This window comes from Peromyscus eremicus, chromosome 20, assembly GCF_949786415.1.
Source record: "Peromyscus eremicus chromosome 20, PerEre_H2_v1, whole genome shotgun sequence".
Classification (NCBI taxonomy): Eukaryota; Metazoa; Chordata; class Mammalia; order Rodentia; family Cricetidae; genus Peromyscus; species Peromyscus eremicus.
Genome location: NC_081436.1, coordinates 2322754 through 2391589, shown reverse-complemented (window position 1 = coordinate 2391589; position 68836 = coordinate 2322754). Strand labels below are relative to the sequence as shown.

At 54.0% G+C, this 68836-nt stretch overlaps 3 protein-coding genes across 3 annotated transcripts; all 3 read left to right on the top strand.

The window, feature by feature from the left end:
- The first annotated feature begins 20905 nt into the window (after positions 1 to 20905).
- Positions 20906 to 28873, top strand: Nr4a1 (nuclear receptor subfamily 4 group A member 1). The gene is made up of 7 exons (XM_059247078.1): positions 20906 to 21176; positions 24180 to 25063; positions 25849 to 25978; positions 26239 to 26390; positions 26763 to 26965; positions 27055 to 27233; positions 28069 to 28873. The coding sequence occupies exons 2-7, from the start codon at positions 24182 to 24184 to the stop codon at positions 28323 to 28325; spliced, it is 1803 nt and encodes a 600-aa protein (XP_059103061.1). The 5' UTR covers positions 20906 to 21176; positions 24180 to 24181; the 3' UTR covers positions 28326 to 28873.
- A 9514-nt stretch (positions 28874 to 38387) lies between these two features.
- On the top strand, positions 38388 to 48265 carry Atg101 (autophagy related 101). The gene is made up of 3 exons (XM_059247039.1): positions 38388 to 38541; positions 42459 to 42772; positions 47593 to 48265. The coding sequence occupies exons 2-3, from the start codon at positions 42521 to 42523 to the stop codon at positions 47995 to 47997; spliced, it is 657 nt and encodes a 218-aa protein (XP_059103022.1). The 5' UTR covers positions 38388 to 38541; positions 42459 to 42520; the 3' UTR covers positions 47998 to 48265.
- A 2480-nt stretch (positions 48266 to 50745) lies between these two features.
- Smim41 (small integral membrane protein 41) lies at positions 50746 to 53782 on the top strand. The gene is made up of 2 exons (XM_059247575.1): positions 50746 to 51229; positions 53372 to 53782. The coding sequence occupies exon 1, from the start codon at positions 50856 to 50858 to the stop codon at positions 51120 to 51122; it is 267 nt and encodes an 88-aa protein (XP_059103558.1). The 5' UTR covers positions 50746 to 50855; the 3' UTR covers positions 51123 to 51229; positions 53372 to 53782.
- Positions 53783 to 68836: the final 15054 nt, after the last annotated feature.

The following is a 68836-nucleotide window of genomic DNA, read 5'->3' as shown; positions in this document are numbered from 1 at the left end:
TAAAGCTAGGGAGAGGTGGGGGCACCCCAGCCAAGTAGTTCTTGATCCTAAGAACCAGGAAGGGACCTATGAAGGGGATTCCCCTTTCCAGTCCCTGGCGAATTCTGGGTGAAACCTGGGCAGGGGAGTCCCTTCTGAGCCCAGCAGGTTAGTTAACCCTCCATATCCTCTCACCCAGGCAGGGAGGAAGTGAGGTGAGGACTCTCCCCAGCTATGGGTGCCTGAATCCAGGCCACCACATGTGGTCAGTGGCCTTGGGCCTTGTGGCTCACCATGGCTTATTGTGACCTTCATACCTTGACATTTGAGACAGCCAAACCTCCATGTGATGTTCTTTCTCCATTTCAGGTCTGTCTTTTTCATGGTGTACCCCACATTCTCTTCCTCCAGGATTGACCCTCCACACACCCCTCCTTAGCGCATGTCAGCTGGAGGTCTCTTGCTCTTCTGGCAGCTCTGCCTCTACTGTACAGACAACCATCACGGCAGAGTCAGCTCTTTGCCGCGGGACTTCGCCTTCCTGTCTTAGGAACTCTCCAGAATGTGGGTCAGTGCTGGTGAGGACTGTGCTTGTCCTTACCTGCTCCTAGAGGTGAAGTCTGACAAAGGAGTGAGTGCTCCACCTGCTTGGCTCTCCTGCCTACAGGAGCAGCTGGGAAGTGGTTCTGGGGTTTGGGCAGAAGGATGAGGGGACACCGTCGTGGGTAGACAGTGCTTTCTGGGAGTTAGGAAACCAGGCTGTGGGGCTGCTTGGCCACTGACTAACTGGGGAAGCCAGTTAAGGGAACCACAGTGGGGCTGTTCGTGGGGTATCTGTTAGAACACTAAGAGGTCGCATTGTACTGTGTACCCCTCTCCCCCAGAACCACCAAATAAACACCAGCTGGGCAAAGCTAGGCCAAGCACTTTGCAGGGACAGCTCCAAGACAAGAATCCTAGCCCTGGTACTCCCTCAAGTCTCCCTGAGTGGAACGGCAGATCTGCCATTGGCTGCTCCCCGCTGCTGGGTGCTGTATGTCTGCTATCAAAGGCACTGTCTTCATGATGGTGCCAGGAAACAGGTATGCTGCCATGCTTGTGTCTCCAAGGAGGAAACAGGAGCTCAGAGCAGGCCAGTCACTGCCTTGAGATCCCACATCTGGAGAAAGCTAGAAGCTGGTAGGCCAGAGGGGAAGAACAAGGAGAGCTAAGTCTGGGTGCTCTCCATGTCCAGGGGGTGCCCTCCATGTCCAGAGGTGCTCTCTGTGTCCAGGGGGTGTTCTCTGTGTCCAGAGGTGCCCTCTGTGTCCAGAGGTGCCTTCTGTGTCCAGAGGGTGCTCTCTGTGTCCAGGGGTGCCCTCCGTGTCCAGGGGGTACCCTCCGTGTCCAAGGATGCCCTCCATGTCCAGAGGTGCCCTCTGTGTCCAGGGGGTACCCTCCGTGTCCAGGGGTGCCCTCTGTGTCCCCCATTCTTCCACAGCTACTTAGATCTCTCAGTGACCCGTGTCCACCACATGCCACTTGGACCTCAGCCCCCCTCTACCGTCTCAGCCAGTCTCTTCAAGCCATCCAAGAGTGTTAGCACTTCACATTTTGCTGTCTGCTTTATTTTAATAGATAATTGAGGCAGGTTGGGGTAAGAGTATTTATAGAGAGACCTCTGTGGGCTGGAAGCCTCCATGGAAAAACTGCTAACAGCATTTTTTTCCATTCCTGTCTAAATAAATGTATTTCTCCTACACTGGCAAATATTTTAGAATGTATTTTCAAAAAGACTTGTGGAAAAATAAAAAGAGGGAGCAGGGCAGTGCTCTCTTTCCAAACTCCATTGGAAAGGAGCTGCTAAGGCGAGGGGGGGCAGCCTGAGGCTCCCTCACTCCTAGTCACTGGGGGGGGGCAGCCTGAGGCTCCCTCACTCCTAGTCACTGGGGGGGGGCAGCCTGAGGCTCCCTCACTCCTAGTCACTGGGGGGGAGGGGAAGCTAGCCTGAGGTTCCCTCCCTCCTCGCCACTCTTGTGTCTTGTTCCTTTGCAAATGGATCTGCTGTTGACTATGGGAAAAGCAGAGCTGACTCTGGAATTTTGAGATAAACCAGAGAGGTTCCAGGGTTGGCTGTGAGGCAGGCGAGGAAGGGGCTCTGGAGTTACCAGAGAGCAGGGCAGGTCCAGAGAAGGACTTCTGGGGGGTGGGAGAAGAATGTGACCCTGGAGTGATTCCTCTGGAGTTTGAGGCCCCAAGGAAACCTCTGAATGCAGAAGGGATTCTTGGCCACGTGGGCCCTAGCTAGCTGCTGGTGGAAGAGGCACAGAGCAGGATCTCTGTGGATGGATTCTCACTCCGTCTCCTTCCCGTAAAGCAGGGTAGGGCAGAGACACAAAACCACCCCTCAGCTATCCTTGGATTGAAAGGTTTCATCTTGCAGAGTCGGATCATTAAGTAGGAAGGAAACCAACTCAAAATAGCTTCAGGAAATCCCTGAAACTGACCAGATTCACTAGGCCCCTCCCTTCCAGAGTAAAGATTAAAGCTGAGAGTCCCTCTCAGAGGAAGTGAAGCTGAGCTCCCAAGATGAGTTTCCCACAAGCGGAGGTGTCTGGAAGAAGCAGAGACCAGTCAAGGCCGCCCGGAGAGGTTTAGACCAGCTGAGGCCCCTGGGAAGGACGCTCTCCAACCTGTGGAGCTGCCTGCAGGCTGTGGAGTGTGCTCCAGGTTCCCAGCTTCGGGAGCCGGCATCCCTGCTAGGGTGGGCCTTGGTGACACAGCTGTCTCTGAATTATTTCTACTCCTGTACGTGAGCCCACATCCACACTCCTGTACGTGAGCCCACATCCACACTCCTGTACGTGAGCCCACATCCACACTCCTGTAAGTGACCCCACATCCACGCTCCTGTAAGTGACCCCACATCCACGCTCCTGTAAGTGACCCCACATCCACGCTCCTGTAAGTGACCCCACATCCACGCTCCTGTAAGTGACCCCACATCCACGCTCCTGTAAGTGACCCCACATCCACGCTCCTGTAAGTGACCCCACATCCACGCTCCTGTAAGTGACCCCACATCCACGCTCCTGTAAGTGACCCCACATCCACGCTCCTGTAAGTGACCCCACATCCACACTCCTGTAAGTGACCCCACATCCATGCTCCTGTACGTGAGCCCACATCCACACTCCTGTAAGTAACCCCAATAAAACTCATTGGTTTGCCAAGTTGGGCTTTGGTGGTATCTGTTCTTTGGTCTGTCTTGGGATCCCTATCTGGGGTGAGTAGATGTGTGTATTGTGTCTCCCCAGAAAAAGCTTTGTCACACAACATAATTGGCACCTGAACAGGGACATGACAGAACCAAAGATGAGTTGGGGAGGGGTGAGTGCATGTTTCTGGCTATGGCTGGCAAGGCATGTATGTACCTGAGGCTGAGAAGCCTGAGGGGGAGCATCCCCCGGGGAAACTGATAGAGCCATCCTCTCCTCTGTGTGTGTTAGTGTGCCTTTGTGCTAGGACAGCGGTTGCATGGTTCCTGCTCTGGATAGTGAGACATGCAACTAAGGCTGAGCCCTCAGAATCACGAGGGTCCGTGGGAAGAATTGCAGCATGTCAGTCTTTGCCTGTGTGGTATGGGTGGCATGCCTGCTTGATGATCGGGGTCCACCATGTGGATATGGAGATGCCCTGAGAAAGTTACAGGTCAGGAGGAAATGTCATAGTCTTTGAGATTAGCAGACAAGAGTTGGGACAGCCGGTAAACAGTGGCAAACAGTGGCAGAGGTTGTGTGTCGTTAGAAATGCGCTTGAGGCGGAGATGGTGGCCAAGGGGGAGCTTGTTGGTGTAAAGGGGCAGTTGCAACAGGAAAGGGGAGTGTGGCTAGCATCCTCCAAGTCAGCCCCAGATTTGGCAACTAAATTAGATAGATAAGGGGATGTGATAAAGACAATAAAAGATGCCCTTCAAGCCCAACCTTTTTGTAAAATATGAGGGGAAATCTGTGTGTAATCCAGCATGCAGGGCATTAACCATGATCCAATGCAAAAACCTAGTGTGATCAAGAAATACTCAGCCCTCGAGCTGCTGGAATTAGGGAAGACTTTTAAACAAGCCATGGAGGATCCTGTCTCAGGCTGGCTTGTGAGGCTGTGGGACGTGGGAGTGGATGGGATCAGTCTGACTGTGGCTGCAGGAAAACTGAGTGATGTAACTTCCCATCCCTCCTTAAAGCCAAAGCTGCATGACCCTGCCTCCGTGTGAGGGAAATCAGCCCCGATGGATTGGCTTATCAGAGCCATTAGGGACATTTGGTTATCTCGGTCTGAAGTTCCTGTAAATATCAGGAGCTGGAGGACCACAGAGGAGGGGCAGAGGCTACTGAGGGAACTAGGAATTAGAGAAGTCCTATTGGAACCCGTTCCCTGGGCCAGGTCGAGCTGTGTTCACAGAGGAGATAAAGAAAAGGCTGACCCAGCAGGGACCTCGAGGCTGGTGTAGCGCTTTAGTGACTTTGCTGAGCCCTTTGGTGGGACAAGACCTTTATAAAGTAGGAAAGGCTTTGGCAGATCTCAGTGGCTTAGACTGTCGTGTAAAGAGTTTGTAAAGTGAGAGCAACCTAGAGGAGGCAGTAAAAAGGTAAAGCGGAAGAAAATGTCTGGCTGCATTACTCAGTAAATGTGGCAAGATTTGTGTCAAGCTGAGGTTCCTAAGGGGAAAAATTGACAGAAGCCAAGTTGTGTGCTGAGGAGCTTCTGGGTGGCTGCGAAGCCTGAGGAGCAGTTCACAGACGGCAGCGTGGCAGAACCATACAGGTGAAGACGATCACGCCTGACCCAGGGCCGAGTCATTATCCCCCCACACCAAGGAGTGTGCATTTCCCTCCAGCAAAGATTATACCAGGGGTAGAGATGGTTTGCCCAGTCAGGAACTCCCCTAGCAGCTAGGTGTGGTGGATGGAGAGGCAACAGTTACAGCTACATCCACAGTGCCAACCCAGGGCAGCTGTGTCCTTGGGAACCAGCAGCTGAAAGAGCATGGCCTTGCTTCCCGCTTGAGCCTGAGTAGGTATGAGAAAATTAAGTCAGGCCCACTGAGTGGATCAGGTGTGGAGAAATGTAGGGGGCCTCCGGGGAAGAGCTCCAGAATATGGAAATGTAATGGCTCAGAGGGAATGATAAAGGATTACAGGGAGCTAACTAAATTAGTGCCTCCTATCCATGCGTCCTACGCAACCTTGGTCAGTGGAGGAAGCAGTTGATACAGATGGATGGAACCTTCCCAGGCCGTGTTAGACGCTCACTTCTGTTTGCTTTAGTATATAGTTTTGAACCTCTGGGGTCACTTGACAGTGAGAACAGGTGACCACAGACTTTCAGAGTGCTTCGCCAAGATTATCTTTGTAACCCCACTGTTACGGGATGGGGGTGCGGGATGTTGCCTTGGGAAAATGTCATCTTGTTATATAGATGACATAATGCTAACCTCTGAGGGTTTTGCATATTTGGAAAGCCATTGGAGAGACATTTGGGTACGATGGTACTTCTGCTCACCTTACAACCCTACTGGGGCTGGGTTAATTGAAAGGAAAAAAAAAATCCAAAAGGACACTCCCAGAGGCCACTGGCTATTGAATGAAAACCCCAGTGCCAGGGGCAGGCTACCTTCCTATGAGTTGTTGGCCAGGGAAGCCCCTGAGGCCCCACAAACTATAAAGACTATTGTTACCGCTGTTGGTTGTGTGCCAGAACTAGACGGTAAAACCCCCTTGCTGAAGACACCACATGTGCGTGCTCTGACTGCAGGACGTGGAGAAATCAAGCTGGCACTGAACGGGCAACTCCCAGCGTGCTGGCTGGCTTTCATACGGCCAGAGGTGGCCACGCAGGCTGCTGGTGGAAAACTCTCACCAACATTGCTGCTTAGCTATCAGCCCTGCATGCTGAAGTACTGACATGCCGGGCGGGCGTGCCTGCTTATGCAATAGTGGCTCAGTTATGGTGAGTAAGACCAACAGCCTTCCAGTTGGATTTGGGGCCCTCTCTGCAAGAGAGAGTTCACATCTGGTACAAAATCTAGGACAAAAACCTGTGGCTGGGGAGGTCATCGGTCCCAATGGGAAGCAGCTTCTATGGTTTTACTAGATGGATGGGATGCGCCTGTCAAACTGCCTGTGTCTGTTTACGCCCATAGATCGCTAGTTCTCAGTCTCACCACTGGTGAAGCTCCTGAGAACAAGGCTGTCACTGAGGCATGGGGGCCTATTTCTTAGCTGTAGGTGACCATCTGCGGTCACCCCCTCCGAGGCTCAGGGACCATTGCAGAGAGGGGGACAGAGAGAATGTAGGAACCGTAGGAGGGGAGGGAGCTTTGTGTAGCAGTTTCCTCCGAGATGGAAACATTCCACCCTGCAGGGAAGCTCTGGAAGTAGAAAGGGAAACAGATCAAGACAGCTTCAGGAAGTACCTGAAACAGAGCAGATTCACTAGGCCTCTCAAGACAGCTTCAGGAAGTACCTGAAACAGAGCAGATTCACTAGGCCTCTCAAGACAGCTTCAGGAAGTACCTGAAACAGACCAGATTCACTAGGCCTCTCAAGATAGCTTCAGGAAGTACCTGAAACAGAGCAGATTCACTAGGCCTCTCCCCTCCTGAGGAGACAATAAAAGCTCAGAGGAAGTGAACCTGAGCTCCCAAGAACAGTCTCACACGAGGCGAATGGCAAAGAAGGCTGAGACCAGATCAGCTGTGGAAGAGATTTAGACCAGCTGGGGCACCTGGAAAGGACGCTCTCCAACCTGCCCAGCTGCCTGCAGGCTGGGCAGTGTGCTCCAGGTTCCCAGCTTTGTGTGTGTGTTGGGGGGGGCTTTGGTGATGATGCTGTCTTTGGGTCGCTTCTGCTCCTGTGAGGAACCCCTCACCCATATTCCTGCAAGTAACCTCAATAAAACTCATAGTTCACCAAGTTGGACTCTGGCTGTATCTGTACTGTGGTCTGTCTCAGACTCCATGTCTGGGGTGAGCAGACGTGTGTGTTGTGTCTCCCCAGGAAAAGTTTTATCACACAACAGGCTTCCTGTTGTGTAGCTTGTTGGAATGGGCATCTGTTGGGGAGAGGAGCTTGCTCAGGACAGGGTGGACTTCTCATTTTCAGAGGCCTAGGACCTCCTTGACCCCTCATCCTGAGGGTCTTGCTGAGAGGACTGTGCTTAGCTACGGCAGTCAGAGACAGAAGGCAGCCGCACTGTGGATCACAAAGTTCCCAGAAGAGGGGGGCTGGAACCAAACCCTGAGTGCCTACTGTATGCAAGACCACTTACTCCACAGCTGCTGGGGTCTGGTCACTGCAAAAGGTGGCTGGAGACTAGAGGCTCAGAAGGCGAGGTGACTTGTCCTAGGTCACCCAGGTATATGGGAGCAGCCAGATCGGTGAATGCCCCTGCCTCGGAAAGTAGTTTTTCAGGAAACACGTCACCTCAGAAGTCCTCTTCCCTAGCTGCCTTCTCCCGTGGAAACCCTGTACCCTGCCTGCTACCTAGGTTCCTTGTCTTTGGAGTGTTACACGGTCCCACAGGCTGAGAGGCTCATGCCACCTTGGGGTGCCCACAGGCTCAGAGGTAGGCTGGGGTCCTGACCTCCCAAGCAGCCTAATTGCTGTGTGACTTTGGGTTGCAGCCAAACCCCTCTGGGCCTCACTTTTTCCACCTAGTGCTCAGGGGAAGTCCCCGGGTAGATTTATTTATGAGTTGGATGTCGGGGTGGTGTCCGGGAGGCCCGAGAGGGCTCACCTGGAAACAGCACCCCCACCCTGCCCTCGGGCGGGGCCCGTTATGTAACGGGGTGTGCGGCGGCGGGAGAGCTTTGGGAGGCGGGGGACGGGGGGCGGGACGCTCGCGGCTATTCCGGGCGCCGCTATTTTTAGCCCATTGATGAGGCTGCGTCGGCCGCCGCCGCCGGGATTCCGGAGACGTCAATGGGCGCGCGTCACGGTCCCCGCCCGGCCGCTCGCCGGGGGAGGAGTTGGGGGCGGGGGGCGCGGGCGCGGCCGGAACCGCGGGCGGGGGCGCCGGGCGGGCGGGCGGGCGCGGCGAGAGCGGGAGGCGGCGGCGGCGGCGGCGGCCTGGCATGGGCGACCCTGCGGGCCCGAGCGGGGCGCGAGCCCGGAAGGCGCGGGCGGAGACGCGAGCGCAGCCCGCGGGGCCAGGTGAGGGGCCGGGGCGGCGGGGACCTGCGTCCGCCGAGCTGCGGGGTCAGCGCCGTCCTCTCCGGCTCGCCCCGGCTGCGGCTGGGCGGGCGAGCGGCGCTGGACGCGGCCAGGCCCCGGGGCATGCCTCCACGTCCCGGTCCGCGGGAGCCAGACCCGCAGCCCAGGCTACCCGGGCCGGGAGGCGCCACCAAGCTCCAGGAGTCTGTTGGGGCTTGGGGACAGCGGTGGCTCCAGAGGGTGGTCTGCGTGGATGCAGGGCTCGGCCCCCTTACATGGACACATTCCCTCCTACCGCGTCCGTTTTCTGATAAGTGACCCGAGGATCTAAAGGTGGTCTCATGGAAAGTTGTGACCTGGATGGGGGGCTAGTGCCATGGGCATGCTGTGGTCTGTGGTCGGCAGGTTCCCAAACGGCGGTGATGGACGCTCCTGCCCCGGGGCATCACAACCAAGGGGGATGTTTGTATCAGTGACTTGGGCGAAGACTTGACAAGGAAGCCAGCTGGCACTGTGGTGACCCAGGGCTAGGAAGAATAACAATGTACTGTGCTGTGGGCCATGATGTCTGTGCTGGTGCTGGTTGGGCAGACAGATGGCTCACACCGATGAGGTGAACCGCTCCAATAAGAAATCATTGCCCAGCTCAGGAGTCCAGGCCCGGTGCTCACCTATGCGCAGCCACAGAGCTTCTTCGCACCTGCTCCTTGGGAGGGACTCAGACTACCCCAGGTAGTGGAGCCAGGTTCTAGATGCACAGGTCCAAGTAGCCGGCAAAAGGGATGGATGCCTGGCCACGGCTCCCAGATCTGGGGACCTGGGTTCTAACCACAGCTTTGCCAGTTCCAAGCTGTATGACCAGGAACAAGTTTCTTAACCTTTTTAAGGTCTGGTCTTGCGCAGTGCGTAATAAAAACAACCCCTTTCTTGTAGTACTGTGAGGCTGCCTTGAGAGAACGCCAGTGAAGTTCTTAGCTGTTGCTTGTTGTCCAGTGTGGAGCTGTGTGCAGGTCCATAGGGCTTCAGAAGGCCTGCCGTCCATGCCCTGTTGCAAGTGGAGATTTTAGTTAAGAAAACATTCAAATGCTCCATAGAAAGGGCCAGCAGGTTTCTGGTGGGTCCCCGCAGGGGCTGACTGGCCCTAGAGGTAAGATTTTTCTGTGATTCAAATTTGTGATTCAACCAGAAGGAAAACTCATGTTCCTGTTGTCTCTGTCCCTAAAAGGAAGGGACAGCTCCTTAGCTAAACCATTCCCCTCACCTACCTGACCTTCCCCCTCAGCTCAAGTGTAGCCCCTGTGGGTCATCCCTTTGCCCCTCACACCCACAGGCTCCAGCGCCTGCCCGTCTCTGTTTCAAACTGAATGCCATGGTGCTGAGCTGACCACATTGTTTCCTAGCAGGGAGGCAGGTGATAGACAAGTGGGAAATCTGCACCCGTCCTGTGTTGAGTGAAGACAGGTTAGTGTGGGGGTAGGGAGGTGGGGAGAGGGCGTTGAGAAGGTTAGATGGAATGGAAACCTGATGCATGGGGAGGAAGCAGACAGACAGACAGACAAATGTGGGACAGTAACTTCCCTGGTGGAGGGAACAGCCCATGCCAAGGCTGTGGGTGGTGAAAGGGGGCCCAGGTGACTGGATCACGTGGGGGAGGGCTGAGTGAGGAGAGGGGGCAGGGCTGAGTGAGGGGAGGGGGCAGGGCTGAGTGAGGGGAGGGGAGAGGGCTGAGTGAGGAGAGGGGGAGGGCTGAGTGAGGAGAGGGGGAGGGCTGAGTGAGGGGAGGGGGCAGGGCTGAGTGAGGGGAGGGGGCAGGGCTGAGTGAGGAGAGGGGGCAGGGCTGAGTGAGGGGAGGGGAGAGGGCTGAGTGAGGAGAGGGGGAGGGCTGAGTGAGGAGAGGGGGAGGGCTGAGTGAGGAGAGGGGGAGGGCTGAGTGAGGGGAGGGGGCAGGGCTGAGTGAGGGGAGGGGGCAGGGCTGAGTGAGGAGAGGGGGCAGGGCTGAGTGAGGGGAGGGGAGAGGGCTGAGTGAGGAGAGGGGGAGGGCTGAGTGAGGAGAGGGGGAGGGCTGAGTGAGGGGAGGGGGCAGGGCTGAGTGAGGGGAGGGGGGAGGGCTGAGTGAGGAGAGGGGGGAGGGCTGAGTGAGGAGAGGGGGCAGGGCTGCATGAGGAGAGGAGGGAGGACTGAATGAGGGGAGGAGAAGGAGCTGGTACTGAAGTCGGGGTGAAGTGTACCCCTCTTTAGAGACCACCTTCCCCTCTTTTGAGCTGCCTCAGCCTTGGGTTTGGCCTCTGCACGGGGCTTGTAACTGGTTCAATCCTGCGTGTGTAGCTGGGCCCAGGATGTTGGTCTGCCTAAGATCTAGACCTCAAGGCCTCCTGGGTCTTCCCCTGCTCTGGGCACACCGCCTCGCTCACAGTAGTTCAGGAACGCTGACTATGTGACCGTTAGGAGGGAATTTTGATCTAGGAACAGGAGATGGAATAAGACATCTGTTCATCAGAGCTGTGAGTCAACTTCTAGGTACAAGTGCCAGGCTCTGGCCCCTGTGTCAAGAAGACCTTGGGGCTCGGTCCTCCCTGTGGTGACAGGAAGTTTTGTCCTGTTTCTAGTGCAGGAAGGGCAATAGCACATTCCCTTTGGGAAGCAGGTTTGAAGCCTCCCAGACATGTGAGGGATGACAGTTACTCGTGTGTGTGTGTGTGTGTGTGTGTGTGTGTGTGTGTGTGTGTGTGTGATGAAATCCAGCACTCTGTGTCTGTAGGCAGGTACTCTACCATCACTGGCAGTTTCTTGAGGGAAAATCTGGGTGTCTCAGCCACAGGAGTGTCCCTTAGCTGGTGACCTCGGGGCAGAGGTCAGGAGCATGTGACCCACCCTCGGGCCTTCCCCTATCATGGTTCTTCCACTCACTGTTGTGGAAACACCGACTTCTCTTTTCCCAGCCCCCCTGGCCTGCAACCCAGTCCAATGAAGACGTTCTCGGCTCTCCCCTCCCTCTGGGCTCTGGAGGGAGGATGAGGACACAGATGAGACAATGGAGTGGGGAGGTACGGTCACTGTCAATAGCCAGAGCTAGAGGGGAGCTGGAAAGTCTAGGCTGGGCTCCACAGCTGCCCTCTGCTCTGGGAGCAGAGGCCGGGTGCCCAGAAGTGTCTAGGATGGAGCCAGAGTCAGGAGTTAGCCTCTCCTTTTCCATCTTTCTCCTCGCCCCCTCTCCCACCTCTTCTTGTTTCCTGTACTGGGGGGTTGAACCTAGGACCTTGCCTTTGCCAAGCAAGCCCTTTACCATGATCTTTATCCATTCCGTTTTGAGACAGGCTCTCACTGAGATGCTCAGAGCGGCTTTGAACTCTTTCTGTAGTCCAGGCAGGCCCTGAGGTTGTAATTCTCCTGTCTCAGTCTCCTGACATACTGGAGGTTCCAGGCTGCATTAAGAGACCCGCTTTGGGGGCTGGCTTTTGTATGTGTTCATTTAAGACGTCCCAGTGAGGATGCATGGCGATATGTGTGCTTGGATCTGTTTTCTGAGATAGGTCTCACTGTGTAGCCGTGGCTGGCCTTGAACTCACAGAGATCCCCTGCCTGTGCCTCCCAGCTTGTTCGTTTGTAAACCCTCTACATTTTAATCCCAGTTATAGCTGCCGGTTTTAGAGATGCATGTCAATTAGAGATGGTGATTTCTTCACTGAGAGAAGAGAAGCAGGGAGAGGCTGTGTTATTTGTTGAGGGACTATGTGCTGGAGCCACGATTTGAATATAGGTAGCCTGGTACCCCTCAGCTCATTACTAGAAATTGACCTTCCTGTTAGGGACTGGGTTCCCATCATAGGAACTGGTGAGAGTCTCCTTGCTTAGGTTAGAAGGCTGGGTTCCTTGAGACAAAGGAGGGGACCTCTGGACTCTGGGGCTGAGCTGGAGCCCTGTAAGGAGGGGCAGGCACTTTGCCTGTCCTCACAGGGGTCACTTTCTCTCTGCTACCCATCCCTGTGTTCCCAGGGGCTTCGGGCAGGAGCAGCAGGAAGCAGGGCCACAGTGGTGGTGGTAGCACAGCTTCTTGGCTCTGACATACCCAGATGCTGTCCTCCAGAGCCCATTGCCGGGACTGTCTTCTGCCCCTTGTGACCTGGGTCCTGCCCCGATTCTGACTCCCTGCTTCCCAGCTGTGTTATTTCAGGAGCACATCCCTGATGGCTGTTTGCTCCTCACTCATGCTAATTCTCTCCATAGGCCACCATGGACAGAGGCCAGCCCCCGCCCCGCCCTGGTGAGTGGGCAGCATTGCTGGGCCCTGAAGGCTGAGGGGATGGTGTGAATGTTGACAGAGTCCCGGTGGCCCATCCAGAGTGGTAAGTACTGCTGCTGTCCTTGGTGCACCCCGGGGGCCCTTGAACAGGAGGGGTAGGATGGGGGCAGAGGTGGGTGCCTGGAGAGGATGTGGTCTAGGGGGCTGGAGGGGGAAGCCCTGCCGAGGCGGCAGGCAAGCGAGGTTGCTAAGCATGGGAACATCTGATTTCTTCAGAGGTGGGGTGATGCGGGGGTGGGGATGGGGAAGCCTTATGTTCTGAACAGTTTATAGGCTGGAGGCTCTGGGTCCTGGTCTCACGGGTGGATGAGGGAGGGAGGTGACAGCTGCTCTCAAGGCAGCCTGTGCATGGTTCCAGGAAGCTGGAGGGTGGGGCGGGTAGCTGAGGGCTGGGAGCATGGCAGGGGCATGTGGGTTTGGGGGTTGGCCTGTTTCCAGGGTGTCGGTACTGCATCAGGGAGGTACCAGTCCTGGACTCTACCTGCCATGCATGGGGACCACCCCTATCACCATGGCGTTATTCATCCAATATTCTTGAGAAAGAAAGTCCCAAACCTGTGGCACCTCCAAGGTGTCCTTGGCCATCTAATTTGCCCTTCCACTTGTGAGAGCGTTACAAGGGGAGTAGCTTCTTAGGGTCCTGTGAGGAGGGAGACAGTGTGGAGTGAGGGTCCGTGGTGAGCCCAGAGGCTGGCTGATGGTGGAGGACAGCCTTCTCCAGATGGGTGACCTGAAAGGGACGGGATGGGCTCTCTTACAGGGTCCCTGAGACCTGAGGCACTGGGATGAGGCCAAGGGAACTCAAGATTTGGTCACCATGCCTAGGGGAGCTGGGATTCCACTTGGCGTCCTGGACATAGGTCCTGGTACTTTCCCTTTCCTTGGGACATAGGACCATCTTCAAGCAACAATCCCTCAGGTTTGGGATGCTCTAGAGCAGCGGTCCTCAACCTTCCTAATGCTGCGACCCTTTAACACAGTCCATGGTGTGGCGACCCCCCAACCGTAAAATTATTTTCGTTGCTACTTCATAACTGTCGTTTTTGCTACTGTTACGAATCGTAATGCAAACATCTGTATTTTCCAGCGGTCTTAGGTGACCACTGTGAAAAGGTTGTTTGTCCCCAAGGGGGTCGCAACCCATAGGTTGGGAACCACTGTCCTGGATGATTGTAAGACTACTCACTGGTTCCTTCAGCATCCTCAGCCCTGGGGCAGGATCTCATGGAGGTAGATGGAGTAGAAAAGACAGGGTGTGCAGTCAGCCTGGAGGGAGGCAGGGGAGGCCTGGGCAATGGCTCCTGGGAGCTGGGCTGAGTGTGCACCTGGGAGCCAGCTTCTTGCTGGCAGCAGGCTCCATAACACCAGCTTGGGTTGGGGACAAGGAGAATTACTCTAAGTGGAAGGGGCAGGTGGCTCTGGTCAGCAGAGGAGATCTGGACTCGGGAAGCACGTGAGTCAGGATGGCAGCAATGGCCAGGTGTCTCCCTGCTCTTGGCCCGTGTTTCTACCCCCAGCCCTGACCTGGCTTCCTACACACCCAGCCTTCTTCCCATTGGGGGCAGCGTTCTTGTTTGACCTGTTGTCTGGGTGACGTGACTGAGTGGAACTCCCATGTCAAATATATCGCCAGTGCTACCCTGAGGGGCTGCCAGCCAGAGCCCCGTGAGTGTTAGAGCTGCTAGTCTTGTGACGTGGGCACCTGTTTGCCAGGCCTGGGCACGGGCCCAGGGTCATGCTCACTCTGGGGCTCCCGTCAGCTGACTATTTTGGGCTCTTGCTGACCTGGGCCAAAGTCAGGCCCCAGCCAAGAGGGCCCTGAGGCGGCTCTCCCGGTCCCCAGAGGCCAGCTCTGGTTTCTGCTATATAAACAGAAGAGGACACACTGGCTTGGAGACAGTTCCCATCCAGAGACTGCTCAGCCAGTACATGGCCTCAGCTGGGAAGGGCAGGCTGTCACAGTTCCCCAACTGGGTTTCTCGAGGCTGTGGAAAGAGCCCATTAACCCTGGATTCTTCCTTTGTCGTCCGGGTTTGTGGGGACGAGAGCTGGTAAGTTTGGGGAGTAGGGACACTGAGGCACAAAAAAATCAAAACTAGGCTCTTTGGATTTTTTTTTCCCACTCTGCCCATCTTGCCAGATGTTTCCACTGTGAATGGCATGCTGAATCCTTTGGTTTTGAGGGGAGGGAAGGGGAGGAAGAAAAGGGTGTTAGACAGACCTGGAAATGGAGAACTGGCCGCACATTCTCTGATGGAAATCAGACTTGAGAACACTTCAAGACTGGCAGAGGGGACATGGGGGACAGATTTGCCCTCTCCTTCCTCAGAGACTGCCCACAGGTTGTCCATATGGCCCGGTGGAGGCCTCCAGGTGCTCAAACAGGGGAAGAAAGGAGTAAGCTAGGTGTCTGTTGGGCTGTCTCAAGGTTACTCTCTGGGTAGAGACCCAGGCTCCCTGTCCTGTCGGGCTATCTCAGGGTTGCTGATTAGGACCCAGGCTCCCTGTCCTGTCGGGCTATCTCAGGGTTGCTGATTAGGGACCCAGGTTCCCTGTCTTGTTGGGCTATCTCAAGGTTACTCTCCGAGTAGGGACCCAGGCTCCCTGTCCTGTCGGGCTATCTCAAGGTTACTCTCCGAGTAGGGACCCAGGCTCCCTGTCCTGTAGGGACCGGCAGCTGGACTGAGGGGTAGATCTCCTGCTAATCCCCATCTTGCCCACTCTCCTTGCTGAGAAGCAGGGCTGTAGTGAAGCCAGCTGCCTGGGACCTGGGCCAGAGGCAGCCTCTTAAGTGGGAAGCTCCCACACTCTCTCCTCGTCAGTTCTTAAAAAAAAAAAAAAGTTTCCCCTTCTGAACAGGGTCCCTAACTGAATCCAGAGCCTGCCACTAAAAATACTTTAACAATAGGAAAGTGTGGCAGCCTTCCGGCTGAGGCTCCTTATCAGGGAGGTTTTATTTTGAATTTGGCTTTGTGCTGAGGAGGTTGGGTGGGGAGGAGACCTTGGGTAGGGCTAAGGAAATTTGGTGGGTGTGGGAATCCTGTAAGGTGGGAGACCCCTCCCAGATGGAGAACTAGCCAGTTGAGATGCACCCAAGAGCTGTGAGGAGGGGAAATGAGGTAGTCTTTCCCGAGGACTTTGACCCCCTCTGAGCTTTCCTGCTCTCTCTGCCAGTTCTTCTTGAGGTCTAACCTTATTTCTATATACTGTGTATTAATTTCTTCTGCCCGGGAGGTAGATGGGGTAGAAAAATGGCAGGATTGCAGGCAGCTTCTGTGGCCACGCTGACTTCCTTCAGTGATCAGCTTGTGTCCGTCCGTCTGTCCGTCCTCCCCACTCCCCACACTTGCTCCATAATGAGCCTGGAATTTCCTCCGTGCTGTATAGAGCTTCTTGCATCTTCTATTTTCTCCCAGCCTCTCAGAGGGGAGGGGTTACTGTTTAGTTTTCAGAGAGGGAGACTATAACCCTGGTCCCTGCCTGTCCCTGCCTGTGCCCTGCAGGTTCCTGGCATCCAGGTCCAAGTGCTCTGTTCGGGTGTTCAGCCTTTCTCTTCCCCAGTGAACTGAGTTCCCCACCAACGGAACTTACGATGTTCACGATGTTCACGTGGGAAATGGTTTCGAAGGGCCATGGGACCCGGCCAGGTTTTACTACAAGGAGATTTGCTGGCCTGGAGCTCTTCCGGAGCTTACCTGTATTGAGGGAGCAGGGGACATGTTTTATGGGCTAACCTGGGAACCTGTTTTTTGCGGGGGAGGGAAGGAAGGGGTAAAAACATAAGGTCACTGCAGGGCCTGGAGAAGGACCAGGAGATGAGAGCCAGAGAGTTGGACTTGATCCTTCACCTGGGTTCACAGAGCTGCCATGGGAAGCCCCTGAGGCCGCAGGTAGCACTTCTCTGCCCACAACACAAATCCCCTGCCCACTGCCAGGGCAGGAAGCGGAAGTGGCCTGGTCAGGGCTGGCAGCATGGGGCTGAGCAGGGGAAGCTCCCGGGGCCACTTCTCGGTGGGAGGAAACGAGGTCGACTCCCTCGACCCACCCCATGGGAAGAGCATGGAGGCTGTGGGTGGGGACGTCTTAGTAGAAGTGGGGGAGGTTCCTGCCCTCCGGCTTACAGGGTGGGGCCCAGCCCAAGGGGCATCGTGGGAAAGGGCTGCGTGAGTCCACTTCCCTATTCCCTGTTTACCCAACTCGGCTGAGGAATGATGGTGGATGTTGCTAGCTCAGGCTACTTACCACTGAAGAGCAAAGGCCCTTTGCAAGGGGAGAGTGCGGTCACCCTCCTGTGGGTCACACGTGGGTGGGGGTGGGGCTGAGCTTGAGTCTCTGATTCCCTATCATACTGTTTCCTTCTCCTGATCCTGGTTTTTGAGACTGAGTCTGGATATGTGTACCAGGTTGCCCCTGAATTTCCAGTGATTCTCCTGCCTGAGTGCCAGGATTACAGATGTGAACCACCATGCTTTCCTAAGATCATATGGTGCTACTCCTCCTAGCTCCCTGTGTTCTGAGCAACCGTTGACAGGACACACATCTAATGAGAAACAGCTACTGTGATTTCAGAAACATACACTTGAATGAACTTGAACTCAGTCAGGTCCAGCTGCATCTGCATGCACTTAAACCAGCAGTTCTCAGCCTTCCTAATGCTGCGACCCTTTAATACGGTCCCTCATGTCGTGGTGACCCCCAACCATACAGTTATTTCCATTGCTACTTCATAACTGTACATTTGGCTACTGTTAATGAATCATAATGTAAATATCTGTGTTTTCCGATGGTCTTAGGCAGCCCCTGTGGAAGGGCCGTTAGACCTCCCAAAGAGGTCATGACCCCACAGGTTGAGAACCGCTGTCATAGGGTAAAAGCTTTGGGAGTGTAGTCTGAAGACCCCTCAAGAGCCAACACACTTGGGGCCCAATCATCTGAATCAGGAACTGGCATGCTTCCAGACCCACCGAAGACTCCCACGGAGACACCTGTAACTGCTTCTATGGTGGATTTACAGGAATCGGGGGGTGAAGTCAGCATACGCATAAAACAGGAGTTAGAGGATCTGTTTATAAAATGCAGGTTGTGATTTCAAGCTTGGGACAGGAAGAGGGCTGAATGAGTGGATTCAGGTGCGGTATCTTGGCCCAAAGTCTGGTCCTTGGTTAGTATCTCGTTCCTGGACTTCCCTCCCTACACCAGTGGGAAAAGGCTTACTGGGAGTTGGGTGGCCCAGGAGCTGACTTCAGAGAGGCCAGGCAGGACTCCAGCAGAGGGGAGAGGAAGAGTGTGCCGGTGGCTGAGGTGGCAACTGCAGAGATGACTGGTACTGGGAATTAGCCGAAGAACCTTGCCTAGGGCCGAGTGATGATGTGCATCGGTAGGTTGGGCCCTGGTGTGGGCCTGACTGGTCAGCACTGGTTTTTGTCAGCAGGCACAGTTGTCACGTCTTCTCCCTGCCCTCCGCGGGATTCAGGTGTTCATCTCTAGTCTTGGACTTCCCATGTTACTCACTTCCCCTATCCCCATTGAACAGTTGATCCTTGTTTGAGTCCTGAAAGCAAGACTCGGTGCTCCCCTGAGAGGTTTCTGTCTAGTCTGGAACCAGGTCTCCCTCAGCTTGCATCCTGTATGTGCCCGCTTCCGCCTTGCAGGGCCTTGGGCTACTCTTCTTGAGCAGCCTATGATCAGCGGGGAGAAGTTTGGGTTGCCCCCACGTCCTTTTGGCCTTTCTTCCCTCTGCTGGGCTGTGTGCTCCACTCTGGTACCTGCATGGGTGGCCCCAACTGTGTCCCCACAGAGGGACTCTTTCCCCTGACTGATACTACTTAGAGTGTAGTTGAGTTTAGACCTCCAGCATCACACTTCCACGTAGCAGCCACAGTTCCTCATCCTCCTCTAGCTTTGAGGCGGCAAGAGGGCAGCCTCTACGATGTACAGTAGCTCTAGGCGGTTGGCCCTGGTGAGGGTACGGTGTGGGGGTGTCCACAGTGAGATAGTGGTGACTTCCCTGGCCTGGGTGAGGGTGCAGTGTGGGGTATCCACAGTGAGAGGGTGGTGACTTCCCTGGCCTGGGTGAGGGTGCAGTGTGGGGGTGTCCATAGTGAAATAGTGGTGAGTTCCCCGGCCTGGGTGAGGGTGCAGTGTGGGGGTGTCCATAGTGAGATGGTGGTGAGTTCCCTGGCCTGGGTGAGGGTGCAGTGTGGGGTATCCATAGTGAAATAGTGGTGAGTTCCCCGGCCTGGGTGAGGGTACGGTGTGGGGTGTCCATAGTGAGATGGTGGTGAGTTCCCCAGCCTGGGTGAGGGTGCAGTGTGGGGGTTATCCATAGTGAGATAGTGAGTTCCCTGGCCTGGGTGAGGGTGCAGTGTGGGGTATCCACAGTGAGATAGTGGTGCTTACATGCCCACTTCTCCTACAGGGTGGTCTGGGCCACTCTGTGCAAAGGCAAAATGGTGGTGAGGAGGAGGAGGATGCTGGGACTCAAGGTGGAGAAAAGCCTGGATCTCAGCACACCCTGCCGAGGACAGGACAGTGCACTTGCTTTTGCTGGCGGGGAGAACCCTTCCGACTTGTTTTTGCTGGCATATTAAAAACCATCTTGGGAGTAGAGGGAGGCATCCAGGGCTGGGTAGAGAGATAAGGTAGGGAGCCAGAAGCGATACAACCCAGGGCCAAGAATGTATGTGCTTCAGAGCAAAGGTGCCTCCTCATGGAACCCCTGGGTCCTGTTTTCAAATGATAGTAGTTTTCCATATTTAAACAAAAGGCCCAAGGAGAGAAAAATCTAACTATGGATGGTGTGGGGGAAAGATCCAGGATCCTATCCACACTTCATCTTCCCCCAGGTGGCCTAGAAGTTCTTTGGAAGGTGGCTCGGGAAAGTTCAGAGCCGTGGACTTGATAACAGCAAGACTACACGTTGGCTTGGTGGTTCTGGTAACTTCTGACCAGGTGGCTGAAGGACACCAGCATTGTACCAAAGCTGCTCCATATGTGGGGACAGTGCAGATATAGGAGGAAGTGACAGGTTGGTTAGGGAGGTCTTTTCTGATGAGGGGATGGACTCCAGGTTACAAATGCCAGGCAAACAATCTACCACCAAGCTACACCCTCAGCCCAGTTTTTAAATGGGAAAAGGGGAGGTCATTGGGTATTCCCAGTTAAGGCTGCTGCATAGTGGGCTGGCATTGGCTGTGGCTGGCATTGGCAATGGGGGAGGTGGGGGACAGACCGATATTTCAAAGAGAATCCCAGTTGGGGAAAGTTGTAGACTGTGCTGTAAACCTCTGAGCCATCTCTCCAGACTTCTTTCTCTACCTTGCTAGCAAATGAGGGTTCCCCAAGCTTGGGCTGGACTGGGCACATGTGCAAGGTGACAGCTGAACTGGATAGGCTCCCGGTGGTTGCAGCCTGGTCTGACTTGGATACAGCCCTGGAAGGCCCTTCACTGCACGCGGTAACTGGTTAGAGCCGCTCCTCTTCAGTGCTGCTGGAGTGGGAAGGCAGGTGCTTCCTTATCAGGGACTGGGGCCAGGGAAAAGAGCCCCTTGGAGATGGTCCTGGGTTCTACCCCAGTGTGCCACCACCTAGCTGAGTGACCTTGAGCAAGGACCATTATGTCTCTGAGTCTATTTATAAAATGGGGAAGAGTTGGCATGAGTTTGGAGGTTTCTCAGGCTCCACCCGGTTCTGAAATTCGCCAATTTCTCAACTAGGGTGCATCCATCCTGCCAGGGGTTAGGGGGGCCACTGGTGAGAAACCAGCATCAGTCCGGAGCAGAGTCCGTTGGGCCAGCATGGGCCTGGCAAAGCCATGCTCTTTGGGAAGAGACTTTGAAAGCCAGATCGTCCATCGCCAGGAGCCAGGCTAGGGTTCTAGGTGCCATCCCTGGGACCAGAGACCTTGCTGGGCAAGACGCGCCAAGTGCACATTGCCAAGGCTGCGGCAGGGGGCACAGCCCACTTTCCCAGTCTCCTGGGTGTGTTCCAGAGTTGCTTGTCTCAGCTCTGACCTGCTCTGGCTGCCCGGAGTGGCAGAGAGTGACAACCCTGGGTGCCCAGGACAGGCTGGGAAAGGGGCAAAGGCGGAGCAGAGCTCGGGGTAGGGATGGGCAGGAAGGAGCGGGCACGGAAGGCACTGGGAGGGAACAGCTGGAGGGGAGGAGATCCTGCTCCGGGGAAGCCCTGGGGGTGCGGCTCTACAGCACCCCCTCCTCCTAGTCGGTTATTTCGGACCCCGGGACCCGATCCCGGGTCCGGTTTGGGGAGCCTAGCGGGTCTGGAAGCTGCTATATTTAGCCCGCGCGGCGGGCGAGAGGAAAACTATTTATAGATCAAACAATCCGCGCTCCCTGCGTCAATGGAACCCCGCGTGCGTCACGCGCGCAGACATTCCAGGCCCCCCCTCTTCGCCCCGCCCCCTCGGGCTCCCCGTCCCCGCGCCTCCTCCTGGCCGCCTCCCGCCGGAACCGCGCCGCCCCCCGCGCCCTTGTATGGCCAAAGCTCGCCGGGCCGCGTGCGTCAGTGGCGCCCCCGCCCCTCCCCATGCGTCACGGAGCGCTTAAGAGGAGGGTCGGGCTCGCCAGGGGAGCCCCAGTGCAGGAGGCGGTGAAAGTTGGGGGAGTGTGCGAGAGGGACTGCGGAGCGCACGCGGGACCAGGCTGCGACTGGGTCGCTGGTCCCGGCCGGGGAGAGCCGCAGCCGGCCGGGTAGGTACCCCGCGGGGAGTGTGCGACTGTTTCTAGGGGTGGTGCATGAAAGAGATCGGTGTACGCGCGGGCGGAGAGGATGTCTTCGGGTCGGCTTGCGAGGAGGGGTGTGTAGAGTTCATCTGTGGTGTTACATGGTAGCTCTTGGAGTGGGGTGAGCTCGGGCTTGAGGTTTGGGGAGCGGGTGAAGGGTCTGCAAGGTGGTTGGTGCCGGTAGGTAGTGGAGGCTTGTCTAGCGCTTGTTTTTTGTTTTGTTTTTCCCCAGGGCGCCCAAAGAGGCGCACCGTACTCTGGGTTTGGGTGCTGATTGTGGGGTGAAGGGGGGGGGGTGGTGTCTGAGCATGTTGCGAAGAGAAGGTATACACGGTAGAGCTTCCGTGCTGCTGGGATCCATCCAACTCCATGTAGGATTGGATTTCCACGGGTTTCCTTCCCAGGCTGTCAGCTCCTTTCCCAGTTGTTTACTTAACACTTTATAGGCTGTAGTTAAAATTTCAGATTCCCCTACTGAACTTTCTGTCTGAACGGTGCAGGAGCTGAAGGAAATGGCTAGCTAGATTGGCGGGGTGATTGCTGTGTTGGACTAAGTTGGCAGGGTCAGTGTGTCTAGAAGTATACGAAGGATTGTTTGAGCTATACCCTGGCTCAGTCAGGGAAAGGGACACGTGGAGACTGGGTGGAAGTGCTCACGCTGGAGTCTTAGTGTGGTCCTGACCGGGGGATAACTCTCCTGTCAATCGAGACAGGCTTGCAGATCACCCCAGTGGTCCCTGTTGGATCTGTTAAGTAGGGTGCTACCTGAGGCTTGTTCATCTAACAGGTGCAAGCCACTGTGTTGCCAGGACCTGCCCCAAGCCGGATTCTCCCACTCCCTCCTTCAACCCCGCCTCTTCCTCCTCTCCACCCCCCCTTGGGACTATCCCTCCCCCCACACACCCCAGGAGGCGAGATGCAGGTCTGTATCTTGTGTTGCTGACTATCTGCCTGAAGCAGGGTAGATTGGTGGGGGTTGATCCGGATGTAGGATGTCCAAGTGGAGAAACAGGATTTGAATGAGGCTGGAACAAATGCCCAGTCCTGACTGGCTGCCACCCTTCCTCCACCCCCAACCCATCCCTGCCTAGGCTTCTTCTCCCAAGCAGAGGCAGAAGTGGCCATGTTGATTTCTCACAGGTGCTGTGTGCCTGAGGGACGTGCCACTGGGCAGGCAGGGCTGGAACTTGGGGGCCACTGTTATTGGGAAGTTCCATGTCAGGCCAGGGGTGGAGCTGTGCTGTCCAGACACCTAGGGGTGAGTGGGGATGGGGGAAATACTGGGACTAGAGGGCCTCAAGGGCCTTCTGGCCAGCAAGTGGTGACAGTCTATGTCCCATTACTACCCCATCCTCTGTCCCAGCTTGAGTTTCTGTGTGGCTTGCCTTCCCAACTAGAAAGGCTAGAACTATACAGACCCCAGACTAGGTCCTGGAGCCTCCTCTGCAGGATTTCTGAACCGATAGAAACTTAAGGGTCGGCCGGGTGGTGGTGGCGCACTCCTTTAATCCCAGCACTCGGGAGGCAGAGCCAGGTGGATCTCTGTGAGTTCGAGGCCAGCCTGGGCTACCAAGTGAGTCCCAGGAAAGGCGCAAAGCTACACAGAGAAACCCTGTCTCGAAAAACCAAAAAAAAAAAAAAAAACTTAAGGGTCTCCCTGGAATGGTGCTGTCTCTGATCTTTCAGGTGCTCCAGTGTGTGTGTGTGTGTGTGTGTGTGTGTGTGTGTGTGTGTGTGTGAGAGAGAGAGAGAGAGAGAGAGAGAGAGAGAGAGAGAGAGAGAGAGAGAGACACGTTGCCAAGCCCCTGGATGCTGCAAGAAACAGACATCTGCTTTAGCAGGGGAGCATAGGCAGGGACAGGTTGTCTTCCTGCATCTAGCAGCAGGCTCCCGCACTCTGCCTGATGAACTTGTGTCTCCTGCTGGACTCTAAGTGTCCTCTTATAAAAAACAACCCGGTTAGCTGAGAAATTCCTTTTGGGAGCGGCCCTTTCTCCTGTGTGTCCAGAGGCTCCTCTCTGGGTCTCCCTGCTCAGTCCCTCACCTCCCTCTGATATATGGTATTTAAGACATTATTAATGAATTTAACTGTGTGTGTGTGTGTGTGTGTGTGCACACACACACACACACACACACTACAAGGCTAGAGCCATCAGGTGACCTGGAGCTGAAGTTACAGATGGTTGTGAGCCACCTGATGTGGGTGCTGGGAACTGAACTTAGGTCCTCCGGAAGAGCAGCCCATGCTCTTATGCACTGAGCCAATTCTTCAGCCCCCAGTACATGGTATTTAAACGTCTGTAGCCATGTTACCCAACTCCTGGAAACGTTCCAGAAAGTACAGAGTGGGTGCACAGCCCCAGATAGTGGGACTGGGTGCCTGTGGGATCAGCACACAGGGCTGAGGTGGGGCTGGGATCTGAGGCTGCCTTGTTTCTAAGGCCACTGTGGTAGACAGTTGTACCATGACCTGCAGCTTCTCCATTTCCAGGACGTCTGTGGAGACAGACACTGGGGGTGGTGGTGGTGAAGAAGGGGGTATGCAGAGCCTGGCGTGTGCCTGGGAATGTATTCCCAGGAAGTGCCTGGTTGAGGAATCAGCAGATCTGCTCCTGGGGGCTGGGCCGAAGCTCTGTGGGTTGCCTCTCCCAGCCCCCACCCCGTGAACAGGAGGCTGGGGGTTGGAGGAACACAGCTTCCCCCTGTTCCTGCAGGGAAGGGCTGGCTAGATGCCTTCCCTAGGGTTCCCAGACCCACTGGGGTGTGGCTGGCCTTCTGACTGAGCCCTCTTTGGCTCATGGGCCTCTGCCTATGAGCTTTGTGTCTCATAGGGTGAGATAGTCCTTGGGCTGGGGGGATCAGGATTCCTGGGTTCTGTCGTCCTGCCACCAGGCTCCCCGGGTCCACCAAGCTTTCTGCTGCTTCTTACTGGCTCCTCCCCTTCCTCCCTCGGGTCTCCTCCCTCTCCAGAGATGCCCTGTATCCAAGCCCAATATGGAACACCAGCAGCCAGCCCGGGACCGCGTGACCACCTGACGAGCGACCCCCTGGCCCTTGAGTTTAGCAAGCCTACCATGGACCTGGCCAGCCCTGAGGCAGCGCCCACCGCACCCACCACCCTGCCCAGCTTCAGCACCTTCATGGACGGGTACACCGGAGAGTTTGACACCTTCCTATACCAGCTGCCGGGAACAACCCAACCATGCTCCTCCACTTCTTCGTCAGCCTCCTCCACCTCTTCTTCCTCATCCTCAGCCACCTCTCCTGCCTCTGCTTCCTTCAAGTTTGAGGACTTCCAGGTGTATGGCTGCTATCCCGGCACCCTGAGTGGCCCCTTAGATGAGACCCTGTCCTCCAGCGGCTCTGATTACTATGGCAGTCCCTGCTCGGCTCCCTCACCATCTACGCCCAGCTTCCAGCCACCCCAGCTCTCTCCTTGGGATGGCTCATTTGGCCACTTTTCCCCCAGCCAGACTTATGAAGGCCTTCGGGCATGGACAGAGCAGTTGCCCAAGGCTTCTGGGCCTCCACCACCTCCAACCTTCTTCTCCTTCAGTCCCCCAACCGGTCCCAGCCCCAGCCTGGCCCAGAGTTCCCTAAAGTTGTTCCCACCACCAGCCACCCACCAGCTTGGGGAGGGTGAGAGCTATTCCATGCCAGCGGCTTTCCCCGGCTTGGCACCCACTTCTCCGAACCTTGACACTTCCGGGATTCTGGATGCACCTGTGACCTCCACCAAGGCCCGGAGTGGGGCTTCGAGTGGCAGCGAGGGCCGCTGTGCCGTATGTGGGGACAATGCTTCGTGCCAGCATTACGGGGTCCGCACCTGTGAGGGCTGCAAGGGTTTCTTCAAGGTATTTTGCTGTGTTTGGGTGCTTACAGCCTGTTGGAAGTGGGGATGGAGTGGGTCATCACATTGGGATCTGTAGTAACCTTCACAGCTGCTTCTGTCCTGCAGGGAGAGGACAGGTGTATGGTTTTCCCGGGAACCTGGGACCCTTCACTCGTGAGGGCACGCAGAGCTCTAGGGCTGCAGAAAGCTGGGGAGGGGGGCAGGTGTGGCTTGTGCAGTGGTGTTCAGGAACAGAAGTTCTAGTGGTCAGCCTCTGGTTCTCCCCTGCCCCCGCCCTCGCCCTGGTGACGAGGGGGCCACAGGCACTTGTGTTCCTGGCACTGGATGAAAGGTCCAGGCAGAGGGTTTGGTTCCTCCAGGCTGGGGGTGGACTTGGGAACAGGCTGTGTGTTTGTCCCAGTGCTGGGTGCCTGCTTGGCTTCCCTTCCCCACCCCCCACCCCCTTAGCTCTCTCTTCCTTGCCCCAGGAAAGGGCAGGTGGACACAGGCAGACACCTGTTCAGAGCAGGTGTCTGGACGGCCTTGAGGTCCTAGCCCCTTCGTCTCGGGCTCTGGAATCCTTCTTTTGAGGCAGAACCCTCCCCCAACGTGCCCCAGACTTCTCTCCCCGCTCTGGCCCTCGATTTCCCCCTCCCCTGCACCCAAATGTTAGGAAAATAGCTATGAACAGAGAGTGCTTTTGTCTGCGTTGTCGTCGTCGTCGGCAGGATCTGGACGGTCCCCTCCCCTGGGCTCTCCCCCCCCTCCCATGCTCTGACAGCCTGTTCCGTGTCTCCCCCCCTCCAGCGCACAGTACAGAAAAGTGCCAAGTACATCTGCCTGGCAAACAAGGACTGCCCTGTGGACAAGAGGCGGCGGAACCGCTGCCAGTTCTGTCGCTTCCAGAAGTGCCTGGCTGTGGGCATGGTGAAGGAAGGTGGGTGGTTTAGATGGGGCCCTCGGCAGAGGCGACCCGATAGGTTGGGGCAGCCCGGGTCACCAGGCACCTGCCTCCGATTCCGTCTCCCACCTCTAGACTCCCGCCCCTAAACGCAGATACACACCTTGCACCTGCCTTGCTGGCCAGGGTCGGGTGGGGTGGGCCTGGGTTCCCCGTCTTTGACTTCTCAGTGGCGTGCACGGTGTGAGTGGAAGACCCCTTCATTTCTTTCCTCAATACTGCCCGTTTCTCTGCAGTGGTCCGGACAGACAGCCTAAAGGGGCGGCGGGGCCGGCTGCCTTCAAAACCCAAGCAGCCCCCGGATGTCTCCCCTACCAATCTCCTTACTTCTCTCATTCGGGCGCATTTGGACTCGGGGCCTAGCACTGCCAAGTTGGATTATTCCAAGGTGAGGTCCCGCCCACCTGCCCTGCCCCTGGGAACATGTGCAGTGTCTGCCTGTTAGGAGAGGTTCTCCTGCCAGGACAACATCAGGAAACGGGGAACCTCCTCCTTGGCACCGACTAGCTGGAGAAATGCACTGGGGTGGGCGCGGGGTGGGGGAACTGGTTACAAACCGCTGCGGTAGCCCTGGGTGTTCCTGTGGGGGTTGACAAGCACATGGGCCCACTCTAGGGCTCATTTGCCCTCCTGGATCTGGTGTGCCAGGGTCTGACAGAGCCGGACGTGGTACAGCAGCAGCAGCAGCAGCAGCAGCAGCAGCAGGAGCAGCGAGCGTAGGCCCTGCTTACGGTGCTGAGCTCTTCGTGGTCCCTTTCAGTTCCAGGAGCTGGTGCTGCCCCGCTTTGGGAAGGAGGATGCCGGCGATGTGCAGCAGTTTTATGACTTACTCTCGGGTTCCCTGGACGTTATCCGAAAGTGGGCAGAGAAGATCCCTGGCTTTGCTGAGCTTTCCCCAGGAGACCAAGACCTGCTGCTGGAGTCTGCCTTCCTGGAGCTCTTCATTCTCCGCCTGGCCTACCGGTGAGCTGCCCGCCCACTTCCTGTCCTCCTGACCCTGCTGCCCTAGCCTGTCCGTACCCAAGTCCTGACTGTCCTCTGCCTCGTGCCAGATCTAAGCCCGGGGAAGGGAAGCTCATCTTTTGCTCAGGCCTGGTGCTACACCGGCTACAGTGTGCCCGAGGCTTTGGCGACTGGATTGACAGCATCCTAGCCTTCTCACGGTCCCTGCATAGCTTGGCTGTGGATGTCCCTGCCTTTGCCTGCCTGTCTGCTCTGGTCCTTATCACCGGTGAGTGGCAAGCACCAGGCTGGGCCCCAGGGTTGCAGGGCCATTGGGTATGTGGCATCTAGCATTTGAGGATCCCTAGAGTGCCTGCAGCATTTGGGGTGTCAGGACCTGGAAGGGGGCTCGGCTGTGTCCACCTCTAAAGCTCACGGCAGCCTTAGATGCTGGGGATCTGGTGTAGGCTGTCAGTTTGTTTTGAAGCCTCCTTGTCAATCTCGCAGCACACAGGAAAGTGCACGCGTGAATTTTTCACCCGCTGCACTTGGATAGCCAGCGCTGTGGTCCAGAAACAGGACCAGCGTCAGCTCTTCAGGCTCCCTCCCATTCTTGTCTCTGTAAGAGGCAGCCACCCTGCCAGCCACAATGGTTGTGCCTGTTGTGGGTACCAGTACATGTATCACACGGCTTGGACGCCGGTGATAAATGTAGAGGTTTCTCTCTTCTGCTTCTCCCCGTTTCCCACTTAAGTTTCTTAGGGGACCTGCTTGAATAGAACAAAATCAGAAGAGCCGGGGCTTGAAGGGGTAGTGAGGTCTATACTTAGCCCTCCTTGGTGGCAGCCCTAAGTCACTCCTGTGAGATCCCAGGCCCTCTCAGAACCATGTGGAACCTGTACCCCAGAAAACCTGGATTAGTGTTTTATTTCATTTGTCTGAACTTAGGCAAGTCGGGAAAGCTGTCTGGGCCTCGCTCTGTCTCTTGGGACGTTGGAAACAATGGTTTCACATGCTAACCAGTCTGGGGAATGAGTGCCTGTGGGACATGCTAGAGGAGTTGGGGGGCTCTGGGGGACCGAGTGTCTGCTGAGTGGTTCACTCTGCACTCCCTGCCGCTGCAGACCGACATGGGCTGCAGGATCCTCGCCGGGTAGAGGAGCTGCAGAATCGCATCGCCAGCTGCCTGAAGGAGCACGTGACTACCGTGGCAGGAGAGCCCCAGCCAGCCAGCTGCCTGTCACGTCTGCTGGGCAAATTGCCTGAGCTTCGGACCCTGTGCACCCAAGGCCTGCAGCGAATCTTCTACCTCAAGCTGGAGGACCTGGTGCCCCCTCCACCGATTGTGGACAAGATCTTTATGGACACACTGTCTTTCTGATCCCTACCCTGAACACGTGTGCACACATGTGTGTGCCCTTATGTCACCCATGTGCCTTTAAGCTCACGGACCCCCAGAGCACTCCACCCCCAGCCTGGTTTTGAGCTAAGACTGACTCACCTCCTCATTCCAGAAGATGGGCAGGGAGCTCGAGACCTGGGGGAGGGGGTGCATTCACGGGGGTGACCCCACTATTTGTCTTATCCCTGTAGCTCAGTCCTGGCCTTCGTGATTTCTTTTTTTTTGTAAGATAAAACATTTTTAACACATACCACCCTGCTGTAAATAAGCCGAAGCTGCTGTAAATACAGAAAGGAAGAGGTTGAGGTGGAGGTTGGGAGGGGGGGTGGGGCCCCCACCAGCCTGGGCAAGCCTTTCAGCCTCCAACTTGAGATCTCTTCCCCCTTCCTTCCTCATGTACATAACTGTCACTCAAGGTGAATGGCAGGTTCCGATTTATATTTGTGTATTTTCCTGGATTTATAGGATGTGACTTTTCTGATTAATATATTTAATATATTGAATAAAAAATAGACCTGTAGCTGAAATTGAGTCTTTTCTCTGACGTCACTGTATGTTCTGCTGTAATTAATGATATGAGATATGGCCATAGCGCCGGGGAAATCTTAGCTGTCGCCAGTGAGCTGGTAAGCCTCCGTCACTCACTTGCAGGTGGCAGGTCATGATGAGGCCTGCTTCGTGTAGTCATGAAGCAAACCACGGGGCCTGGCTCTCCTCTCTCGCAAACACACGTCTCACTGTGCAGCACCTGTAGGATAGACTTGCTGTGTGGCTCAGTTGGCTTCAGGCTGTCCATCGTCCTCCTCCTTCCGCTCCCTGAGTGTTGGGATTACAGATGTGCACCCTCCACCTGCATCTGGAACTAATTCCTGGCCTGAGAGGCCTCTGGTAACAGCTGGCTGATGGGTCCACAGTGAATGGCGACTCTCCCGGGGATTAGAGTGGCCAGGACAGATCTAGCCTCAAGTCTCAGGTCGTCTCTTAGGGGTCTGACCCTGGGGTAAGGGATACTTTATGATTTAGACTTTCGTTGGGGGCTGGTTAAGACAGGTTTCCCTGCCGGGCGGTGGTGGCGCACGCCTTTAATCCCAGCACTCGGGAGGCAGAGGCAGGCGGATCTCTGTGAGTTCGAGGCCAGCCTGGACTACCAAGTGAGTCCCAGGAAAGGCGCAAAGCTACACGGAGAAACCCTGTCTCGAAAAACCAAAAAAAAAAAAAAAAGACAGGTTTCCCTGTGTAGCCTTGGCTGTCCTCAGAACTCGCTCTGTAGACCAGGCTGGACTTGAACTCACAGAGATCTGCCTGCCTCTGTGCATGCACGCATATGTGTGTATGTGTGTACATATGTGCCATAGCATGCATGTGGAAGTCAGAAAACAACTTGTAGGAGCTGGGTCTCCTACTGTGCAAGTCCCAGCTTGGGGGTAAGTGCTTTTTTTTTTTTTTTTTTTAAATATTTTGATTTATTTTTTTAAACTTTTATTTTATGAGCATTGGTGTTTTGCCTGCATGTATGTCCTGAGGGTGTCCAGTTCCCTGAAACTGAGGTTACAGACAGCTGTGAACTCCATATGGGTGCCGGGAATTGACTCCAGTCCTTTTTAATTTTGGGGTGAAGTGGAAGGGGGTGATGCTGGGGGTCTCACATACACTCAGCAAGCGCTCTACCACCAAGCTGTACCCCCAGATCTCAGATTGTTTTGGTTTGTACATTTGTAAAAACAAAGAGCAGCAAACCTATGCTCACAGACTTTTAGGGTGAGAGGTGTTTCGATGTGTGCTCGTGAGCCAGGGATGGTGGCAGCTGATCTTGAGGTGAATTTTGTTTAATCTCCATCAGTGTTCCCTCTGCCAGGCCCAGCGGCAGGGTCCACGCAGCCCGCAGTGCGTGAATTCTTGGCAGGAAGATTGTTCTTAAGTGACACCTGTGTCCATGTCCTACAAAACGTTCTCTGGCCCCCATGCTCATCAGCAGCTCAATTAGCTGGCTCAGGAGCAGGTTCCGGTGCTGGAGACATAGTGCAGGGAAGGAATGTTTGCCCCGAATGTGTGAGGTCCTGGGTTTGATACCCAGAACTGGAGGAGAGGTAGAGATGACTAGAGAACCGTGAGTCTAAACGGACAGCACCTAAGGCCTGTGGCAGGATGGCCAGAGGCAGGGCCTGGCTGGCCAACTTCACTGTTGTTAGCATTGATTCATTTCCAGAATCTCACAGGAGCCCTGAAGGCAGGACCCCCCACAGTACAGTCATTCCTCACCACCCCGGCCCAAGACTAGCAACATCTCCACGGCCTCTTGATAACGGGGTATCGGATCAGAGAGGGCAAAACAGTCTGCTGTAGAGTCAAGAAGGAGTGAGGGCCCCTCCCAGGCTCTCACTCCATGTAGTTTCCTAAGGGACTCTGGCTGTGCACCCTCACTTGAGATCTGGGAATACATTTCAGCCTCAGGCCTAAGAAAGGCCCATGGGAAGACCATGCCTGGCATGGTGGAGTCCCCCTTGGTGCTGTGACTTCGAAGCATGTACCCTGGGACACTGACTAGTCCCAAGTGAGCTCCAACAGCAACCCTAGCACCTGCCCCCCCCCCCCCCCCCCCCGTCTTTGCTTGAGAGAGGCCACTCACTGCCTGTCCCAGCCTCAGTTTCCCCATCTCTTCGATGACGCCGGCTGGGAGTAGAATGGTAGTAGCTGATGGCCAGACTCGTCCCTCTCATTTTCCTTGTACCGTTAGTACCGATAACGTAAAGATAGGGTAGCCCTTGAGAACAGCAAAAGAACTCACGCTTCCATGCCATGTGTGGGTGGGGCCCAGGAGACTCTCGGCCTTACAGGACTTTAAGGCTGTTGAGAGCGGCTGTACATTTTGTCTCCCCCCCCCACCCCCCCACCCCCCTGCTGAGTCCTTGTCACTGGTGGAGGCAGACAATGATGACTGAGAATTCCCGAGCCTTCTGCCTCCAATGCCTCACAGTCAGGAGCCACCGTGACCTGCTTTTCTGTTTGTTTTGAGACAGTTTCACCGTGCAGCTCAGGCTGACCTTGAACTCACAGCAATTCTCCTGCCTCATCGTCCTGAGTGCTGGGATTATAGGCCTGTACCTAGATCAACATAAGCCGCTGTATTTTTGAAAGAGGGTAACCTTCTTCCGGGGACGGAAATGACTTCCCCAGGGTTCGTAAGTGGCTGTGCTGGGTGCGTGAAGTTTCTTGACCACTGGGCTGCTCAGCCCAGGCTTTGCAAATAAAAAGACTCTCCACCGACAGCAACTCCTTTCCAGGACTCTGGCACTTGGGGCACAGGGTGGGGGCTGATCTGCTACTCCTGCCCTGCCCCACCCGAAGGCTGGAGCCTGGAGGCAGGCCCTTTCTTTCCACCAGCAACTGGAAGAACTGGCCTCCAAGTCTTGCTAGGGGCTGAGAGGGCGAACAAGGGGGCATTGAGCCTATTGGGGCCTCACAATGGCGGCTCTGTCCCCGCTGGCCGGGGGCTGGGCCCGTTTCCGATGGGGACAATAGTCAAAAGGCAGTGACGCTGGCAGGGCCTGGAATCCCGGGCGGGATTTTCCAAGGCCTCAAAGCCTGCTGTTTATCCTCACGGGAGACCCAGGAAACCTGCCTCCCTACTGCCCCCCACCCACGCCGGGCCCAGGGCCCAGAGGCCCCGGCCCCCTCCCCAGCCCCGAGGTGACTGTGTCTTGGGAAGGGTCGGTTTTGAGGTGGGCACAGCAAGTGTCTCCTTTTCTCTTTAGATCTGGGGTGGATGAGGATTGCCTCACATCTGGTCTCTGGTCACCACCCATTATGGAGGGAGGTGGAGGTCAGCCTGGAGGAGATGAGGAACTTCTGAAAGTTTCTATGCTCTTGTTGAGCTGTGCTGTGTCCGCGATCCACTCTTACCCCTACACTGCTTCACGGCCCAGTGCTGGAGAGGGAAGCATGAGAGGGCTTCTGAGGTGGAAGACCACTTTGTGATCCTGGACAGTGAGCAGCCACGGGAGGCAGGTCATGCTGTCTCCTGGCTGATGGCCCTACAGAAGACTTGAGCCAAGGATTCTAGAGGGTTTCAAGGTCTGAGCGAGCCCGGTCCCTTCCCAACGTTTCTGACTTCAAGAGAGCCCAGGACCAGGGAGCCTCCTCGAAGCCAGAGGGTGACAGGTGAACCTCTGCCTGCTTCGTTTCCAGTTATGTCCAGGCTTGTTCCTACAGCCCCATAGCTCAGCTAACAGCTCTTCTTCCCTTCAGAGGAACCAGTGTTTGCCCTCAGGCTGCCTCTGCCCTACCCTAGACATAGGCCCTCAGGCTTCTGCCCACGCCCTTCCATAACCTTAAGTTTGGGGGGACTGTCTGGTAAAGGCCTCAGAAGACTAGCAGGAGTTTGAAACTTCAAAACCAGGTGAAAGAAAAAGCCTCTTTGCTGCCCTTCTGAGGGCAGGAGGCCCATCCCAGGCTCCCCAGCTGGACTCCAGGCTTGCTCTGAATTCCAGGGGCCCCAGGAGCCCTCAGCCTTGACCTCTGCCTTGTGCCTGCCTCCCCTAGGCTCTTGCGGGCTCCTCTTCCTCACTGCTCTGGCTCCCCTTCTTGTCCTGCTGGGCCCTGAACCTGGCAGGCTGGGGGGCCACTTGAGGTTTCTTCAAGGTCTGACCCAGACACTGGCAATATCTAGCCTCCACTTGGGACCATAAATCAGGCTCCCTGTAGCTGTGGGGGTTGCGGGTGGCAGCTGAGCCAGTTAGGGGAGGGTGTTGGGGGGGCCTGTCCTGGTTGGTACATGCTGTGTTAGCAGGGAGCCGTGCCCAGCTGCAAGCCAGGCAGACCTGGTGCTGACTGGCCCTGGTTACCCAGCTTGGCGCCCCCACCCAGGAGAACAGCCTTGGGGTAACCAAGCAGGAAACCTGGATCCTCTACCAGTGTATCAGGGAGCTGGAATACCATAAAGATAGATAGTCCCCATCTAGCCTGAAACCAGGGCCAGAGAAACAGTCCCGAGGGAGAGATACAGACCCTGACCCTAAGCAGCGCGATGAACTTCCCCTCCGCCAGGATGATCACGTAGACTCCTTCCCCGGAACGAAAGTGACACACAGGCTCTCAAAGGGACAAACTCATAGCTGTTTAAGGGCGGAATCTCCCACCTGAGGGGCAGACACACAGAAATAAAGCCCCACTCACACCCCGAGTTGGCCAGACATACAGGGAATGAGCACACAACACTTGAAACACAAGAAGGGCAGATCCCTAAAAGTCCTGAGGTCAGACAGAGGACATGAACACCCAGCCTGGTGAGGCTGGCAAGTTGGGGCCGGGCGTCTGATTGGTCACGATCCTTGCCGCGGCCGCTTTCTTTACTGTCTTTTCCATGTTCTTCTCTGCTCAGCCACAGAGGCCGGAGGTTGGAGGTGGAGGAACCCTTGCTTTTGATCCCAGGGGACCCTTGTCGGAAAGGACAGCTGGTCTTCTTTGGTCCCCATGGCCTAGACAGAGGGTCAGCAGACAGGGTTCTGGCTCTCCAGCGAGGCTGGCCACCGTCAGGAGCCCCCAGCCTGACGTCAGTCCCTCTCATTGTTGTTGCTGGGGCTTGAGTCCCGCCCTGTGACGCCACTGGGGTCAGCTCTGCAGCAGCTGGAGTGGCCTTCGGGGCCAGCTTCAGGGCTCAGCTCTCCCCCTGGGTATACCCCAGGATGAGGTGGGGCCATCTGAGGCCATATTCATCAGGCAACGCCAGCCGCCTGCTTCCAAGGACTTGGGTTGGTCTTCAAGGTCCCTCCCCAGGCCTCTGCTGCAGGCATGGCTGGTAGCACCCTGCCTGCCTGGCTGCTGAGAAGTCAGCTGCCTCTGTCGCTGCCTGGGCTGCCGCAGGGCTCCACTCTCCGCCTTCAGTAAGCCCTTCTGCCAGCCTCTTGCCCTTCTCCAGAAAACGGTGAAGCTCCATGGCTTCCTGGCGCCCTCCCCCTCCTGCCCATCTGCTCAAGTCGCTGTCCTGCTTTCTCTGCAGCGGCCTGGCTTTTCTTCTTACGGTGTCTAGTCACTTCCCACCTTTGAGAACGGGACTTGCCATTTCTCTTAACCCTGGTGGGTCTCTTGCCTGTTTTATTTCGACACAGTCTTTCTTACCATGTGATCCAGGCTGGCCTCACACTTACTCTGTAGCCCAGGCTGGCCTTGAATTTTTGATCCTTTTGCCTCAGGTTCCCAAGGGCTGGGATTACCAGGCCTGGTTCCCTCTTTCCTCTGAATGTGTCCCTTTCCTTTTGGGCCACCAGCGTCTTCCTAGGACAGCAGCAGTAGTGCCCTCCTTTCTGGCCCCACAGAACCTGCTGTCATTTCTTACAGGCCATTTCTTTTCTTCTCATTTTTAAAGACTTACTTTATTTTATGTGTATGAGTATTTTGCTTACATGGATGTCTTGTACTACCTGCATATCAGAAGATGGTACCGGATCCCCTGGAACTGGAGCTGTGATCTGTCATGTGGGCGCTGGGAGTCAAACCCCAGTCCTCTGCAAGAACAAGTGCTTGTAACCACTGAGCACCTCTCCAGCCCTCAGACCATTTCTTGAGGCTTCTTGGCCAGGCTGGTGTCTCCTGGCTCGTCTTTCTTCTAAGCCTTGGAACTCCCAGAGAGTTAGAATGGTCAATTTGTTCTGTACGGTATTGCATGGGTCTGATGCTGCGCAAATGCTCTACCACTGAGCTATATTTCCAAAACTCTTTTTTATACCTTTAAATATTTGTTTTTTATTTTCTGTATATAATTGTTTTTGCCCACGTGTATGTATGTGCACCATGTGCATGCCTGGTACCTAGTGCCCTGGGAGGCCAGAAGAGAGCACTGGATCCCTGGACCTGAGCTTCCATGTGGGTGCTGGGAATTGAACCCAGGTCCTCTGAAAGAGCAGCAAGTGCTCTTAACCACAGAGCCATCTCTCCAGCCTTTATTATACTACTGGTTTTGAGACAAGTCTCTCTAGTTGCCCAGTCTATTCTTGAACTCACTCTATATCCCAGGTTGGCTTTGACAGCTGGAATTACAGTCACGTGCCACCAGGCCTGACTAAACAGTTGTGTCTTTTTTTTTTTTTTTTAGGTTTTCCGAGACAGGGTTTCTCTGTGTAGCTTTGCGCCTTTCCTGGAACTCGCTTTGGAGACCAGGCTGGCCTCGAACTCACAGAGATCCACCTGGCTCTGCCTCCCGAGTGCTGGGATTAAAGGCGTGCGCCACCACCGCCCGGCAACAGTTGTGTCTTGATCATAGGGGTCAAGGCATAGGATTGGAGAACTCATGCCGTACACAACCATTCTTTTTGGCTAAGACTGGAATATTCAGACAAGGGTGGGACTCAAGGTCTGGGTCCCCTGGAAGAAGTCGGGAAGGTCTGAGGAGGCGAGGCTTGGCCAGCTTGTGAAACCAGAGAAATGTCATTGACTCAGCATGAATGACAGGCAGTAAAGGCTCAGCAGGGAGGACAGACCGCGGCGGGGCAGGGGCAGAGTGACGTAAAGAAGACAGGCACACGTGGGTGGTGGTGGCGCACGCCTTTAATCCCAGCACTCGGGAGGCAGAGGCAGGAGGATCTTTGTGAGTTCAAGGCCAGCCTGGTCTACAGAGCAAGATCCAGGACAGGCACCAAAACTACACAGAGAAACCCTGTCTCAAAAAAAAAAAAAAAAAAAAAGACAGGCACGCTACAGGCCTGTCATTTCAGTACTGGTGTGTGTGTGTGCGTGTGCGTGTGTGTGTGTGTGTGTGTGTGTGTGTGTGTGTGTATAGAATCAAACCAGCCTTGGAAAGAGGCTCTCTCAAAATCACTAATGCAACAGCAACAATAAAAACAACGGAGTAACAACAGCAACAAAGTGAGCAAAACCATCGTTGAAAGAGGAGAGAGCAGCTGTGGGGCCCTGGCAAGCGTCTTAAAGTTTGCAGGGACACAGAACTAATAAGACACAAGGACACAGCCACACATGGGGAGAGAGGTGATAGATGTGAGGGATGGATGTCATTACAGGGAACAGTTTACAGAGAGGGCCCAGTGATGGCAGACGGCTTAGTTTGAGTCTGAGTGCTGCAGTCTGGAGCCTCTGAGACCCAAGGAAGGGCTGATGTCCCAGCCCTAAAGCAGTAAAGAACGAATGCTTCCTGCAGGAGAGTGAGGCTTTGTGTTCTGTCCCAGACCTACACCTGACCGATGATGCCCACCGCACTAGGGAGGACCATCTACTTCGTTTAGTCTACCTCTTTCAAGTGTTACTCTCAGCAGAAACACCTTCACCGCCTATCTGACAAGGGTCTGGGTGTGTTCCAGTCAGGTTGAAGTTGACACATACAATTAACCACCGCAGCAAACCACGGCACGCCACTGAGCCCCAGTTTCGTTATCTGTAAACTGGGGCTGGTGAGCAGTTTTATCTCGAATGAAAGGCCCAGTTGTAGGTAAGCCCGCACACTGCAGGGCCTCTGAAGTGCTGGGGTGATGGCTGCTAAGGCTGAATGGTGTCCTCAGGAGGGCACCAGCAAAGAGCTTGAGACAGAGTGCAGGACAGCGTTGTGGCTCAGTGGTAGAGAGATGCACAAGGCCCTGTGTTCAACTTCCAACACACACACACACACACACACACACACACACACACACACACACCCCTAGTTCTAATCCCCAGGAGCCTTACTGCATTCCTCCTGATCGATCAATAAATAGAGCAATCCTTTATGCATTTTAGACTCCAAACTCATCAATGTCCTGTGGCTCAAAACTGACATGGTGGGAAGCTGGTGGCAAAGATACTGTAAATCAAGGCGGTTCCCCTAGACAGTAGGTGCTGTACATTTGACACATTCTTCCCTGGTTGGTGAGATGTATTAGCAAACGGTGGTGTGTGTGGAGGGTTCTGCGGAAGGCAGACAGGTGAGCTTCCGTGTTGGTAAAATGCACGGGTTTGAACTTCAGGGTCTGCTATTTACTGAGTGATCTGAGCAAGTGACTTAACTTCTCTCATCCCCAATTTCTTATCCACCTTGTAGGAGTGCTAGATACAAGACAGTCACTGCTTTGGGAGATGAAATGTGTTTGGAAACTGATCATCTTCAGCCTCACGTCTGAACAACTCAGGAGTGCCCTCTGTTGGAAGTTGGGGACACGCACGCTCTCTAGGCGCTCCCAGCAACTGACCAAACCCTGCGGGCTCTGGCTTACCAACCACAAAGTCAACTAAACACGCTCCGAGAAATGATACAGCGGGAACACTTAATCTGTATTCATAGAATACCTTATAGATCACAAAGGTCTCTCTCGTGTGATCCCTCACAGAAGTTCCCCGTTTATAAGGGAATTCAGAAAGGATGGGTGGTGTCAGAGAAGCAACCGCGTCATCGTTAAAGGAAAGACTGCCACCTGCTCGGTCATGACAGAACATCGGGTGTTGCTTCTGTACGAAGATACCTTTGGGAACTTGAGCTCCTTTTTCGAAATCTTCCTGTGGGTCTAAGCTCGGTGAGCCCGGCTGTTAGGCACTTGGGGGCCGGCACCAATGCGGGCACCCACTCGGCGTCGTGCAGCACACCGGCGTGCGTGCGCTCGTCTCCAGGGAGCCCCCGGAGGCTAAGGCCTGGATCCCGGGCTCCCTGCTGTCGTAGGGACCCCACCTCGGTCGCGGGGGCGGGCTCTCCGCCGGTGACTCAGCTCGGCCGCCAGAGGCAGCGCAGAGCCACCCGTCCCCTCTTTCCCTCCCGTCTCGATGGCGGAAGTGAGTTGTCCCAGCCCAAACAACATTCTCGCTGGTCGGAGTGAATGGACTCGTCCAAACGAGGGAGCGGTGTTTCTCACCGAGTCCTAGGGCCCGAGGGACAAGCGAGAAAAACACCCGCACTTAAGTCACGGAGCACTTCTTGCGCGCATGTGGCTCGTGAGAGCCTCCCGACGCTGCAGCTGCCGCGCCGGTGGAGGGCTGGGGCGAGCCGAGCCGGGCCGGCACCCACCGTGGGCGCGGGTGGTTCCTTCCGGCTCCGCCCCCCGGCCGCGCAGGACTTCCGGTGTGCGTGCCGCTCTGGCGAGCGCGGGGGGCGCCGGCCAGGAGGGACCTGAGTTGGTGTCCTGCTCGGGACAGGTGTCCGAGCCCCGTCCTCGTCGTCGTCTGCGCTGCTGCCCCGAGACGGCGCGAGTTCGCGGGCAGCGACCCTGACGTCCGGTCCGCATTCTCGGTAGGGATCCACGTAGCCGCCTGTTTTTGCTTCTAGCCGGTCCTCGAACCCTCGGCGTTCGCGCGGGGGTTGGAGCGGCCCTGGGGAGGAGCGGCGGAAAGCAGGGGGAACCGAGGCCGAGCGACTCCTGCTCCAGTGTCTACACGCAGGGTGGGGGATTGGTGTGTCCTGGGTCAGCCTGATCTTCAGGGGGACCAGAGGGAAGTGTAGCCCCCGTGTAAGCTGGCCGGGGCTGGAAGGGAGGGGTGGGTCCTGGAATAATGCTGAAAACGAGGGAAGTTGCTGGTTCAAGGGAGAAATGGAAGAAAGGGCTGGCCCGGAGCCGGGAATCTCTAGGTGGGGAATTGCAGGATGGAGTTAAACAAGGTAATAATAATAATGAGTAAGAGAGCCGTCGCATCCTTGGTCCAGGAGAAACGAAACTCTTGGAAGAACCTGGAATTCTGGGTCGGGATGAGCGGTTAAGAGGAGCCAGTTTATAGTGATGAATAGGATATAGTCCCTTTCCTGTAGGAAGTGCCTAGTGGGAGAGTGGAAAACACCCGATGGTACAGGTATGTCCGAGCTGATGGCCAGGTGAGGCGGAGCCAGCCTGATGCCTTGTGTCTAGAGTAGAGTACTACTATTTGAGAGCAGGAGACAAAGACCAGCACTTGGGAAGTTGAGGCAGAAGATTGCCAGGAGTTGGAGGCAAGCCTGGATTAGAGGAAGAGGCCTGTCTCAAAACAAAACAAAACAAAACAAAACAAACAAACAAACAAAAAACAAAGAAAACACACACACACACACACACAAAAAAAAAAAAACCCCTGCTGAAACACACTATCAGAGCAGATAGCAAACCGAAGCCAGTGAATCGAAACAACACCAGATTCCTACAGTTAGAAATAGTCTAACTTGCTCTCTAGAGGACAGTAAAGATGAGATGGTCTGTGTGCGAGGTGGTGAGAAGTCACCAAGACACTGGCAAACAGAGTACCCAACTTAGAAATGTAACTGCTTGCATTTCCTCAGTGGGCTCAGTATGTTTGTTTATGTTCTAAGTTATTTTTCCCAAGTATTTATTATTTTTATTATTATTATTATTATTTTTTTCCAAGACAGGGTTTCTCTGTGTAGTTTTGGCGCCTTTCCTGGAACTCACTCTGTAGCCCAGGCTGGCCTCGAACTCACAGAGATGCGCCTGGCACTGCCTCTCGAGTGCTGGGATTAAAGGTGTGCGCCACCACTGCCCAGCTTATTATTTTTTATGTGTATGGATATTTTGCCTGCCTGTGTGACTGCACCGTGTGTATGCAGTGCCCACAGAGGAGGTTTCTGGCTCCTGTAGGACTGGATGATGGTTGCTGGGAATTGAACCCAGGTCCTTTGGAAGAACAGTTAGTGCTCTTAACCACTGAGCCATCTCTCCAGCTCCTGCCTTCTAATTTCTTTTGCCCAGCGACCACCTGGTGTATCTTTGCATGGTTGCCAGGTAATAACAGTATAATAATGGACATCAGCAGCTGGTGGTTAGTGAAGGCTTGCTGTTCGTCAGGCATGGTTTTAGGTGGTGTACACGTTTAATTCCTTCCGTCTTTGAAGGTGCCATTGCTTGGCTATTACTATCTTTTTTCTGGATACTGGAGATTAGCGCACCTTACGCTTGCCAGTCAAGAGCTCTACCACTGAACTACATCCCCAGTCTAGCCTCTCTCTTGTCTTATTACTGGGGATAAGTGTTAAGCAGCTTGTCCAGCTGTCAGGTCACAGCTACGGAATCTAATCCTGGACTCCTGGCGTTTTGAGTCATTGTTTTCAACCAGTAGACTGTTTACATGGATTCTCTAAAATCTTTGCTGCAGTCCCAGTTTGTAGGTAGAAAACTGAGGCTCAGAGAGGCTGAATGATTTGATTAGAGTCTGAGAGGGTTAGTTTCTCTGTTCCTGTCACAAAATGCTCTAAGATTGCCAGGTGGAGGTGTCACACATGTCACGCGCTTTTTTTTTTTTTTTTGTATTTCCCATCTTTACATGGCTTATTGTATTTTTTATCACTCTATTATGTTTTTAAGGACTTTCTCTGCCCCTTTTCTCTCCCAAGCCCCCCCCCCCCCCTCTGTGTGTGTGTGTGTGTGTGTGTGTGTGTGTGTGTGTGTGTGTGTGTGTATATATATATATATATATATATATATAATTTTTTTTTTAATTGGCCATTCAGTTCTTCATAAGCCCATCAGGTGTTTTAGACAGATACAGTATCACAGCTTCACAGAGTTAAACAAATGCAACATAAACAAAAGTAACACACCTTAAAATAATATTCTACAGCAGAGAAAGAACAAAAGAAAAAAAATCCTGCATTGTTACAGGGTTTTACACAATGTTGAATGCTTTCTATATTCTTGGAGGAGGTCTGGCATGGATTCTCCCATGAAGTCTGGTTACTGCATTGTAACTTGGCTTTTTTTTTTTTTTTTTTTTTAAATGCTGAATGCTGTTTATTGAAGGAGGGAAGAGGTCTTAAATACAGGCTTACAGCACAATGGGAGAACCCCGGAGGGCAGAAGTTCAGAAGTTCGCTACTGATGTTACAATCTTGCATCTAAGCTGTTAACTCCCATTATGCAGGATACACAGACAAGGAACTTCCCTTAAGCATTCAGGAGGGTAGAACCCGGCAGGGAATTAGCATAGAGAGGATATCAAGGTCAAGGTCAGCAAGCAAGGCAATGTGTCACATGCTTTTAATCCCCGAATTGAGAGGGAGGCAGAGGCAGGCAGATCTCTGAGTTCCAGGACAGCCTGGGCTACAGAGGGAAACCCTGTCTCAAAAAAAAAAAAAAAAAAAAAAAAAACCCAAAAAACAAAACCAACCAACCAGACAGATCCAAACCATTGCACACAGGAAGGCCGAGGAGAGCCAGCCTCACCCTGTGGTTCCACCTACCCAGGAGGTGGAGGCCGGAAGGCCATTGGTGTCCAGGAGTTAAGGCCAGTTTGGGAAACAGGCCTTGTCTGTGTATGTGTGTGCGCTTTTAAAGACAGGGTCTCTCTGTTTTGTCCTGGAATCCACTGTGTACTCTAGGCTGTTCTTGAACTCACAGAGATCCACCTGCCTCTGCCTCCTAAGTGCTGGGTTAGAGGTGTGTGCCACTGCTCCCAGCTCAGGCCTTGTCTCTTCAAATATAAAGACAGAGTAGAAGTTCTGCTCTTTGGAACTCACGCCAGGACTATGGGACATGACTGTTTTCACACTCCATGTCTCACTGCCCCATTTCTAGTTCCCCTTCCAGCTGGTCTTGCTGCCCAGCCTTTCTGTATTGAATACATTTTACGCAGGGGTCTAGATGGTCCTGGAGATGTGTAGATTTGGAGTGTGTGTATTATCAGGGTTTTAAAGTCCAACCTTTACAGCTTTCCAATGACTTGTCAAAGTGGTTTGTGACCCCAAAGGAGTAAAGAGCTGTCACATGCCCTGCAGCCAGAGCTGACTTTCAGATGTAGGGATTTGGTGTTGACACAAGGGTTCAGTGACTTTGTCACCCTTGGGACAGAGTCCAGATGCTTTAACGCGGCCATTAAGGTCCCAGAAGATTGACTTGGCTTTTTTCTCTGTGCTCCCAACTGTGCCGTTGTGGGACCGGTTTCCTTCCTGCCTTTCTGCACCTGCAGCTTCCGAGGGCAGAGCTCGCCGTGCCCACCCCGGCTCTGCCTGCCCGAGGCGGCACTGTTGGACTGAATGCCACAAATGGAATCAAGCTCACCTGGTGGTTGGACTGGGCATCTTGAGGCTCTGCCCCTGCCTGTTCCCAAGGGTCTGTAGGTTTCTCATAAAATGTGCTGCCAGAACACAGAAGGGCCAGTAGAGGCAGAGGCTGAGCCCAGTGGAGCAGGAGGTGGGTAGGACCTTCTGGATGACCTGACCCGTTCTTACAGGCGGCCCCCACGGTGGGGTGAAGCTTCCTGTCTCCGGCCTTTGCTCCAGTGCTGGCTGCAGGATGAACTGTCGATCAGAAGTGCTGGAGGTGTCGGTGGAGGGCCGCCAGGTGGAGGAGGCCATGCTGGCGGTGCTGCACACCGTGCTCCTGCACCGCAGCACCGGCAAGTTTCACTACAAGAAGGAGGGCACCTACTCCATCGGCACCGTGGGCATCCAGGATGTCGACTGTGACTTCATCGACTTCACGTATGTGCGCGTCTCCTCGGAGGAGCTGGACCGGGCCTTGCGCAAGGTTGTTGGGGAGTTCAAGGTAGGTGAGGGAGTGGCCCAGCCAATGGCAGGTGGACCAGCTTGCCGTTCCAAAGAGCAGGAGTCAGTTCTTCAAGGCTTGAAAGAACAGATGTGTTGAGAGCTCCTCTGGGGGAGGTGAGCTCTGTGTGTCTGAGAGGGTGCTCCTGCTTTCTCAGGAGGAAGGGCGAGCTGAACTACCTCAGCCCCCCAGCTTAAACAGTTAGGTCCCTGGGAGGTGGTCATGGCTCCTGTGGTCCTGACCACCCTGGCTCCACAGCTGTCTGTGACAGCTCTCTCTGTTTCTTCCTCACATAGTTTGGGCCTTTCCCATCTGGTCTGAAACTCTAAGAGGGAGAAGTGCTTGGCTGAGTGACTTCTCTCCAGATGTGCAGTCCCTTTGGGCCTTGTGATCTGTGCTTGTGTACGTACACTTGTGTTGGCAGGGAGAGAGGGGTAAGGGACACACCAGACTGCTCATGTTGGTCACCCCACTCCCGTGGTGAAATGACACTGTCGATTTTTTTTTTGTTTTTCGAGACAGGGTTTCTCTGTGTAGCTTTGCGCCTTTCCTGGGACTCACTTGGTAGCCCAGGCTGGCCTCGAACTCACAGAGATCCGCCTGGCTCTGCCTCCCGAGTGCTGGGATTAAAGGCGTGCGCCACCACCACCCGGCCGATTTTTTAATATATTTTTAGATAGTGTAAAACAACGGGTTTCATCATGACGTCTTCATACATGTACGTCATTGTACGTTGCTCTTGATGGTACCCTTTCATGTCACACATGTATGTGTGTGTGTATATTTAATCTAGATTTTGCACGAGAGACAATTTGTGATATGTTGTCTCTTATTTCTCCCGAATTGCCCACTCCCCTCCTCACTGACGGTGTGATTTTTGTCTTTGTCCTCACTGAGAAGTCTAGTTTAGAGCATCGAAGGGAATCCTTCCGCCTCTTGCCTTTCTCCTCCCTTCATTCCTTCCTTCCCAGAGCCTGTCCGTTCCCGGGCTGTGTACTTACGCAGGGTTTGTGCAGTCAGGTGGATGCTCTCCGAGGCCACAGCGCTCACTCCATCACTTTCCTTGTAAGGCAGGTGAGGCTGTGAGGTTTCCCAGTCACCCTTTAAGACGTGAAGTCTTCGTCACTCTGATCTCTTGGTGACCGAGAGGCACAGAGAAGGGACCATCTGCGCAATGGTGGCCCACGCCTTTCATCTCAGGCAGAGACAGGCAGATCTCTTGAGAGTTTGAGGCCAGCCTGGTCTACACAGTAAGTTCCAGGACAGCCAGGGGTACACAGTGAGTAGGAACTAGGGACTGGAGCTGTCCCTCCCCTCAACAAGCCTGACGCCACAGACAGTGAGCCGGAGTGACAGTGGTACCTGCCGGGTGGGTTTCTGTACCACAAGGAGTTCATGTTCACCACGTGCCTGGTGTTCGCCTAGAGTCTGGTGCTATTACAGAATTGTTAGCTTGTCGCTGCCAATCAGGGTTGTCTGACTGTCTTTGGAGGGGTGACTGCCCGCTGGAGAGGTTTCTTGGCTTTCTGTTGTGGAGCAGGAGCCCACGGGACAGCGTAGGTAGAACTATTGGATGTTTGGTTCCATGTGCTGCTCAGGAGAGAAGAAGGGCCACTGCCAGATCTCTTGTCCTTCACTTTCCTGACTCCATCCTGTGACTTCCTCTTTTCTAACCTGGTCCCTAAGGCTTTACCATTCCTCCTGCTTTTTAAAAAGGGACTGAGTTTCGGGTGTCATGAAGGAGAAAAGCAAGTAGGGTTTATCTGGGGAGGAGATATTGGAGAGTTTTCAGAAGAGATGGTATTTTGTTTATGTGTATGTCTGTGTAAGCATGTGCCACACGTGTGTCTGTGTAAGCATGTGCCACATGTGTGTCTGTGTAAGCATGTGCCACACACGTGTCTGTGTAAGCATGTGCCACACACGTGTCTGTGTAAGCATGTGCCACATGCGTGTCTCTGTAAGCATGTGTCACACGCGTGTCTCTGTAAGCATGTGTCACACGTGTGTCTGTGTATGTGCCACACGTGTGTCTGTGTAAGTATGTGCCACACGTGTCTGTGTAAGCATGTGCCACACGTGTGTCTGTGTATGTGCGCACACGTGTGGGTGCCTGTGGGAGCCAGAGGAGGCTGTCGGGTCCCCTGAAGCTGGAATTAGATGTGGTGGTAGGCTACCTGGTGGAATGTTGGAACTGCTAGGGTCCTCTGCAGGGCCCTAACCAGTGAGCCATCCCTCCAGCCCCTGGAAAATGATTTCAAGGTTGCGGGGGACCCAGGAGTGGGGTGGTGGAAAGAGGAGGCCCTCAATGTGACGTCCACGTGACAGGTGTTGAGGTCAAACTTTGGTACAGCTCTTCACAAGGTCACTTTGGCAAGTGATCTATTTTTTAATGCCTATCTGCACATGTATGTGTGGATACATGAGAATTGTGTGTATGGAGGCCAGATGACAGCCTGGATGTCATCCTTTGAGACAGTCTCATTGGCCTGAAGCTCACAGATGAGGCTAGACCAGCTGGCTATCGAGCCCAGGCACCCCCCTGCCCCTGCCTCCCCAGGACTGGAGCTGTAAGCATCCACACCGTGCCCAACATCTTTACGTGGCCCTGGGGATCAGACTCAAGGCAGTCTCTTATCTATAACTCCCTATAAAACCAAGAAGCAGATCACATACTTCCAAAATACAATGGCACAGAATATATGTTACCATTCCAAAAGGAAGGAATAGGAGCACAGTGAGGAAATACTGGACCAAAGCAAGACCGAAAACCCAGCAGGGCAAACTCCAAATCCTGTAACTCCAGTCTGACGTCAGAGGGCTTAGATGGCCCCACCCTCCCAGCTTTGTTGACTGCAGCACACCAACACACTTCTGTCTCTTGGGCTGCTTCTACTCCGTGTCTGCAGCTCTCCTTGTCAGGTGTCTCATGGCTCTGGCATCTCTGACCTCTTGGGGTCTCCAATGCGATTCCGGCTTCACTTTCACAGCTTCACACAATGGCCCCTCAGGGCCTCTATGCAGGGACTTCTCTGCCACACACTTGGCCTCAGTGGCTTCCCTTAGCCGTGGAGGAAGATTCCACAACCTCATTACTTGTGTATCCTAAAGCCAGAACCACGTGAGCAGTACTGCCAGGTTGGGGAGAACCTTGGCCTCCACGAATCATATTCATAGCTTTGTTTTGTTACTTTTTAGGAGCAGAAAATCCCTCCAGCCTTTCCCTTTTACAGATTGGGAGCTTAGCTGGGCAGGGTCCTCCCTGAGGCCCTCCCTTCATTCCATTTTGGATTAGGCCTTTTAAAAATCTCACCTCCTTCAGTTCAAGGTCAGGCTCCAACATGAAATTTCCTGGTGCTGTTTTCTCCTCAAACTGCATATTTTTTCTTTTGCCCCAACTCACTCATTTTCATTGTAGACCTGTGTAAGGGTGGTTACTAACAACCACGTGATGCAGTCGTTTATTAGTCTGTCTTGAACTCTCCTCTGCTAACAAGTTCGTTACTTTTAAATGTAGCCTCAGGCAGATTCTTAGGACAGGGATAGGAGGCAGCCACATTCCTTTGGTAAATATCACGAGCATGGCCTCTAGCCCATACTCATATTGTTCCCCTCCAAGTCGCTTTCAGCACCATTGTCTCCCACACTTCACTGGAGAGTCCATTAAGCCCTGTTTACAGTGTTCAATCACTTTCCTAGTTCAGAGTCCCAGAGTCTTGCACATTCTTCTCCAAAACCGTATGGTTAAACCTGTCCCAGCATTACCCCACTCCTGGTACCAACTTCTGTCTTACTTTTCTCCTTCTGTGATAAGACGCTGTGACATGTTTGGGCTTACAGTTTCAGAGCGCGTTAGTTTGTGACCATCAGGACGGAGAGCATGTCAGCAGGTAGGCATGGTACTGGGGCAGGAGTTGAGAGCTTACAGGTTGAGACAACGTGAGGCAGAGAGAATGGCACAAGGCTTTTGAAACCTCAAAGCCCACCGGCAGTGACACACCTCCAACAAGGCCACACCCCGTAGTCTATTTCAACAGTTCTTGTGAGAGGTTGATGAATGCAGAAGAACTGAAACAGGAAACCAGGGTCCCCAGGCACTTGAGCACAAGTGTGCAAATGCATCCCAAGGCTCGTTTTTATCATTACAGCTCTTGATGACAGTTACAGTTTACAGTTCAGCAGAGAAGCCTGATCCTCAGGCTAGCATCTTCAAGGTTATATAAATGTCTGAGTCATGGGAGCAGCCTTGCCCTATTTTCTAGAAACCGAGGAAGGCCACAAGGCATTCCCATGTTCTTTCTCACATCTGTTGGCATTCCAAGTTCCCTTCTTGAGAAATAAAACATTGGATGTTTCCATATCCATGTCACAAACTCCTTATTATCCTCACATAACCTTAGTTCAAACCCCAACAGTTCTACCAGCTAGGGACCGAGTATTCAAATATGCAGAAAAATAGTCTGTGGGGACCGTTCTTGTTCAACCCACAACATGGCCCTGGTTATAACGTTAATTCATTATGTGTGAGTGTGTACACACATGTGCATGTACATCTGCACCTCAGCTCACGTTTGATACAGGCCACTTCTTACAGCTGGAGCTGGGCAAGGAGAAGGGGGTTAGTTTGCTTGAACCAGTTTTAGGCCAGCAGTGTTTATGTCCCTCACACAAGTCCTCTACCTTCTGTAGGTTTCACCCCTGCATGTTGAGTGGGTAGGGTGGGTAGAAGTGGAAATGGAATCCCCCGGTGTGGGAATCGGGCCTCACAGGATAAGAACCTTCCAAGGCCGTGGCCCGCTCACCTGTTGTGTCTTCTCCAGGATGCACTTCGAAACTCAGGTGGTGACGGGCTAGGCCAGATGTCCTTGGAATTCTACCAGAAGAAGAAGTCACGTTGGCCTTTTTCGGACGAGTGCATCCCTTGGGAGGTGTGGACGGTCAAGGTGCACGTGGTCGCCCTGGCCACAGAGCAGGAGCGGCAGATCTGTCGAGAGAAGGTGGGGGAGAAGCTCTGTGAGAAGATCATCAACATTGTGGAGGTGATGAGCCGGCATGAGTACCTGCCCAAGATGCCCACGCAGTCAGAGGTGGACAACGTGTTTGACACTGGCTTGCGGGACGTGCAGCCTTACCTCTACAAGATCTCCTTTCAGATCACCGATGCCCTGGGTACCTCGGTCACCACCACCATGCGCAGGCTCATCAAAGACACCCTTGCCCTGTAGGGCTCTCTGTAGCCTTGGCAACTCCTTGATGGCTCTGGGATTCTGTGATGCTGACGTTTTGGGCTCTGGAACCTGCTCTAGATCCTTGGTGAGACTTGAAGAGAAGCTCTTGATGTCCTTGTTTTGTGGTTTCCAGCCTCGGGTGACCCTGTCACCTTTGCAGTGGTCCTGTCCTGGATGCAGCCTTTCCACACCCCCCGGTGGGTTCTCTTTCTGCACTGTACAGAACTACAGTGAGGGTGGCGAATAAAGTTGAGATGTGAGTTTGGCTCAGTTGTCTTGGCCTGTGTCCTGCCCTGAAACATGAACACTTCCTGACATTCTCATGAGGACTCACATGATTGTTGAGGGCATTATTCCAAGCTGAGATGAGTGGGTTGATGCAGTTAAACACAGGTTAAAACTGGTGGAGCGCCGGGTGGCGGTGGGCACACCTTTACTCCCAGCACTCGGGATGCAGAGTCAGGCAGATCTCTGTGAGTTTGAGGCCAGCCTGGTCTACAGAACAAGATTCAGGACAGGAACCAAAACTACACAGAGAAACCTTGTCTTGAAAAACTAAAAACAAACACACAACAACCAAAAAAACCGGTGGCGCTTGTGCTGTTAGACATTCACATACGAAGGTGTCACCCAGCCAGATGTGACCATGGCTGTCATGAATGAGGGCATTCATTGTCTTTATAGAGTATACACAAAATTATTTAATACAGGGTATCTGAGGAAAGGCGGGTCCTGGGGTTGTGGTGTCTGCTGATGCTGCCCAGGTTGGCCTGCCTCACTGTTCGGGCAGTGCTTGGGGACACATTTTTACACAGGGTTCTCAGTCTCCACTGCTATACCTGTTCACTTACTCTGTATTCTGCAATGCTGTTGGCTACACCCTGCCCCCGCAGTCAGATCTAAGCACAGCGGAGTGAGCTGCCCATAGGGAGGAGCGCTGGAGCGGGCTGGGGTCCTGGTCATGGTCCTGGGAGGGAGCTAGGACGACCAGAGAACTGTGAGGATTTTCCCAGGCCATGTGTGCACTTTCCCGGCAGGTTGTGGTACTTTAATCCGTCTCAGGACACTGGAGGATGGACGTCCGAGGGGGTAGGAGCTAGAGAAGGTGTACTCACAAGCTTCCCTGGCATGCTGCACTCGGGGTGTTCCCTGTTTGCTTCTGAGGTGTTGACTAGAAGTGACCTTTGGGAATGTTTGAGATAGGGTCTCTACATAGCTGAACATTCCTGACTCATTCTACAGTCCTGCCTGTCCTGGAACTGCCAGAGGCTGGCCTCGAACTCACAGAGCTGCCTCCCAAGTGCTGGGATTAAAGGTGTGCGCCACCACCGCCCGGCCTCCTGACTCGTTCTACATTCCTGGCTCTCCTGGAACTAACTAACTAAGCTCAGCCTGGCCTCAGACTCAGATCCGCCCTAAGCTCAGCCTGGCCTCAGACTCAGATCCGCCAGCCTCTGCCTGGGATTAAAGCCATAACTCGGCTTTTTTTTTTTTTTTTTTTAATTTTTGGTTTTTGGAGACGGTTTCTCTGTGTAGCCCTGGAACTTGCTCTGTAGGCCAGGCTGGCCTTGAACCCAGCCCTAGTTCTTTTTAAGACAAAGTTAGATAGTCCTAGCTGGCCTGGAACTCATGATGCAGTATGACCTTGCATTTCTTCTGTTCTTTGTACAAGTGCTGGGCTTGCCGGTGGGTGCTGCCCTGCCCTGTTTTATACCCTGCTGGGGTTTAAAACTCAAAACCTTCCACTGGGCAAGTTGCTCAGCAAGCACTCTGCCAACTGGTCTGTATCCCAAGGCTCTCCACAGTGACTCTGTCTTTGAAAAGGGAACTTAAGGGGTTGGAGAAATGGCCCAGCCGGTAAGAGCACTGGCTGCTCTTCGAGAGGTGCTGAGTTCAATTCCCAGCAACTGCATGGCGGCTCACAACCATCTGTAATGAGATCTGGTGCCCTCTTCTGGCCTGCAGGGATACTTGCAGACAGCTTTCATCCAAAAAAAGAAAAAAGGAAAAGGGAATTTAAAGTTCGCTAAAGGATTTCCAGGAGACCTGGGCAGGCTTCTCTGCATCCAGATTGTACTCAACTCTCCTACTCTGGCCATATCATGGATATCTACCTGGCAGGGGGCTGTCTTCCAAGACAGTATTGTCCCTATCCTGGAGCATTATGAGTCTGGGATGGGGACAGTGGGCTAGATCTATACTCTTTAATTTTTTTTTAAATCATAATTACATCACCCCCCACCCCTTCCTCCCTCCGAGCCCTTCCACATACTCCCCTTGCTCTCTCTATGCTCTCTTGGTAAATAGGACAGGAGAGAAAGTGGAGGTAGGCCTTGTCCTCTGGGTACCATGCTCCACCCATTCTCTCTGCCCTGGTGTCTGGAGGACTCCTGTGTTCTGCTTGCCTGTCCCGGGGAAGGGTTTCCACATCCGGATCCGTTGGGCTGCCCCTTTGACTGTGTCCCTGGGGGCTAGAAGGGTTGAACTTTTAGTTCAGTAACAGAACCTGGGAGTGGTCAGCACCTGGGAGGGGGTTCTGAGAGTCTCAAAAGCGGGAAAGCCCTGAGAACGCTGAATCTTGGCGTTTTTCAAGGGAGGGAAGCCTTGGGGACAGGCCTCCTGGGTTTACCTGGAAATTTCCAATTAACAGACAGGCTCGGCCTAAGAATCCAGCCTGCCAGAGAAGGACCTATAGGCTACTCTGGAGGAGCCTGTCTAGGAGGGGCCTGAGCACTCACTCTGCGTGGAGTTGGGTAGAGTGGGGCGGTAGAGCCCCGGGAGGCCCGCCCCTTGAATACATCTCTCAGGGCCTCTGCTCCCAGGGTAGTGTGCACATCTGGGCAGCTGGTGGGAGCATGAACGGCTCACAGGTGGGGGCTGCGGCCAAGGCTGCCTGGCTGAGCTGCTGTAACCAGTCCGGGTTGCCGCTGCAGCCGCCGGAGGGGCCGCGGATGGTTCAGGCAGTGGTGCTGGGTGTGCTGTCCCTTCTGGTGCTGTGCGGGATCCTGTTCCTGGGTGGTGGACTCCTCCTCCGAGCCCAGGGCCTGATAGCACCACAGGCCCGGGAGAGGCGTGCATCCCATGAGGCCGAGCCCGGTGCCTGTGGAGGGGAGGACTCCTAGGTTTCAGGCTGTTCTTGAGAGAGGGCCAGCCCCTCTGTGCCTTCTAGAGCCCATGTCTGTGGAGCACAGTGGAAGGTCCATCCCACAAGCTCTTGTCTCCTGCACAGGTGAGAGCCTTGAGGCACAGGGGGAGTAGAGGTGGGGCTGGGTGGGGTGGGCACAGTGACGACCTCTGCTCTCACCAAGCCAGACAGCTGCAAGTCCAGGGTGGGGCTGGAGTTCCCTCTGCTTCTATCTCTCCCTCCCTGGCTGTCCTCTAGGCACAGACAGCCTTTGTGCTCCCATGTGTGTAAAGGAGGGGGCTGGAGGGGCCTCTGAACGGGAGTCCGTTTCTGGTACCTATGTGTTTCTGCACCTCTGCATCCGCTCAGTCCACCTTGCAGTGTGCCGGGCTCAGCAGGGCCCTTTGTACCGGAGGCCGACACAGTCAGACCTCGGCTTTCAGCTTGCGGCTCTCTCCTGCGTGAAGCCTTTGTCCATGCATGGGAGTGGGCAGGCTGGGGCCAGCCGAGGTGGAGGAGGGGGGTGGAAGAGTCTTCACTCCCACTCGAGGTATCCCTGGTTGTTTGGGGTAACCTTGCGGGTAGAGAGTTGTGCCGAGCCCCCTCCCCTGACCCCTACTCGTGGTAGCTCAGGCCAGGAGGAGCTTTGTGTGCTGTGTTGGGGGTGGTGATGGCAAGGAGCAGAAGCTGCAGGAAGTAGACGTGGGATTGAGGATTCCCAGCTGTGTCTGGCTCTCCTGTATCCATCTCTGTGAGGACAGGCACCATCTGGAGAGAAGGGCCTGGGTGGCCCAAAGGACAGAGTAACCCCAGGCCAAGGCCACCTCAGACTGAGCCGTGAAGGGGGGGGGGTGCTTCATCGGTATTCAGCTGTGTGTGGGGTCTTCTGGAGGCTTCTGTTTCTGGGTGACTCTCAGCCCTCCTGCTTTCAAGTTACCACCAAGAAGGCAGAGGTGCAGGATGCCTGTGGAGATGGCCTGGTGAGGGGTGAGGGTGTGGGCAGGTGCAGCTAAGCAGCTGTGAAGCCGACGATGTGTGATCCTTGCTTAGCGGCTAAGGGTTTGGCATCCGTCCTGGACAGCCGTGCCACACCAGCCTTGAGAGTGGCGGATTTCTCACGTCCAAGATGCCTCCCCCACTGCCTTGGAGAGAGGATAGTCCAGGGCAGTGCAGTGGGGTGTGTGTGTGTGGTAGTGGGCAGGGCCCAGGGAACTGTTCGCACTCACTTTCCTGGGCACCCCGTGTCTTCTCTTGTACCAGGTTCCTCCGAGCCTTGCGCTTCCTGCTCTCTCCGTGGAATGGAGGGTCTCTAAATTCCTGCAGACCCTTCACTGACAGACAGGGAAGCTCAGAGAGAGAAACGTGTGACCTACTCAGGAGAGTGGCAGAGCTGGAACTGGACCGCAGGCTCCAGGTTCCATGCTGGGTCTCATGGGCCTGTTCTCCCTCCTGCTTCCCCACCGCTCTGTGAGATGCTGGTAGAAGACATGGCCTCCCTTCCCACCATAAGGCACATTACAGGCACATTATAGGCAGCGTTCAGCTTGAGTCAGGGACCTGGCCCCTCTTGTCCCTACTTCCTCAGTGGCCTTGTTGGATCCTCTTTTACTCCGAGGACAGTCTTCAGATGCCAGGAGACAGCTCCTCAGCAGCTGGGCTCAGCTTTCCGGCCTTGAACCTGAGGAATGGGGGAGGGCTCAGAGGCTTGCTGGAGTAAACACGGATGGGAAAGATCCAAGCCATCGCCCAAGTCCCTGTGGTGTTAGGGATGTGTGGCGGTTGGCTGCCAGGAAAGGCTGTGTGTGTCTCCAGCATCATCTTGTCTGCTCACACCCAGGACGGAGACAGAGCTGGGAGAGGGGTGGGCAAAGGCTGTCTTCATCCGACTTCCTGCCTTTGATGTCCCTTGGGCTCAGTGTTTGGAATGGGTACGGCCTGTTCAGCAGTTCGCTACAGATCTCTGGTCAAGGCTGTTGGGCTGGCTGGGGGAGGGATTGCTGCAGTCACCTCCTTTCAGGGTAGAAAGAGGTGAGGCTGGGGGGCAGGTCTGAGGGACAGAGAAGCGGCACCTTGGCTCCCAGTGCACCCTGCTAGCCTGAGCCTGTGTGGCACAGGCTGTGGCAACAGATAGACTGGTATCTTACCCTACCCTGTCAGTCCGAGTTCATCGCGTACAGGGCCCTGCCTGATCTCCTCAAGTGACTGCCGAGCTCCCTCCAGTCAAGATGGCGGCACCATGTCTTACAGATGCTGGAACCAGCTGTGCCTCTCGGAGAGCTCTCCCTCCACCCCGTTCGCGCTGCCGAGGACGGACTGAAGATACCTGGACTGTGGTGACGCCTGCCTCCCTCACTCTGGGATCCTGGCACTCAGTGCTGCCTCTGAGCTGCTCCCGGACACCTGGGGTGGGTCCAGGAGACCCACGTGCGTCTGCTTGGTGACTGCTGTGTGCTCTGGGCACTGAAGCAGCTTCACACCCCAACTGCTAGTGTGTCCTCTGCACACCAGGCCCCCGTGGACACACGTGCAGCTCCCGTCCTGCCTGGTGCTGGACAGTGGTGTCCTACAGCCCAGCAACCTGTTGTAAGCTGTTGTTGCTGAGAACCAGCAATGCACCATCACTGTCCAGGGCTCGCTATTAAACAGGCCAGCAACGCAGTTCTGAGTGTGTGGTCTGTTTCTGTCCTTGACCCCCAGGATTCCTGGTTTGTTCCCTCACTCCCCTTCCACGTGGTCTGCTTCTAGCAGATGATTTATTTATTTATTTTTAAGATAGGGTTTTGCTACAATAGTCCAAGCTGGCCTGAAACTCACTGTGTGCTCTAGGATGGACTTGAACTCACAGTAATCCTCCTACCTCAACCTCTCAGGGATTACAGATGGGGGCTGCCACAGCTGGTTTAGAACCCAGACTTTTTGAGGGTGAGTGTGATGTGGGCTGGGAGTGACTCTAGTGCCCACACGTGGCTGCCCCCTGACCCCCAGTGGTCAGTGTAGTCAAGAGTCTGGCTTTATTCAACCTCTGACAAGAGCTGGGGCGGAGCATCTCTTCCCTGAGAGTGGATTTTGTAAGTGTGTGCTCTGAGTTCCAGTCAGCAAACCTTCCTGAATCACAGCCCCTCATGTATGAAATAGAAGTGGCAGTGTGAGGACCTAGTGGGTAATGTGCTTGTTTTGTGAACTACGTATTATCCATATAAGGTTTTGTGTTCTACTGTTACCAAGGGACACTGTTCCCCCCAGTCTGCCTCTATTAATTATTTCTCTGTTGCTGTGATAAAACACCATGGCCAAGTCAACTTATGGAAGAAAGAGTTTATTCTGGACTTACGGTTCCAGAGGGTTAGATGACCGGAAGGAGTAGTGGCATGGTGGCTGGAGCCGGAAGCTCAGAGTTGAGAGCTCACATTTACACCATGAGCAGGAGGCGCACCGGAAATGGTGTTTTAAAGGCTCCTAAATGCTCAGAGCCTGACCCTGACATGCTTCCTCCAACAAGGTCATACCTCTTAAGTCCCCCAAACTGTGCCACCAACCAGGAACCAAGTATTTAAATGTCCAAGACTATAGGGAACTTCCCATTCAAACCACAGCACTCTGACCATTTCCAGAGGAAGGAGGAGGACAGAGAAGAGGAGAGTGTGTTGGTTTGAATGAGAATGTTTGGTCCCCAGTTGATGGAACTCTTTGGGAAGGAATAGGAGGCGTGGCCTTGGAGGAGGTGTGTCACTGGGCATGGGTTTTGAGGTTCACAAGACTTGAGCGATTCCCAGTTAGCTCTCTCTGCCTCATGGTTGTGCCTCAGGATGAAAGCTCTCTGCTACTGCTCCAGCACCTTGCCTGCCTGTCTGCTGCTGTGCTCGCTGTTCTAATGGCCATGGGCTCACCCTCTGAAACTGATGGCCCCAATATATGCTTTCTTTTAGTAGTTTCCTTGATCATGGTATCCAGTTATAGAAATGGGGACGTAACTAAGACAGAGAGGAAAGAAGGGGAGGGTGGGAAGGGAGAGGAGGAAAGAGAAGGGGAATGATAAACCGGGCTCCTAGGGACACAGTTGATTTCCTTGTTCCTTCCGTAAGTACCTCCTGAGTGCTCTGTGCTGACAGTCAATGTGCTCTGGAACTGGGCACAAGGAGACAAAGGAGATAGTTCTACCTTCACGGAGCTCTCAGGCGCTAGAGAGTGGGGACCAAAGACTGAAGTTAAAGTAGATCACAAAGCATGCCCAGGTAGAGAGAACTGAGAGCAGGAGTCCTCAGCTAGGGAGCTGGTGAAGGCCACTTCAGAGCAGTGGAGCTTACCCAGCGGCCTTCTTCACTTGCTGGAGGGAGAAGAGCAGCTTGTGGGCGGGGCACAGTCTACCGGGAGTGAGACCCAGGGGCAGGGAAGTCAGGTGGCTGGAGCCTTTCACTGGAGATCTGGACCTTAGTGGGCTGGAGCACATTTGAGGCTGGAACCAATGGAAATGAAAAGGCTGTAAGGATGTGATGGTCAATATGGCCGTCGCTGGAGCCTGGGATGCAGGCAGGCTTTGTCAGTAGCTGCATGTGAGGGGTGAGGGAGAGACGGGAGGTGGATGATGGTTGTGGCCTGATGTCCCTCTCTGAGGCGATGGGTTATTCAGTCAGGGTTTTTCAGGGCTGAACTCACAGAAAACAAACCGCTTGGTTTAGAGAAGAGAATTCACTGACCCGCTTGGTTTAGAGAAGAGTCTGTGGACTGGTCTGCACTCAGCCCCGAGAGCAAACCCTTCTTTTCCTCTCCTAGCCTCTCCCGTCCCTCGGCTTGCTTCGGTCAGCCTCCAGGTCCGCTTTGGACAGGGTCGCCTCGCGGTTGATCCATGCTGCCTGGTGTGCGCTCTGGGTGTGCACCCTGGGTGTGCGCCCTGGGTGTGCACCCTGGGTGTGCATGCGCTGGCTGCAGCCTGAGAAGGTGCCTGACTTCTGCAGTGCACTCCCTCATCTCAGACCGAGGAAAACAGGACGTGGCTCAGGCTTTTTTTTGGTTAGGACAAAGGGAAGTTCATAGATAAGATACAAACGCACAGTGTGTGCTGCCTTCACAAGGGGCCTCTTGGCTTCAAATCTATCAGGACAAAGGAAGTCATCGCCAAGTGATACCAGCCAAGTCCTAGGTCTGTTGTGAACGAACCCGGACCACTGTTGTCCTGAGAGTATAGAATGTTCCAGACCTTGGTCACATGAGCTACACAAACCACAGGATCCAAAGCAGGGGTGTGTCTCCTCACCAAGCCTGGGCCTGTTTAATTCTGGGGCAAACGGAGGCTCTTGGCTGCTGCAGAGGGCACAGGTGGAGAGGTCTGCTCCCTGCTCAGCTCTGAGACACTTCAGGGACAGTTAGCTCCTGGGTCGGAGCTTAGCGGAGAGTTCTGGGCCACCGTGTTGCTAGAGCCACACATGAAGCTTGGATGGACCAAGCCGAGGCAAAAGGGCAGGAGAGTCCGGTGTGCCATCACTTAAATGAAGGCAGGAGAGGAGGCCAGAGAGCTGGGGAAGTTGGTGATGGGCCAGTCTAAGTGTTGGAGAAGAGTGGGGTTTTGGAAATGGGGGTGGGGGTGGGTGGCTTGCCCAGGAGTATCCATATCTCCCAGATCTGCTGGGAGGAGCCTGCACCTTTGGAGGCAGGGAGCACAGAAGGCTCCAGCCCACCTGAGCTGTCACTTCACAGTCGTAGATAAAGGAGCCTGTACTCAGAAGTGTTTTTTTTTTTTTTTCCCCCAACAAGCTCTCTCACTTTATGGCTTGCTGGCTTGTTTGCTGTATAGACCAGACTGGCTGGGACTCTGCCTGTCCCGCAGTGCTGGAATAAGGCACACATCACCATGCCTGGACAGCCTGTTTGCTTCCTTTTCTTTTCTCTCTCTCTCTCTCTCTTTTTTGAGACAGGGTTTCTCTGTGTAGCCCTGGCTGTCTGGATTTCACTCTGTAGACCAGGCTGGCCTTGAACTCACAGAGATCCACCTGCCTCTTCCTCCTGAGTGCTGTGATTAAAGATATGTGCCATTGGGGGTTGGGGATTTAGCTCAGTGGAAGAACACTTGCCTTGGGTTCGGTCCTCAGCTCCAGGGGGCGGGAAAAAGACAAAATAAGATGTGTGCCATCATGCCCAGCAAAGTTTTTCAAGAATTACATCTTGATTTTTAATGTGTGCATGCATGAGTATGTGTGCGTGTGTGTGTGTGTGTGTGTGTGTGTGTGTGTGTGCATGTGTGTGTGTGTGTGTATGTGTGTGTGTGTGTGTGCATGCCACAACACATATGTGGAAGTCTGTCAGAGGACAACTTTGAGGAGTCAGTTCACTTTTTCCACAGTCCTGGGTATTGAGCTCAGGCCATCAGTCTTGGTGGCAGGTGCCCTCCCATGGTGCACGCGCTCCCTTGTTGGCCCCATGCCCAGACTTTTTATGTGGTTGTGGGGATGTGAACTCTGGTCTTGATGCCTGCACAGTGAGTAGTCTACCCACTGAACCACCTACCCCGCCCCCTGAAGGACATCTCTTTGTGTCATGTGATTGCTCAGCCATGCACCTGCCTCTCCTCGGCTAAACCAAACCGGAAACATATTCCTCCCATGCTGTGGCCCCCTCACGCAGCTGCAGTCCATGGGCCCCGTGGGATAGCTGACCTGTGGGTCACATTCTGTGTCTGCCCCTCTTCTGTCCGACGGATATGTCCCCATTCGGAACTCCTCCCTCTGAGCCCATGGTCACCTTGTCCTTTCAGGTGCTCACATAAAGCATTTTATTTTATTACATTTATTTAGTGTGTGTGTGTGTGTGTGTGTGTGTGTGTGTGTAGGACATGGCACAAACATGGAAATCAGAAGACAACTAACAGGAGTTGGTTCTCTCCTTCCACCATGTAGGTCCCAGGGATTGAACTCAGGTCGTTAGGCTTGGTGGCAAGCGTCTTTATCCACTGAGCCGTCTCACTGGCCCATCATACAACCATTTTCATGAAGGTCTCCTGACGTCTGCTCTGTCCCTTAGTCCCTTCCAGTTTAGATTTGATGATCCACTGCCTTGGTCACTCTTGCCGAGTCCTAACTTCATTCCTTCCACAGAACTATTCCAGAAAATCTCCATCCCCAGGTGACTGCGGCAGTCCATCCTTTGACTTGAGTGGATGCCGGGTGACCTCAAATAACAGAACACCTCTGGCTAGTTCCTGGGTCCTCTGAGTCCTCCTCTCTGCTCCAGTGTTCCAGAAGGTTCTCCCAGTCACACTGCCTTCCGAGCCCCCCTCCTGCTCTCCCTTCTTCACTCCTCTCTTTACTTGCTCCTCTTTGGCTCTTGTGTCCCAACACTCAGGTTTCTTCTGCCTTAAAATATCCCTTCCTCACCCCCACCGCCTCCTCCAGTTACTCTCCTGCGGCCAAGCTTCTTGGAGGACCGACCCCACTTGTCACTCCACTCTCTGGGCTTCCAGCTGGTCCTCGGACTTTCCCAGCAGGCCTCACCCTCTCCTCCCGCGGCCACTTCCTTATGTTGGCTGCCCTTCTGGCCACTTCCTCTGTCGCGTGCCCCTCCCGCCTCGGGTATCCACCCTCTCTTGCTAACATTTTTGAGGTGACTGGAGACCGTGGGTTTTAGGATATCGCTGGGGCCCAACCCATGTCTGCTCCTTAGCCTGTCACCCGAGTTCTCCACCTTTTTAGAACGCAGGGTGATGGCAGCAGACACTCGGGGACTGTCTTAGTCACTGTTCTATTACTGTGAAGAGACACCATGATAAAAGAAAGCATTTAATTAAGGGCTTGCTTACAGTTTCAGAGAGTGCGTCCATGACCGTCGTCGTCGTCGTCGTCATGAAGAGCATGGCTGCAGACAGACAGGCAGGCGTGGCGCTGGTGGCGCTGGAGCAGTAGCTGAGAGCTTACCTCTGATCCACAAGCAGGAGGCAGAGAAACTGGGTCTGGTGTGGGCTTTTTGAAACCTCAAAGCGCACCCCCAGTGACACACCTCCTTCCATGAAGTCACACCTCCTAATCCTTCTAAAACAGTTCCACCAGCTGTGGACCGAGCGTTCATAAGAACCTGTGGGAGCCGTTCTCATTACATCACCACAGTGACGTAACCGGGGAGGGGAGATGTCCACCGCTGGGGTTGGCTCCTGTGGTCTCACGCACCTGTCTGGGCTTCTGACTCTTTGCTTGTGCCCTGGGCATCTTGTGTACCCCCTGCCTGCCTTTCCCTCTTTGAAATGGGCATCTGTTCCTGTCTCTCCGTCTTTCCGTCTCTCTGTCTTGCCGTGCTTCCTGCCCAGCTCCTCAGTGTGAGACTCCTCCTTCCCGTGCTCCCCTCTCCTGGTGCTGGACTGGCTCACACGACGCCATGGCAGTCCAGGGTCATCTGAATCCTGAACCTTTGCACAGCCTTACGGAACGGTTGCCTGGGGAGCTACCACTCCAGTACTAGAGAACAGAGCTCCCTGCCCAAAGGGCCCCAGGTTTCGGTGTAAGGGACACCCTGTGGACCTATAAAAAGAGGCGTGAGGTATTTGCAGGTGGTGACCGCACCGTGATAGGGGTGACATTGGTGAAGGTGGTCAGGGAAAGCCTCTGTGGGAGGTGATATTTTAGTTGAGACCTGACCCATGGGGAGACCCAGCCAGGGAAGAGCCAGGACATGATGTTCCTGTCAGAGGGACAACAGGTGAAAAGGTCCGTGCTAGGAACGAGTCTGCCATGTCTGAGAGGCCAGTGTGGCAGAGATTTACTGAACAAGAGGGGCAGGAGAGGACATGGGCTACCGCTGGCAGGAGGGTGGTTCCGAGTACAGCCTCTCCCGGAAGCATTGCCCTGGCATGCTTTTGCTGCCCATGAGTGGTGCCGTCTTACTCCTCAGCTTCTGTCCCCGGCCTTCCTCCCTCAGCCAGACCATCTCCACAGCTGTCCTTTCTACCTCTTGGAGAATTTTGCTCCATCTCCTGTTACCAGCCTCGTCTCTCTCCCAGCCCTCAAGTCCACTGGGGCTTCTGAGTCCACCATTCTCCACTGATGTCATGGTGTCTTTTATCTATTTTTCCAAAGGTATATTTCATGTGTATGAGTGTTTTGTATGTGTGTATGTGTGCCGTGTGCATGCAGTGTGCCTGTGGAAGCCAGAGCAGGTGTTCGATCCCCTGGAGCTGTATTTGCCTGGTGTGGGGGCTGCACACAGAACCCAGGTTTTCTGTAAGAGCAGCAACCACTGAGCCATGTCTCCACCCCACATCATGGCTGCTTCCCTGTGTAGCCTGGCCCTGGCCCCAGGGAAGCCACTCCTACCAACAGGCTAAAATCTCCAGACCTTCCTGTAGTCCCCGAGCTGTGGCCCTCCCGGGCCCCTGCTCCTCCTGCATGTTCATTCCTCTGCCTCTAACTTGTTATGTCCCGTGGACCTTTGAAAATGCTGTTCCCACCCCCACCGCCCTTTCATGACAGGCTCAGGTCTCATCTCATCCTTCAGGCCTGGGGTGTCCCTTCCTTTCTGAGGACCTCCCAGACACCGGGGGTCTCTGTCAGACACTCCTTGCGCGGCCCTCGAGCCCCCCCTTCACATTTTAGTTGCACTCTGTGTCTCCTTTAACGTTACGCAAACCCTGGAAGAACTTGGACTGTGCACGCTCACAGCTGCGGCTGGCGTCTGCGCCTGGCGTTCGCGGCTGCGTGTGGTACCCGATGTTCACAGTCATGCGGTACATCGTAGGTGCTCAGTAAACATGTGCCGGATGAATGAATGATTTCTGCAGAGAACTCTGGGAGGAGAAGCAGATGGAGACGCATCCTTAACCTGCCCACGCACTATAGATGGTTCACTCCCCTCATTCCCCACCCCTTACCTTCCAAGATGGGGCCCACGTTGCCTAATGTCTTCCTGGCCTCTGCCCTGATCCCACTTCTGCTCAGGGGCTCATTTCCTACCTAGCTCCCACACCTCAGCCTGGGTCAGGGATTCAGCTGCAGGGCATTAACCCTGGGTTTTTCCAGACAAGTTGAATGCTTGTCTGAAGGCATTTGTGCCCAAGATAACCAGGTCCTGGGTCTAGCCCCAAAACCAACCTCAGTGGGCCAGCTCTAGGTGGTACCAAATAGGGAGTTATGTGGAATTTAGTGGACACAGTGGTCAAAACAGAGAATGAGGCTAAAATGAGGGGGCATCGGACCTGTCTTTGTGTCCCGTGAGAGAGGAAGGATGGGGTAGTCAGCCTTCTGTGCTGGGGTGTATGTCTGTTGGCATCGGACCTCTCTTTGTGTCCCGTGAGAGAGGAAGGATGGGGTAGTCAGCCTTCTGTGCTGGCGTGTATGTCTGTCGGCTGAGGGCCTTTTGTCCAAGAAGACACTTCCAATGGTGGTCCTTTCTCCTCTCTTTTCATTTTTTAAGAAGCAGAATCTTGTTACGGAGCCGTGGCTGGCACTGGACTCACGTTCCTTACTCGGTCTCCTGAGAGCTGAGATTACAGGTGTGTGTCGCCGTGGCCAGTAAAGCTTCTCCTTGGACACCGACCCCTTCCCTGCTGCCTGCCGCTCAGTACACACTGAGCACACCAATGCCCAGGGTGTGTTTCAGGGAAAGATCCAGCAAGGCTTCCAGAACCCCTGGGGTGACCTCACTTAGTGACTTGTTCTCTCTCATCAGCTAAGTTTCCCTGCTGTTCCTGCTCTATGGCTCTGCTCAGGCACCATGCTCACGGATAATGCTGCCTCTGGGTCCTCAGCCTGGGCCTGGGCCGTTTCCACATGGGACGCTCTGACCCTGGCTCTGTGTCACCCCCCCCCCCCCATACTGTCTCCTACAATCCAGGTCCACTGGTCTTTGAGAGCCACCCACATAGGGGCTGACGGTCCATACGGACCCGCACATCTTCAGGACTTTAAACCCATTCCTTACATAGGAATTAGTCTCAAGTTGTGTGCCTCCTTCTTGGACTGGATTTATGATAAGAGTCACCCTACTAGCTAGAAACTTCTCTGCCTGAGCCATCTGCTCAATGCCAGCTCTATTAGGAAAGGAGGTTTTGCTGTTTTAAAAGATTGTTAAAATTGTGTGTGTATATGTGTACTATGTGTGTGACTGGTGCCCATGGAGGTCTGAAGAGAAGGTCGGATGTCCTGGAACTGGAGTGGTGAGCCACCATGTGGGTTCTGGGAAGTGAACCTGGGTCCTCTGCAAAGCAACAGGTGCTCTCGGTGCTCTTAACCACTGAGCCGACTCTCCAGCCCCACGAGTAGCTGTTTTGTTCACTGCACACAGGTAGCCGTGAGGAAGTAGGTTTCTAAGCAATGGTACTGTGGCCTTAATTTCTCCATCCATCACAGGGTGGTGAGGAGGGGACTGAATGTGTCACACTTTCTTAACTTTCTCAAGCAAACAAACAAAACATGACCTCCCAGTATGTGCTAGAACCTACCAGAGGCACACTGGAGTGGATCACATGCTACCCTGCTGTCAAGGCCATAAGACTCATGGCAGAGTTTAGGAGGACATCAGTCAACTTGCATACTTCATACTCTGTCTTTTGGATTTGGCAATAAGGACATTTTGTGAAAAAAAAAAAATCAAGTTCAGAATGTTTCTAGCACTGTAAGTTCCCAGACTGACAACTCTCAGTGGAGTTAAAAACAAAACAAAACAAAACAAAAAACAAGCAGCATTTTTTTCCATGTGTGCAGTCTGGGTGCCCCTGTACCTGGGAGAACATCCCAGAGGTTACAGGACCTCGGCATGAACTCAGAAGCCTCAAAGGCACAGGTGGGCACGGAACAGTTTGCTGCTTGCTGGTTCCGGGATTTGAATGTATCTTTTTGTTTAAAATGCCTTTATCACTTACCAAATGTTACAGGAATTGTAGTAGGAGAAACGAACTAAATGTAGAAGCAATATTTCATCATTTGTTATTTGAGAGAATTGATGAATATTTCAAAACCATTTGGCAGGAAGCAGAGGATTATGGCCCAACTTCCTCCCCCAGGGGCTAAGGCAACCTTCCTTCAAATGGGTTCCAAACTCCAGGAGCCCTGAAGGACTCTAGTGAGGATCACACAGGAATAAAAGGGTTCCATTGTCTGATATTTTGGGGACCATTGGTCTAAGCAGAGTCAAGCCCTGCCCCCCACCATGCCTAGCTGCTGTGCCAGCAGAGTGGTAAATCTAAGAGCAAGGTTGGGGGGCCAAGGCGGGAGGACCTTTGGAGCCTAGGCGTTGAAGACCAGCCTGGAGAACACAGCCAGACTCCTGTCTTTAAAATACAACAAGTGGGTATAGTGTCATATGCCTGCAGCCCTGGACCTGGCGAGTGAACACAGGAGAATAATGAATAACTTGGCCCCACAGGGAGTCCGAGGCCAGCCTGGGCTACATGAGAACTTATGTCATGAAGCCACACCAGAGACTGGAGAGGTGGCTCAGTAGTTAAGAGCAGGTACTGCTCTTAAAGAAGACCTAAGTTTGGTTCCCAGTACCCATGTTGGGCAACTCAGAACTGTCTGTAACTCCAGCTTGTTATGTTGTTCATTCTTATGGGACTTGAACTTGCTGTGTAGCTGAGACTGGCCTTGAACTCCTGATCATCTTGCTTATGCTTCCCAAGTGCTGGGCAGCATCACCACGCTCGGCTTGAAGGATGGTTTTCCAGGAGCATCTTCTGAGGTGTCATCTGATGAACATGTTTTGGGAAACATTGTACTAGAACCTTCCTTCTGGAAGAGAAGAAAAACTTCATTAAAAAAAAAATCGATCACTCTGCTCCGGAGCGCACGCTCCCTACTTCTGTCAGAACAGCGGCAGAAGACTCACTTTATTTCCAAAGACTGTAATGTCAAGTTACTAAATTTAAGTCCTTTCCTCCCTAGAGCAGTTTAAGAACATATTTCTGAGCTGTGATTTCGACGAGACAGCTTCTGCCGATGTGTTCACCGGTTTTATGTGGGATGCACATGTTCTGGAATTAGGTTTTTGCTGCGATGATCTTCCAAGTTCTCTGTGCTCTGTGGTTCCGGTTCTGTTCTGGAAGCTCAGTAGAAGTTGGCTGCTGTTCCTCCAGCACGGTTGTCACGAACATAGTCCTTCCTCCTGCAGCCACAGCAGCCCAAGCAACACTATTGGCTCCAGTGAACTGACCCAGACCCTGAGGGTCGGTGCCTGCCTCTTCCCCAGGGCACAGGAGCTGGAGCCCACAGGAGGGAGGAGGAAGGCCCGACCTGCCTGTCTGTGGGGAAGCTGGCTGCATCAGCTGGGGGCAGATAATCGTTTGCCGGTCTGGGTTTGCCTTGTTGGTCTTACCATGCCTGTTTCTCACTTGTGATGCTGTCCCGTGTTAGGGTTGGGCCTGTCCTGCTGCCTGCGTAGCTGCCTACATGGGGCAGGATCTCATGTAGCCCAGGCTAACCTCAAATTCACTAGGTAGCTAAGGATGACATTGAGCTGAGAATGCAGGTGTGTGCCATGGGGATGGCTGATCTCAGTTGTCACCTTGATTGCATCTGGAATCAACTAAAATTCAAGCCACTGGTGCTACTGTGAGGGGCTCTTCTTTCTTTCTTTCTCTCTTTCTTTCTTTCTTTCTTTCTTTCTTTCTTTCTTTCTTTCTTTCTTTCTTTCTTTTTTTTTTTTGTGTGTGTGTTTTTGAGGCAGGGTTTCTCTTTGTAGCCCTGGCTGTCCTGGATCTCACTCTGTAGACCAGGCTGGCCTTGAACTCAGAGATCTGCCTGCCTCTGCCTCCCGAGTGCTGGGATCACAGTTGTGCACCGCCATCACCACCGCCCAACAAGGGGTTTTTCTTGATCAGATCATTGAAGCTGAAAGATCAACCTGTCCTCACTAGGGTTTCTGTTGCGCTGTTAAAACTCCACAGACAAAAGCAACTTGGGGAGGAAAGGGTTTATTTCACTTACACTTCCAGGTAACAGTGCATCACTTAGGGACTTCAGGGCAGGAACTCAAGCAGGGCTGGAACCTGTAGCGCAGGAGCTGATGCAGAGGCCACGGAGGAAGACTGCTTACTGGCTTGCTTCTCATGGCTTGCTCAGCCTGCTTACTTAAAGCCCCTGGGCCACCAGCTCAGGGGTGGCGCTACCCACAGTGAGCTGGGCCCTTCGGGATTAATCACCCTTCAAGAAACTATACCATGGGCTTGCCCACAGGTCACTCTGGAGGGACCATTTTCTCAGTTGAGGGTCTCGATTCCAGAATGACTTGGACTTGAATCAAGTTGACGGGAAGATCCCGAGTCTGGGTGGCACCCTTCCAGTGGCTGCCACACAAAAGGAAGAAAGAAACTTTGCCTTTTGCCTGCCTGCCTCTACTCTGGAGAGCAAATCCTGTTGATCCTTCACCACTATTAGAAGTTGGTTCTCTGGGCTTCCAATGTAGACCGAAGAGCAGTAGCTCTTCAGGAATCCCCCAGGACTCTAGTACCAGATTCGAACTGCAGAGACATCCAGGTTTACGGACTGAGTAAATATCAGATTCACTTCTGGCCTCTCCAGTGTGAGATGGACACTGTTGGACTACCAGGACCACAGCTTGTGAAGCCAATCTAATAAATCCCATAAATACATTTTTATTCTCTCAGTTCCATTCCTGTAGAAAACACTGCCTAATGCAGCCACCAGGCCTGGCTTGACCTCCTTTATCTGCCTGTTAGTGTGGGTGATCTCTAGGTTCAGGGTATGGTCATCTCCCTAGAGCTGGGACAAGGGAGAAGCAAGGAAACCAGTTTCCCTGAACATGCAAGAATACTTGCATGTCATATTTGAAAAAAATAAAAATTGATGTAAAAATGCCCCGTCATGGATGCCTACCAATAGACGTAGATGTGGACTTGAGGCCCTGTGTTTGGACCACCTGCCTCCCTGGGCAGGCCCCGCATGGACCTTACTGTCTTCTTCCTTGAAGATCGGGTCCATCTGTGCTCCTGACTCCTGTTGCTGTTCCTACTGTGGCATTAACAGATCACCACTGCACAGCTGATTAACTCCCAGGTCTTCATTATGCTGCTGGGCGGGGCCCTGAGAAGTGTGGGCAGCACCCTGGGGCTGGAGGAGCAGGGAGACTTAACTGTGTGGTGTTCGAGGCATGTCAGAATTTAAAGTGTCTCAGTGATGGCGCTGGACAACAGGACTTGGAAGAGGTCGTGGGGGCTCCACCCTCAAGAATGGATTATGGCTGTAGTTGTCTCAAGAGTGGCTTTGAACCTCTGACCTATTGCAGGGTGAGGCTCCTAGCAGGTCCCTATGCTGGGCTCTCAGGTGACCCAGCCTCTAGAGAAGAGAGAAATCAATTTCTTTATAAGTATCCAGTTTGTGGTGTTCTGTTACAGCAGCAGAGACTAGACCAAGGGTCTGGTGCTGAGTGGCAGCTAAGCCGTCTGCACCAGGGCCCTGGGAGGAGGTTCAGCAGCGCCGCCAGACCTTCCTCACGAGGAGGTGAAAACCCAGAGCTTTGCATGCATTCCACTAGCTCTGTTTGCATTTGATTTTTCTACTAATAAAACAAAAGTGATTCCAATAGGAGAAAAAGGAAGAAAGAAAAGATGTGAGCCACTCCAGGCTTCTGTCTGTGACCTGAAGCTGCCCCTCCAGTTCAGGCGAGTGACCTCTGGTGTCTGGCAGGCCAGTCAGTATTCAGGTTTCATTCCTTCCCACACATTAATGCCAGGGACAGAACGACCTTCCAGAGCTGTCTCAGTTTCCACTCAGCATCTCCTCCACGCCTGCTGCTCCTTCCTGCTCCTGTTCTCTGTGATGAGACCGTAAGCTATTCCAGAGACCAGATCTGTGGTCCTTCAGACCCCCAGTACATCAGCCATCAGCCACCTGCAGCTATTCAAATCCGAATATGTAAAACAGAATAGCAAGGATAGTTCTTTAGTCTTTTTATTCTATGAGTATGGGTGGGTGACCTATATGGACATCTATGCCTGGTGCTCTCAGAAGCCAGAAGAGGGTGTTGGATCCCCTAGAACTGGAGTTACAGATGGTTGTGAGCTGCCATGTGGAGGCTGGGAATTGAACCCTGGTATATCCATCTGGAAGAGCAGCCAGTGCTCTTAACCACTGAGCCATCTCTTCAGCTCTGTCTCTTTATTCTTTTTTGGAGTCATATTCTGAGCCTCAAAAGTCCCACATCACCAAGAGCCTCCATACTGGACATGAGGCTGCTTCCCCACGGCAGAGACCTGCCTTTGTGGTGTCCCCAGAAACTCCCCCTCTTCATCTCTGCTGCCTCCTCCTGTCATGTCCCCACACCATTCTCCTTTCAGACGACAGCTGTAGAGGCATCCTGACAGTCCCCCATCTCTGCCTTGGCAGTCGGTCCCCAGCTGGTTGATGGTCAGACATTGCCTTACCCCAGGCACACACACTGCTGTCCTCACCCCACACAGTACCTGGGCAGACCTGTGGTGGATAATTTGCCTCTCTGGCAGGTCCAATGGTGTTGCCTTCCATCTGTATCTCCAGATCTAGCCTGCAGGTGCACCTAGAGTAGGAGTGTTGGGAGACATTAGGGACACATCTTGAAAAGTGGCCCAGGGTTAGGAGCAGGAAAGGGTTTTATTTCATCTTACACTTCCATACTTCAGTTCATCACTGAGGGAAGTCAGGGCAGGAACTTAAACAAGGCAGGAACCTGGAGGCAGGAGCTGATGCTGAGGCCACAGAGGAACACTGCTTACTGGCTTGCTTTTCATGGCTTGCTCAAGGCCCCCAGGCCCACTAGCCCAGGGGTGGACCCTTTCATTCACTTGCAGAGAAAAACATTCTTACACTGCATTAAACAGTCGCCTGGTGGCAGGGTGGTAGCTCATGACTTTAATTCCAACACTTGGGAAGTAGAAGCAGGCAGATCTTTGTGAGTTTAAAGGGAGCCGGGTCTACAAAGCAAGTTTCAGGACAGCCAAGACTACACAGAGAAACCCTGTCCCCAAAAACTAAAACCAAACCAAACCAAACCAACCAAACAAAAAAAACAGTCTCCTGGTCTACTGGCTGGTTTTGTGTGTCAACTTGACACAAGCTGGAGTCATCAGAGAGGAAGGAGCCTCAGTTGAAGAAATGCCTCCATGAGGTCCAGCTGTAAGGCATTTTCTCAACTAGTGATCAATGGAGGAGGGCCCAGTCCATGTGGGTGGGGCCGTCCCTGGGTTGGCAGTAGAGGGTTCTATAAGAAAGCAGGCTGAGTGAGCCATGGGGAGAAAGCCAGTAAGCAGCACCCCTCCATGGCCTCTGCATCAGCTCCTGCTGCCAGGATCCTGCTGTGTTTGAGCTCCTGTCCTGACTTCCTCCAGTGACGGGACTATGATCTGGAAGTGTAAACCGTATTAACCCTTCCCTCCCCAGCTTGTTTTTTGGTCACGGCGTTTGGGCGCACCAATAGAAACCCTCGCTAAGACACCATGTTACATCAGTTTAGCTGTCTGGTCAGTGTGGCGGAGAGGCCGCAGGGTTGGTTGGACTCTACTTAGGAGCCTGTCATCCCTGTCCCGCCCCACCCCCATCAGCACACACCTGAGACTGGTGCCCCCATGTGGGATAAATGGCACCGTGCCTCCCAGGGCTGCTGCTTCCTGGTGTCCAGAGGATGGGAGGGGGCTTCTGGAGGCTTCCCTTGGGAGAGCCTTGAAGTGGCTAAGGAACCCACAGCAGAACTCTAGGACCCAGATGGGATCCTAGGCCTGTCCTGAATTTGCTCACCCACAGCATAGCTGAA

Excerpts from the sequence above, each read along its gene's own strand:
- Nr4a1 (XM_059247078.1), top strand. The coding sequence starts at position 24,182 with ATGCCCTGTATCCAAGCCCAATATGGAACACCAGCAGCCAGCCCGGGA. Across the intron at positions 25,979-26,238 it reads TGTGGGCATGGTGAAGGAAG|TGGTCCGGACAGACAGCCTA; the intron begins GTGGGTGGTTTA and ends GTTTCTCTGCAG. Across the intron at positions 26,966-27,054 it reads ATTCTCCGCCTGGCCTACCG|ATCTAAGCCCGGGGAAGGGA; the intron begins GTGAGCTGCCCG and ends GCCTCGTGCCAG.
- Atg101 (XM_059247039.1), top strand. The coding sequence starts at position 42,521 with ATGAACTGTCGATCAGAAGTGCTGGAGGTGTCGGTGGAGGGCCGCCAG. Across the intron at positions 42,773-47,592 it reads AGGTTGTTGGGGAGTTCAAG|GATGCACTTCGAAACTCAGG; the intron begins GTAGGTGAGGGA and ends TGTCTTCTCCAG.
- Smim41 (XM_059247575.1), top strand. The coding sequence starts at position 50,856 with ATGAACGGCTCACAGGTGGGGGCTGCGGCCAAGGCTGCCTGGCTGAGC.